This window comes from Cryptomeria japonica, chromosome 4 (assembly GCF_030272615.1).
Source record: "Cryptomeria japonica chromosome 4, Sugi_1.0, whole genome shotgun sequence".
NCBI lineage: Eukaryota > Viridiplantae > Streptophyta > Pinopsida > Cupressales > Cupressaceae > Cryptomeria > Cryptomeria japonica.
The window spans coordinates 233443150-233515238 of record NC_081408.1 but is presented as its reverse complement, the minus strand read 5'-3'; positions in this window follow the sequence as shown (position 1 = coordinate 233515238).

Here is a 72089-nt window from a genome sequence, read left to right as displayed (position 1 = left end):
TTATATGCAAAAGACTTCTACCATAAATGCCTTGGACTGAGCACACACAAAGACTCAGTAATGCATAATAGCATAAGAAGTTCTCATAACAATGAAATGTGCATATAATGTGGAGTGAATAGGTACCACTTGCAATGTAATTATATATCAATTTATTGAAACACACAAAGAGGCTTAGGAACATATGTAGCGTGAAAACAATTTGAGTGTCCCTCATCAAGCTATAGAAATTTCCATAGCGAGTTGCTAATTGTTGCGAAACAAGAGTAAAAGAAAAATTGAAAAGGAAGGTTTGAAAGCCTTACCCAAGTCAGAACTGTAGAGAAGGATTCTGAGACTGAATTGAACGCAACATGCCATGGTTTCAGCATTAACAAATGATCCTTACAATCCCACTGGTAATCATTGATGATGGAGCGTCAATCTTCTGTATTATGAAACACCGCAATGAAGAATCCCCATGTACAAGGGTGGACCTGTAAATGACCTTCCATAACAGGGCTCCGAGCATCAAAAATCCACTTTTGTAGTTCTGCTAAACTCAAGCACAGCCCAGAAAATCTCCCAATTAGAAAATGTTTTGAAAAATAATCCACATTCTCATCTACCTCATGTGAAATATCCTCCTCAGAGTCAATTTGGACAGGGGTTGTGGCAAGCTGTAGAAAATATGGTGCCAAATGAAGTACCTGATCCTTACATAGTTATTGATGTTCCCTCACCAACAAGCCCTCGAATCCAACCTATTCGAACCATTTTGGGGTCATTCGCATCCTGGGTCGACCACATAAGATAGTTTCTTCTCACCATTGAGACCCACATTGCTCACATTTGAAGACCTAGTCAAGCCAGCCCAAGCACCAACGACTATCTCAGAAAGCTTTGTAGGATTTTGAAATCTATGAATGAAAGAACGTTGAGAACCAAGGGCAGGATGCCATGGGTCAATACGTCATTTCCAAGCACCAGATCTCTCGAGAGATCTGCAACCAACCCTAGTTTCAAGAGTTCGTGAAAGCAATGACATTGCAGTGACAATTTTTCTCATAAATATTATAATTAATATTACCTTATTCTATATTTTATATCAAGCAGTTATTTATTATAACATTATTACAAATTAAGAATTGAGCTAGATATTGTCTTATTATAAAACCTTCCAAACAGTTCATTTTCTATAAAATTTGAAACTATAAAAATTAAGGTACATGTAATCTATTTATTTAGGATATAAACTATTATAAGCTAAATGTAAGGATTAATAAAACTATCTCATAAATCATATAAAATATTAAAGAGTCTACATTAATTTATTTATTTTTAATACAACTAGCATGTAAAATTAATGAAAATTAAAACACTACTAATCAACCATTTGTAGATAGATATCTCTTAATATTTGGTGGTTTAAAGACAAATGATTTATAAAATATTACACTATGATTTTAATAATTTATCTTTTTATTATCTTATCTTTTGTTGAATATATAGGCCAAGATTACCAAAAGAATTAATTAAAGTAAATATAACAAGAGAGTATAAACACATAACAGATCAAACACAATGAACACCAAATTTTATGTGGAAAACCCAAGGAGGGAAAAACCATGTAGAATATTAGTTCTCAATATGAAACATCAGTTAAGGTGACACCGGTTAAGGCTAACTGCCCAAAAAGGTTAACTACTAGAGGGCTCACTACCCAAAAAGGCTCACTACCAAAGAAAGAAAGAGAGAAAAGATAATCCACCACTATCTGTACTTCCAAACTACTTTTGGTAACTATCTGTCACATACACTTCACATAACCAATGGATTTGTCCTTTCGATCTTGAATATCTTCACAACTTGACTATCATATATATCTTAGGTTCATACATATCATCCATATATATATGATGTCTTATATAAACATGATCTTCTAAGTCAACCAAGACAAAAAAACTAAGATAGGTCAACACTAACCATGTCAATGGTGGAGGGGAATGAAAAGTGGGCCAAATCACCATGAAATTCAATAAATCAACACATTACACCAATTAGAAATATCAGACCAAAAATTCCATGCACATGCTACACCAATGCCATTACACATCCTCTTCTTTCAAATCAAATCAAACCCAAAATAACATTGCTTAACAGCTGCAACACATCTTCCAAAGAACCAAGAGTTATGGGAAATTGCCAAACATCCATCGACATTACATACATATGTATCTTCCATTGATGCTCAATATGCCACATATGGACCTAACCGAGACTATGGGATTTGATATCAATGACAACATACAACATAATGCTAATAATATCCCCCTTTGTCATTAATGAAAACATCCATCAACAACATACAACAATATATATCTAATCATAAGTACACTCCCCATTTGACAACAATAACAAAGGCGGGAAAAAACTCCACTTAAGAAACATACTCAACTCCCCCTAAGAGGAAGCATCCAATCATTCATGATGTTTACTGAACTAATGCACACACAAATTTACATCAGCTTTAACTAGGAGGGGGTAATACCGCTAACTTCTATCAGAGATACTCAAAAGTATCCTTGCACAATGCCTTAGTGAAGAAATTTGTAATATTTTCTTTTGTAGGAACATATTTAAGTCTCGCTTTATTTTACAACATTTTTTCCCTAAAGAAATGGTACATAATAGATATATGCTTTGTTTTGGAATGTTGTACCAGATTCTTTGAAATATTAATTGCATTGGTATTATCACACATGAATGAGATAGGGTCATCAAACTTCATACCAATATCCTTTAGAGTCCGCTTCATCCATACTATTTGTGTGCAACAAGAAGATGATGCAATGTATTCTGCTTCAGTTGTAGATAGAGATACAAATTCCTGCTTCTTACTTGACCAAGCATCCAACTAGGAGCCAAGAAAAAATGCTCCTCCACTTGTACTTTTCTTGTCATCAACACTTCTAGCTCAGTCTGCATCTATATAAGAAGTCAAGGTAAAATATGAGTTTTTGGGATACCACAAGCCAAACTCTTTTGTGCCTTTTAGATATTTGAAAATCCCTTTTATTAACACAACATGTGATTCTTTCGGTTCTTGTTGAAATCTTGCTGCCAAGAAAACTGTGTACATGATATCTGGTATGTTAGTAGTTAAATATAACAATCCTCCAATCATTGATATGTACAGACTTGCATCTACCTTAGGAGTTTTTGTTTTTTTTGGTTAACTTGCATTTGGTAGTCATAGGTGTACATACCAGTTTGAAATTATACACCCCAAACTTTTTTAACAATTGTTTGATAGACTTGGACTAAGAAATGAAAATTCCTTTGTTCTGATTAATTTGTAAACCAAGAGAAAAACTTAACTCACCAATCATAGATATCTCAAACTCCTTTTGCATTTCTTCAGCAAACTTTCTACACATCCCATCATTTCCTCCAAAGATTATGTCATCAACATATACTACAACAATCAAGATTTTTTCTTAATTAGTTTTGAAATATAAATTGCTATCAGCCAAACCCTTATGAAAACCTTGATCAGTCAGATACTTATGTAGCCCTCCATACCAAGCTCTAGGAGCCTGCTATAATCCATATAGGGCCTTCTTTAATCTGCAAATAATATTTGGATCATCCCTCAACTTAAATCATTTTGTTTGTTCAATGTAAACTTCTTCCTCCAGTTCTCCATTCAAAAATACTAATTTAACATCCATCTGATAAACTTTGAAATCCTTAAATGCTGCAAACACCAAAAATATCTTGGTTGCCTCCATTCTAGCAACTAGGGCATATGTCTCCTCAAAATCAATGCCTTCAACCTATGTATAGCCTTTACAAACCAATCTTGTCTTGTTTCTCACAACCTTTTTGTCTTCATCAAGTTTATTCCTGAATACCCATTTTATTCTAATTAAATTCTTGTCTTCCAATCTGCGAACTAGTTCCCATGTCTAATTCTTCAAAATCTGATCTAGTTCTTTTTTAATTGAATTCACCCAATTTTGATCACTGCAAGCTTCTTCTACTAATTTTGGCTCAATCTCAGAAAGTAAACATAATAAAAGTTGTTGTTGTGCTACCTTGCTTCTTGTTACAATTCCCTTATTCTTGTCTCCTATAATCTAATCTACAGAATGATTCTTCTATATATACCTTGGGGTTTTAGAAGAAGATTCTAGAGCATCCTAGAATTATCTTTATTTTTCTTCTACTTTGTTTTATGCTTCCTTTTTCCGATCAATGGATTCATCATATTCATATCATGCTAATCTCCTAGATTCTTTTGAAATACTTTCATCAACTTTCACATTTACACTTTCCACGATCTTATTCAACCTCTTGTTGTAACACCGATATACCTTGCTCTTTGTTGAGTAACCTAAGAATATGCCTTCATCTTCTCTACTATCAAAATTTTCAAGATTGTCCTCATCTCTCCATATATAACATTTGCTTCCAAATACCTTGAAATATTTTATTAGTTGGAGTTCTTCCATGCCAAAGCTCATAAGATGTCTTCCCATACTTATGCTCCAGTAGACTTTATGTACTTGTACTCATTTCATCATTGTTCTAGCTACCTCTTGTATAGTTATGTTCATCCTTTCCACCACACCATCCTTCTATAGTGTTCGGGGAGCAAATAATTATCTTGTAATCCCATTATTATCACAGAAAGTGTTAAAATCATCAAAAGTAAATTCTCCTCCTTTGTCAAACCTTAAGCACTTAATTTTCCTATCAATCTCATTTTCAACCTTTGCTTTGAATATCTTGAATTTCTCTAATGCTTATAAATTTTCTCTCAAAAATGCAGCCCGTCATTCTAGAATAATCATCAATCAACAACATGAAATACCTCTCACCTTGTATAATCCTTGTTCTGGTAGGACCACAAATCTATGTGTGTTAAAAATCCAATAATCTAGTAGACCAATATTCTTTTCCTTTGAATGTACTCTTTGTCTACTTCCCTACTTAACAATCCTTGCAAGTATTGTTATTTGGTTTAGTCAATCTTAGTAATTCTCTTACGGCTAAGTGCACAAATATGGTGGTCAAAAAGGGGGTATAAGTGGACACTTTTTTCCTAAAATTAGGTGAACCTGAACTTGGAGGCAAAATTTGAAAGTCATCCACTCAAGATATGAAATAATCAAAGAACAAATATTGTAGTACTCTTAATCTAGTTTCCAAACTACTAAACTTTTTCAAAATTGGATAAGATTAAGGGGGTTAAATCCTTCGCACATGAAAAACAGACCCTAATTTTTTTTGAAAAACATAACATAGTGTCTGACGTGTGCATCAAAAAATTCATAGTTAGATTTAGTATTTTGACAAATCGTTTGGCAGAAAGATAGTTAAGAGTGAGCACTAGAAGATGTGTATTTTTTTGTAAGTTTTTGTTGAGCATTTTTTTTTATGATTTTTCCAATTGAGCACATCCTGAAAATTAGGTACCTATTCGTGCGCGAACATAAGTTGCACTAAATAAATCGAAAATACAATTATTTTTTTTAAATTGTAAAGAATCAAGTGCACTACAATAATATATAAAGTTTTTTAAATTTAGATAAGTATATCAAAAGTTATTAAAAAACTGGTGCACTTATGTCTGTGAGAACTATGGAGACACTGGTAAAAAAAATTCAATAATAATATGTTATTGTTGTTCAAATTTTTTTTAAAAAGTATATGGTTAGAAAGCTTAGAAGATGGGTGAAAATATGGCGGCAATTTTAAAAATACCCACTTGATGAAGTGTAAACCTGATGATGACAAAGTCAAGAAACCAAGTTGATAAAATAAAAGACGTCAAAAAGGAGGGAAATGGAAGGAAACCAAACTTCCAAATCGTAGCTTTGTCATCCAGGCCTCTTTCCAAGCCTAAATAGTCAAAAGCGTGTACGAGGTACCTATGGTATAAAAAGCACGTACATGCTATGTTTACTATAAACAACGCATACGTGCTATGTTTACTGTAAACAGCGCGCACGCGTTATGTTTGTTTAAATTTTGGGTGTGTATAATTAGATATTGTATATATAATATGTGTATATACATATATATACGTGTGTGTGTGTGTATAATAATATATAATATATTTATAAGTATATATATACACACATATAAGTGTATTGTCTCCCCCTCTCTGGCGCGTACAAGGTGCCTCTCTTTCTCTCCCTCCCACTCTCTCTCTTTCTCTATCTCTCTCTCCCTTCCTCTCTCTCCCTCTCTCTCCCTCTCTCTCCCTCTCTCCCCCCCCCCCCCTCTCTCTCCCTCTCCCTCTCTCTCTCCCTCCCCTTCCCTCTCTCCCCTTCTCCCTTCCTCCATACCCCATCCCTCTTTCTCTTCTTCTCTCCCTCCCTCCCTCCATACCCCACTGCAACTGTGTCTACACTTCTATAGAAGTAAGTGAATGTATTTCTTGTTTGCAACTTCCTTTTTTATTTGTATTATGTATTCTCTCCTAAGAAAATTGATTGAAGGATTTGTGTGTGTATATTGAATAGGAGGAAGAAGGGTCTGAAATTGAACCACGGGTGCATTACCATGACAAACAAGGAAACCTGCAGCAATATTATTCTCGAATATGTTTTTAATGAGCAGAGCAAATGTGGAAAATAGTGTCAACAAAGCAAAATGATGAGTCAGACTACCTACAATATGTTTTTCAGAAGGAAACAACTGGTAGGAAGAGAAAGAGGGAGAGTAACATAGATGATGTCACAAAGAATGATACTGGTGGGTATGCGAGAGTTCCCATGCTCTTACACAACGCCTATCATCTAAAGAAATATAAGTTTGTTCTAAGCATGGCAATGGTAGTATATGATGATCATCACTTGTCAAAAGGCCTGGAAGGGTACATACCCATGAAATAAATCAAGTGTGTAATTCTTATAGTCACAATCAAGATCAGCCATATAGCCTTTCACATTTAAGAGCATCATATGTTTTACAAAGGCAGTACTCTTAGGGTTAGGTCAAGCTCTTACACTTTCTTTTTAGCGAAACCTCATTGTTTGTTTGCTTGGAGTCTCTCTTATGTCGACAATGGTCTAACTTAGCTATATCAAAACTAAACTACCGATGTTCTATTGTATGATGTTCTATTCATAACTTTAAATAAAATATTGTTTTATTAGCCCACCATATGACCCCTTAATTGTCATTAGAGATCATATTGTTTCCTAAGAGGTCATATGGTATCCTATGACCCCTTAGGACACCATATGACCCCTTAAGACGCCATACGACCCATAATGACACCATATGGTGTCCTAAGGGGTCATAGGATGCCATATGACCCCTCATGACACCATACAACTTATAACAACACTATATGGTGTCCTAAAGGGTCATATGGTGTTCTATGACCCCTTAGGACACTATTTGGTGTCGTTATAGGTCTTATGGTGTGCTAAGGGATCATATAGTGTCTTATGACCCCTTAGGACACCCTATGACCCCTTATATGTTATTAGGGGTCATAATATGTTCTGAGGGTCACATGGTATCCTATGACCCCTTACGACACCATATGGTGTCGTTATGTGTCTTGTGGTGTCTTATGACCCCTTAGGACTCCATATGACCTCTTATGTGTCATTATGGGTCATATGGTATTCTTAGGGGTCATATGGTATCCTAGGATACCATATGACCCCTAACAAAACCATATGACCCTAGAGAGGGAGAGAGGGGGAGGAGAGGGATGGAATGTGAGAGATATACACCTAAGAGAGGAGGAGAGTGAGATAGATAGAGACTGAAAGGGAGAGACAAGAGAGATGGATAGAGAGGGGGGGAGACAGAGATAGAGAAAGGGAAAGGGAGGGGAGAGAGAGATGGAGAGAGAGGGAAATAGAGAGAGAGGGAGAGAGATCTAAGAGGTGGATAGAGGGATTGGGAGAAAAAGAGAGACCTAAGAGGTGGAGGGAGGGAAGGAGAGAGAGGGTGAGGGATAGAGAGTTTGAGTGAGAGGGGGGAAGGGATGGAATGAGATTACAAGAGACTAGAGAGAGAGGTGCGAAGAGAGGGAGAGAGTGAGAAAGAGAGGTAATGAGAAAGGGAGAGAGGGAGGGGGGGATAGAGGGAGAGAATGAGAGAGAGATACACCTGAGAGAAGGGGAGAGTGAGAAGAGAGATAGAGGATGAGAGGAAGAGACTTCAGAGATACCTTTTCTCTCTCTCTCTCTCTCTCTCTCTCTCTCTCTCTCTCTCCTTTTCCCTTCCTCCATACCCCTTCTTCTCCCCCTCCCTCTCTCTCTCCCTCTCTCCCTTTCCCTTCACATTTTCTTTGCTATGTAGGAGCATGTGCGTGCTACTTATTACTTGTAAGCGCGTACAAGGTACTGAGTCTATTAGTTTGTTGCCTTGCCATAACATTTTTAAGGCGTAGGAGTGCATACGCACTACTTGTTACTTATAAGCGCATACACGCTACTTATTAGTACAAAGAGAAAAAAAATGTCGTTGGGCTTGCCAACACTTTATGAACTAACAATGCACACATGGTTATTATTATAGCGCGTACGAGGTACTTAGACATAGTTTTATTTGCCCAAGAGCCTCAACGACCTCAAAAGAAGTTTTTGAGGTCGTTGAAGGCTCCACTGCAACTGTATCTACACTTCTATCACTATTTTATTCATAGAAGTAAGTGACTTTTTTTGTTTTTCCATGATTTCAAATGATTGAATTGTTGTTCTTATTAGTTTTGTCAATATTATTATGATTTTTTAATAATTTTGATTCAAAAAAATAATTATAAGATGCATATTTATGGTTATTTGTTTTTTTATGAACTTTTGTTTACATATATATGTAATATGATTCTATTTAGGACAACCGATATCAACCATGGGAAAGAACAAGTGAGGAACGATGGAACAACGAGAGGCTCAAAAGGAAAGACAGGCAACATATGAAGATATTACATGACATAAGAACAATGAGAGAAGAAGGTATGTCATCCTCAACATCTCAATTTGATTTACCAAATGAACATAATGCACCTAATGCAATTGAAGAAGATACCACATTGAATAACCAATTAAATGATGAATATACACCTTCTCTATTTGATGAATTGAATGTACATAATGCACCAATGTTAACACCTCCTAGAATTATTCGTAGGAAACCAAAGTATCTAATTGACATTGATGAGAATATATTGAAGACAATGCTCGATAAAATGAACGAACGAACGAACTTGTAGGAGAATGGTTAAAAGAATATGGCAAAACTATTCTGAAAACTTAAATCAAACCGCAAGATGTCAATTAATTGTTCAAATGATTAAAAATTTAAATTTTAGAGAGACAATGAAAATTATAGGCCTAAGATCATCTGAAAGTAACAGTGAAAGAACTATTGTGAGAAATCTATTTGACACATATCAAGCTCTTGGTTCAAAATCACGTACTAAAGATTCTAATGCTACTCGACGTGCCATTACATCAACCTTAATGAGCAAGAAAATAAAAAAAGATCTTTTGAACAAGTAAGTCATTAAACATTAGTAGAACAACATTAAGTAAAGCATTACAGAGGCGAGAAAAAATAGAAGAACCTAACAATAATTCTCTTTGGGCATTCTTGGGTAGACTACCATGCAAAGACAAGGTTGTTGTTGATGCACTAAGAACATTAATTAAAAAATTTTGGCATGACAACACAAGAGTTTCACCCAACCAAAGAGATGTTGTTAGAAGGCAAATCGAGTCTACAAATCATGAGCCACATGCCAAACACTATTTGGATATGACTCAAACTAAATTTTATGAAAGATTCCTTCAAAAGTTTCCTCAAATAAAAATTTATCAAAGATTTTTTGAAATGGCAAAACCTTTTTATATTAAGATCAATCATGTACGCACCACGTATTGTTGTAGGATGCATATTGAATTTTCCATGCACTATGATATTTTTTGTCATATTTGTTCTACTTTTCACACTAACGATGTTTTGCATGAATGTAATATACAAGGACCTCCTAGGTCGGTAAGAGAATTCATTTCAAATGTGCTATGTAATAGACATGATGGTTGCATTTATTATAATATGCCTTGTTTGGAAGGTTCTTGTGCTATATGTGGTGGTTTGCAACTTTTACCAAGATGTGTACATTTGGAGAGCACATGTATGAAATTGGTAGGAAACTAGTTTCTTTTGGAAAATACAAGACAATCACATATGGAGTTAAAGATGGAAAAGATTTGAAGAGATGTGAGCTAGTGAAAAATGATATATGTGTAGCTGAATTTATGAAAATGTTTCAAGAGAAACTAGTTTATGAGTACATAATGCATACACATAGAGCTCGATGGTTAGATAAGCAATTCAAGTTTTGTAAGGACACATTTCCTCTTGGAACCATTGTCTCTATCGTTGATTTTGTTGAAAATTATATACTACAACCTCAAAATGAAGTGCAATCTATGTATTACCATTCTACACAAGTTTCTATTTTGTACAAATAGCATTCATGCATGCAGATGATAGCACAAAGGAGGATATAAAGGTTGTAAGAGAGTATCACTTCTACATAAGTGATGATCGTACTCATTCATCAGAGTTTGTACAAGGATGCTTTAAATTTTTCTATGATAATTTAAAGGAAAGAAACATACAATACAACCGACACTTATTATGGTCAGATAATTGCACCACACAATTCAAGAATGCAAGGATATTTTATTGGTTGACAAGGATGCATATGAAAAGTGGTGTATAACATTTTTGGAATTTCACTGAGGCTGGACATGGTAAGGGAGAGCACGATGATGCAAGAGCATGTGTAAAAAGAGCTCTAGCTAGAGAAGAATTGAAGTACGAAGGTGGTGCTGAGTTGATAGATGCAAAAATAATTGTGTGATGGTATAAGTCTACGATGGGTCCAGGTAATCTAGGTACGTCAATGGTTCATAGATATGTTGGGTTGATCACTGAATCTAATATTGAAAACTATCTATATTGTTATACAGTTGCAGGATCAAGTGACATGCACTCATTTATGAGTTCAAATTCAAGTTCACTAGTAATTTATACGAGATAGATGGTATGTTTTTTCTCTCCATGGATGTATTGTTTATGGGAAGAATGTGAATCACAAGAGTGGGTTGACAAATGATCTTGTAGACCGTTGGTTCCCATTGATACATATCAAATTCCCAAAGCACTACAATTGAGCCAGATGGAGACATCAATGGATTTTGACCATGTATCATACCTAGTGGATTCAGGTGATTTTTTGAGTTAATTTTTTTGTAAGTATTATTTTTGGTTCATTTTGTTGTACATCATACTTTATTTTTAGTATTAATTAACACTTTATAAAATGTAGGTCATGTGTATGCAGTTGTTGCAGAAGAGAATAATGAAGAAGGAACGAATTACTATGTGTCATTATGTTGAGCCAAAAAGAAAATTGACAACCACAATCATTGACCGAGAGGGTATTGAGTACCCAATAGAGTCTGTTGTTGACATGGCTTAGGAGATACACTATCAAGAATTCAGATGTTTGGTTATTTGAGGACTTTGAAACACACAAACATATTCTTCATTTCTCTAACCTTGTTCCAACAAACATTCATTTGATGGAGTATCGTGGTAGAACTCATAAAAAAAAATTCTGGAAAGTTCGTGAATCTAACCACGAGGTAATACTTGACACAATAAGGGTTAGAGTCGATCTTGAAGGCTCACTAGATTGATTCTACGGTTCAAAGTAGAATGATTTTGAGAATTTTGTATATATCATTGACGAATTATTCTATATTCATTTTTTGTATATGTAAATGCCCATGAGCTTATTTTTACATGTTTAGGGGCATAATTTTGTATATTTAAATGGCAATAAATTGATTTGTACATATGTAGATGCCAAATTTTGTATGTTAAAATGGAGATGAGCTTAATCGTACATATTGTAACGCTAAATTTTATATAAAAGCCCATGAGATGATTTGTAAGACATTTTTTGTATATTCAAATAGCCAAGAGCTGATTTGACCATATTTAGAGGCAAATTTTTGAATAATATGTGACAATGTTTTGTGACTATTTTTTGTGTCTATGTTTTGTGACTATGTTTTGAGTTAATGTGATGTGATAAGGTCAATCATGATCATTCTTGATTCTTGTATAATCATGGAGAATTATTTGAGTCATTATTGGGTCATAGGGGTCATAGATTGAGTCTATATACAATTTGAGCAAAAATTGTCACTGTTGTCAAAAAAGTTGTCAAGCAACTTGTAGATCACGCCGGTAGGGTATGACTCTCAACGCTCTAACACTTTGGGATGCATGAGAGGAGCATGCCTAGCGTAAACCTGCCCACCCAAATGCGCTTGTGACGTTGGTTTGTTTACATGATGAACCGAGTCAATTCTAGCCTATCCTGCAACTTTGCATTGCATGCAACTGACGGTTTTTGCAGCAGGCAAAAAAATGCTCCCAATTGAAAATGGCTTCGATTCGTAAAAAACTGAGATAGGCCATTGTAGAGGAGCCTCACATGACCCCACAGGTTCAAACAGATTGATCATATGTGTCCTAGATTGGAAGAAATAGTTTGTCAAAGTTTGACAATTTTTTGGACTTAGGGCACTTGAGAGATCGTGCCAGTAGAGTATGACTCTCGACGTTCCGGCACTTCAAGATGCATGAGAGGAGCATGCATAGCATAAAATTGCCCACCTGGACATGCTCATGACATCGATTTGTGCACACGATGAACCAAATCAATTCTAGCCTATCCTGCAACTTTGCATTGCATGCAACTGACAGTTTTTGTAGCAGGCGAAAAAATGCTCCAAATTTAAAATGGCTCCTATTTGTCAAAAACCAAGATAGGCCATTGTAGAGGAGCCTCACGTGACCCCACAGGTTCAAATGGATCGATCATATGTGTCCTGATTGGAAGAAATAGTTCGTCAAAGTTTCATAGTTTTTTGGACTCAGGGCACTTGAGAGATCGCGCCAATAGGGTATGATTGTCGACGTTTCGACACTTTGGGATGCATGAGAGGAGCATGCCTAACATAAACCTTCCCACCCAGACACACTCATGATGTTGATTTGTGCACATGATGAACCGAATCAATTATAGCCTATCTTGCAACTTTGCATTGCATGCAACTAACGGTTTTTGTAGTAGGTGAAAAAATGCTCCCAATTGAAAATGGCTCCGAGTTGTCAAAAACTGAGATAGACCATTGCAAAGGAGCCTCACACGACCCCACAGGTTCAAACAGATCGATCATATGTGTCCTAGATTGGAAGAAATGACCCGTCAAAGTTTGACAGTCTTTTGGACTCAGGGCACTTGAGAGATCGCGTCGGTAGGGTATGACTCTCAATGTTCCAACACTTTGGGATGCATGAGAGGAGCATGCCTAGCATAAACCTACCCACCCGGACGTGCTCGTAATGTCAGTTTGTGCACACGACAAACTGAATCAATTCTATCCTATCCTGCAACTTTGCATTTCATGCAACTGACAATTTTTGCAGTAGGCGAAAAAATGCTCCCAATTGAAAATGGCTCTGAGTCATCAAAACCCGAGATAGGCCATTATAGAGGAGACTCATGCAACCCCAAAGGTTCAAACAAATTGATCATATGTGTCCTAGATTGGAAGAAACAGTCCATCAAAGTTTGACAATTTTTTGGACTCAGGGCACGTGAAAGATCGTGCTGGTAGGATATGACTCTTGACATTCTGGCTCTTTGGGATGCACGAGAGGAGCATGCCTAGCATAAACCTGCCCACCAAGATGTGCTTGTGACATTGGTTTATTCACACGAGAACCAAAATTTGACCATTGCGAGCGTGAGGGTGTTCTCGCACCACACATATATTGTTGTTTATATTCATATTGTCAATTTATGTTGTTTATATTCATATTGTTGATTACTAGGCAAATATTCATTTAAATTTATAAAAGGGTAGCCACCAATTACAATGAATACACAATAATGAATTGAATACAAGGGGTTTTGTAGGGTTAATTCAACATTTTAGAAATTTAATCAAATCATATTCCATGATTGCAATATTTTATATCATAGATTTTTGTTGTTTATATTCATATTGTTGATTACATAGGCAAATATTCATTTAAATTTATAAAGGACAACCACAAAATACAACAAATACACAATAATAAACTCGATACATATTTATTGAATCGAATATCAACACACACACACACACAAATATATATATATATATATATATATATATATATATATATATATATATATATATATATATATATATAAGGCATGTCTGCCAAGTCAATACAAGTATTACAAAATGTGGCATATGCCATGTCCAAATTGATATACAATAAAAATGTAGAATATATCTATGTGTATTGGTCATTCTATGACCACAACTAACACTATATGATCCTAAACTTGTGGTGGATCATCAAAATCGAGCCTCTTTGATGCAGTACACAGCTTTGTAGATGGCTGCAAAACCACAATTTAAAAGCCAAGTTAGAATTATTTTGTAGAAAATAGTTCACAATTAACAACATAACTATGCATTTAACTATAATTTCTTTGCAATTGAAATGTAGATTACCTCATCAGCTGATCTCGGAGCTAATGTCTTCGCTCTCCTCTCCTTGTCACTCTTAGGAGGTTTCTTGAAGAAAAACTTAAAAGGATCCACGTTATGGCCGAACCGCGAAGGGGTCTATTGTAGATTAGATGTACAATTAATACAATATACTAACATAAATACATCAAAAACACTTAAAAGCTATAATATAGAGAACAATGATGTACCGGTGCCTGAGATGCTTCTCTAATGGACTAAGGATGGCTCACCATCGATGGAGAAACTATCGCTATTACCTATACAAAAAATGATCAAAGATTAAATACAATCAATATAATGATAAGTATTGTAGGTTAAAAATAATTAATGTAATATATCAAACAAAAGTGTACCAGATCCTGAGATGCTTCTCCAGTGCATGGAGGAGGGCTCACAATTGATGAAGCAACTATGGATATTTCCTATATGAAAAAATTACAAGATTATAATTTATCACAAGTTCACTTGTACCTGTGCATATAATCATGAAATCAAGAAAATAAAGTAGAGATACATACCTCTGCCCTCTCCTTATCCACAGGCGAATCAGGTGCATTCAACAAATCCACATAGCTCAATGGCCACTATACATGTAGAATGGGCAAAAAACACTAATCAATCTACAAACCCCAACTAATGCTTGATTTCAACATTTTCAAACAATTGTACAACTAAAAATGTGTTCAATTACCTTCTACCCACATTTTCACATCTTCGAGGAATTCTTTTTCTTAGGACGAGGCCTAGACACGGAGGGGGTACCCTAAAAAAATAAAATTAACATGAGATATTAGTACAGATAATATATTAAACATAATTTAAAAAATCTAAAATGAAATGACTTGCATATTCCATCAAAACAATACATAAAAAGGGTTGTACAAACTATGATACCGTATAGCCTTGTAGGGCAAAATCGATCGCTGAGAGTGTGATGTCGTCCCCTATAAACACCTAAAAACCAAAAATTGGACCAAGCATTAAAGATAGTTAGTATATCTTGTAATATTTTTTAATTCAAAGTGTATTATTCTATTTTAACATGTTACAAAATTTATACCTTAGGCATCGAAGTTGTAGTTGTAGTAACTGGGGGAGGAGTATGAGATATCGCTACTGCATCCTGAAATGCATAATATTTGTCTAAATTTAAATTGATGTATAAATGAAAATTCATTTATGTAATTACAAATTTAAAGTGACTGATAAATAAAATGCTATGAATTCGAATCAGCACACTTGTGTCTGTCGCTAATGGGCAAACACCATGTCAATCAACTCATCTCTCAGTGCAAAATCCTCAACCGTGCGGACCTGACATCTACTCCCGCAAATCGTGCATGAATGAGATATGGATCCATCTATACCAGCCACATCATCTATCCTAGAGCATAGCCCCGAGCAACTGACACATATATGCTCAATGGGCTCTCTTTCGCCACTTGGAGCAACTAATGACTAATGACGTCCCATGCTAAATGATGGCACCAGTCAATGTTGTGGCGGCTTGAAGAGTCTGTAGCTCCATCGACTCTTTTAGCTCTACTGGGACAACCTGATGCACCTTGGTTTTGGGTGCTAGGGGGCGACAACTCTCTGGGGCTAATCACCTACGGGCTTCAGGTCTATATACCATGGAACTCTATCATGTCAAAATAGTTTGGCCGCACATTGAGCACAAACTCACAATATACTTTTCTCAAAAAATACAATGGCACCTCATAATTATTACAAGGTGGATCATCAAAGACCATCCACCACCTCTGCCAAAAAATATTTTTCATCTGCACATTGGTACACCAATGTATGGGAAACCTCTTTGCATTAAGAGGTAACAACTGACCAGTTTTAGGATCAATAAAAAGGGCACATATTTGTTGTTTACTAATATTTTATTTTTTACTCCCTCGTATGATAACCCATTGGCATAGTATTGATGACAACTATCCCTAAATTTTTTCCATTTTGTAATTTGTGTGGAAACAACTATGGCACCATTAGCTAATGTTTCTAGGCTAGTGGTGAGGGATTTATGATGCTCAAGTTCAGATGTTTTCAATTTATCAATCGTCTATTGATTTTAGATGTATTTTGACCTAACTGATTAATTAATTGCTCTTGTATTTCAGGTGTGCAGACAAGAGGAGGAATTGGGGGTGTATCTTGTGGGTTTTCAGGAGGTGCATTTTGTTGTTCTTGTTGTGGATTATCAGAATCTGGTTTTTGAAACAAAAAATGAAAAAACCTAATCAAAATTAATGAAATTAAATTCAAAACGTAAAACAAATTGAACAAACGGGAAAGAAAGACAAAAATTAACAAAAACTAACGTTGATCCATAGTGTCTGAAGGAGAAATGAGGCACCTCGTTCATGGTTTTGTGGAAAAAATGGGGAAAAAAACGTGGTTGTCAAAGAAAAATAAGACCCAATTTTTTTAAAAAAAACTTTTTTTGAGAGGTGCCGTGCATGCTATCCTTTGGGGCTTATTAGCGCATACGCGCTCATTTTTTAAAAGTAGCACGTACGCGCTCACTTTCCTAAACATAGCACGTATGCGCTACCTTTTCTAGGCTCGGGAACAATGAACCTAAGCGCGTACATGGTGATTTGAAATTTGAGAACCGCATACATGCTGCTTGTTTTTTCATGTTTTTTTTGGGTGGTGTCCACTTTTCTGACCACCTTCTTTGTGCACATGCCCTTACTACACTTCTTGAATTGATATGTACAAAGTTGTCAAAGTTGATTTGACACATCCTCATATGCCATAGCCAGCAGTCATCAAGTCATGATAATAAATAGTGTTTTGTAGCTCCTTCCAACTGATACATGTTTCCATTTGTCCTCTTTCTATTTGCAATAATAGTTCCAGACTCCTTCCAGATCTCACATCCATCATCTTGAAAGACAACATTATATCCATTTTTGTACATATGTCTAACACTCAAAATATTATGATATAAACCCTTCACATAGTAAACATTGTCAGTGTTGTGATTTCCATTAAAAGTAATTGAACCAATCCCAATAATTTGTGTTGTTTGATAATCACCAAACCTAACAAAACCTCCATCATAATTTTCAATTTTTATGAAGTTGCTTTTATCACCAGTCATACGATTTGAACGTCCACTCTCAATCAACTATTTATTTCTATCTCTTATAGCATGCAATGCAGTAGCAATAGTTTTAGAGATATCAAACTTACGTGTATCATTTTCTACTAAAAACAAATAGTCACCTTCCTCATAATCTAATTCATCATCTAAAATACTAGCATCATCCTTGACATAATAGGATTTCTTATTGAACTTTCCTTTATTTTCTCTAAACTTTTGTCTTGTGCCCTTTTCCAAACATCTAGTAGATATATGACCAATCTTTCTACATCTAAAACATTTAAAGGGTAACATACCTTTGTATTTGCAGGTGCCTTTCTTTAGTTTCCTCACAAAGTTTGCTTCCATCTCATCCAGGCTAGCATCATCTGGATCATCTTCAGAGGCTTTAAATGTTGTTTCTGATTTTTCTTTGTCCTTTCTAAACTTCCTCACTTCGAATGTGGTCAAAATACCAAATAGCTACTCTCTAGTGAATTTATTTGGATCGTAGGTTTCTTCAATAACTGAAATCTTATCACTGTAACTCACCGGTAAAGTCATCAAAATTTTATCAATTATGTCTTCATCGCTTAATGTAATTCTGAGCTTTCTGATTTCATTTACTGCACTATCAACCTTATGAAAATAGCTTACTATATCTTCACCTTCTTCCATCTTCAAATTTCATACCTGCGCTTAGCTGGCAATCTCTTTGTCAACTTAACTCTCTCATTTCCTTCATAGATCTCTTTTAGCTTTTGTCAAACCTCATAAGTAGTATTCAAGGAAATAATTTTTGCCAATTGAAATTTTGATAATGCACTAAAGATACCATACCTTGCTTTTTCATTTTCTTCGTAGGCTTGAATCTCATCTATCATAGTCAGACTATTCGCTGGTTGAACATATTTAGTTTCCACTACCTTCCAATTGTTATAACCCAAAGATACCAGATAACCTCTCATCTTCACTTTCCAGAAGCTATATTCAAATCCTTCAAAGATAGGAATAGATAATATGTGTTCCATCAGAACAAGATCTACCTCAAGCAATTAAGCTCTATACCAAGGAACCAAATCTCTGATACCAATTGTTGAATATTTGGGCAACTGAGAGGGGGGGTGAATCAGTTGACAATTAGACCTTTATTTACCAAACTGGAATTACCAACATAATTAATTAAAGAAGATATAACAAGAGAGCATAAACACATAACAGATCAAACACAATGAACACCAAATTTTATGTGGAAAATGCAATGAGGGAAAAACGATGGAGAATATCAGTTCTCAATATGAAATACCTATTAAGGTGACACCGGTTAAGGTTATTTTTACAAAGAGGTGGCTCACTGCCAAAATTCTCATTACAAGTGGACTCACTATCTAGAAAGGCTCACTGTTGGAGGGCTCGCTGCCTAGATTGGCTCATTGTCGAAGAAAGAAAGAGAAAAGCTACTCCATCACTGTTTGCACTTCCAAAATGCTTCTGGTATCTATTTTCCACATACACTTCACATAACCAATGGATTTTTCCTTTTGATCTCACATATCTCCACAACTTGTCAATCATTTATATATCAAGATCATACATATCATCCATATATATATATATGATGTCTTAGATAAACATGATCTTCTAGGTTAGCCAAGATAGAAAAAAAAGATAGGTCAACACTAAGTATTCCAGTGGTGGAGGGAAATGAAGAGTGGACCAAATCACCATGAACTTCAATAAAGAAACATGTTACACCAATCACAAATATCAGACCCAAAACACTATGCACACACTACACCAATGTATTTACACATCCTCGACTTCCAGATCAAACTAGACCCAAAATAGTACTGAGTAACAACTGCAACACATCTTCCAAAGAACCAAGAGTTTTTGGAAATTGCCAAACATCCATCAACATCACATACATACCTATCTTCCATTGTTGCTCAATATGCCACATCCGAACCTAACCAAGACTACAAGATTTGACATCAATGATAACATACAACATAATGTTAACAATCTTCTGTTGGAATCCAATAACACTGAGAGGGGGGGGGTGTGAATCAGTGTTATACCGGCTGTATTAGTTTTAGCCTTATTAAAACATGCACACACCAACCGGTATACCGGTATATACAGAATTGAAAGAAGTAAAGCAACCAATAAGCCAATCACATAAATGAGAATCATAACACACATAATTATACGTAGAAAACCTCAAAGAGGAAAAACCATGGTGGGATTTGTGACCCACTGTAGACACCCAAAATTGTCATGTCTAATTAAATAAATATTTTATTTATTTAATTATCTAAGCCTAATTCTTCTATTAATTAAATAAATCTTTATTTATTTAATTAATTCATTTATCCTCTTCTAGCCTTATTTCTCATTTAAATAAATACATTTATTTATTTAAATTATCCTTTTCCTAAATTAAATAAATATTTATTTATTTAATTGATCTCATTTCTTCTATTAATTAAATAAATCTTTATTTATTTAATTAATTAATTAGCCTTTTTCTACCCATGACACATGTCATTCATCTCTTAATTCCTACACTACCTACCTCTTTCATTATTTTATTATTTCTTCTACCTATCCTCTAATCATAGCCGACCTCCTCTTACACCTCTCAATCTTATCCCTCCATTTCATATTTGTGTCTTCTATATAAGGAGATGCTTCCTTCATTATCAACCCTAATCAATCACCCTAATCAACCTAGCTAATCATTTTATGCACTTGACTACACTACGATCCTACTTGCAACCACATTCCGTTCTTTGTTGAACTCTTGTGCACATAAAATTTGAGAGCAAATATATCAAGCAAGATCAATGGAGATAGGAACAATGGAGATCAAAACCCTATTGGACATGTAATGGTATAATCTTTGTAATTTCATTTGATTTGCATTGTTTTAGGTAATCTTCATATGTTATGGTGGATCTTTGTTGTTGTTAGGCTAGGGTTTGGTGGTTGAATTCATTTAGCCTTTCAATTTTGTTATTATTGTTATCCATTTTCACCATAAATATTTTGGCACGCCCCGTGGGACATGGATTTTTGTTAGATCTATGTTTTTTTGCAGATTTTTCTAACCCTATATTGCTGTTTTGTAAAACAATTTGGAGAATAACTTTGTGCAGCTAGGGTTTTGGACCAAAAATCAAGATCTTGGAGAGATTTGATTATATCTCACAAACGGCTAAGAAATTTTGCATCAATTTTTTTTTGCAAGTTGAAGAAAGTATTAGGAGCTCTCAATAAAAAATTCAGATTTTTTGGAGCAAATTTTCATTTTCTATGAATTTTTTATGATTTTTCATAAAAAATTAATTTTGAGAGCAAATGAGAGAATTTTTTGGATTTTCTTACATTTTTGGAAATCTCTCATAATTATACATAGGATCTATTTTTTGTGATTTTAATTTTGATGCAAAATATTTCCCTAAAAATCAGATCTTTAAAAATTAGGGTTTTTCCTTATTTTGATCAAATCTCACAAACAGCTTCAAATTTTGGTATCAAATTTTTTTTATAGGTCAAGAAAAGTATCAGAAAGCTTCAATAAAAATTTCAGATTTTTTGGATCAATTTTTCAATTTATATGAATTTTTTATTATTTTTCATAAAAAATTAATTTTGAGAGCAAATGAGAGAATTTTTTGGATTTTCTTACATTTTTGGAAATATCTCATAATTATACATATAATTTGTTTTTTTTGATTTTAAATTTGATGCAAAATCATTCCTCAAAAATCAGATCTTTGAAAATTAGGGTTTTGCATTATTTTACTCATATCTCACAAACTACTTGGATTTGTTATAGAAATTTTTTTATGCAAGTTTGGAAGACCATCAGGTCTCTCTAATAAAAATTTCAGATTTTTTGGATTGATTTTGCATTTTATATGATTTTTTTATGATTTTTCATAAAAAATTAATTTTTGGAGCAAATTAGCAATTTTTTTGGATTTTCTTACATTTCTGGAAATCTCTTGAAATTTTACAATTGTTCTTTTTTTATGATGAATCAGATATTTGAATTGGTCAACAAAATGCATTGTTGAAGGCCCCTATTTCACAAAGTCTTTTGGATCTAAAATTTACCTAACTTGTGTGTTTGCAGGAAGGGGTGATCATTTGAAACAATAAAAACTACTAATAAATATTTGTTGCAGGTCTTTGGAAAGGGTTTTTTGGATTTTTATTGTGTGCCTTATTTTCATAGACTAGCAAACACTTCAATTGGTGCACTAAAATTGAATCATTGTTTTTTGTGTATTGAGCAATAGGCTCTTTTTGTTTAATCTTTAGAGGGTTTGTCTTCCCATGTGGTCATTAGGACTACTAGTGAGAAGAGAACGACCCAAGTGGTAGCAAAAGAAAAACCATCTTCTTCCAAACCACTATAAATAATTGTATTCATGGTGAAAACTATGAATAACGTGTGCTGATTAGTTCATACCGACACTATGTCTCCCCATAAACCCGTTTGATCAAATTTATTTGATCAGTTGTAGGGCGTAACCCCTACCGGCTGGGAACCTTCTGTATTTACAGAGCTAAAAGGGCCGCATGTATGGCCACACGAGCGGATGCCCTTACTAGCACCTTTTTGTTTTAGAAGCCCAAATCCTTTTAGTTGTTGGAGCAGGGGGTCGGACCTCTGGTAGCGGCCCACACACATACGGTTCTTAGTAGAGATACAAAGTTCGCCACGAGGAGTTTTCATGGGGACTGATGCTTGGCTGACCCGAGAAATGAGTGCTGAGGGTGGAGCCAGTGAGGTCAAGCATCTAAGTATTTGCTCTGAATAGCGTAGCCTCGGGGGTAAAACCCCATGTGGGATCAACAACTATTGTCTTGGCCAGCCATAAGAATTGTGCTTGACTTATTTTAAACATTCAAACATTCAAGACCAAACAGCAAAACATTGTGTCTTTTGTGTCTTCAAGTGTATGTAAAACAATTTTACATCAAACAACACACTTTTCTTGGAGTCATTGTCAGTCTAAACACTTGCAAACATTGAGTCCTCATCAACATTGTGTCCTCTTGTCACGAAAAATAGTCAAACATTCATATTTGGTCACAACCAACAACTTCACAAATTGGAAAAATTTTACAGTCTAGCAAACAAGAGCAATCAGTTTTGGAATTCTTGAGCTTCTTAGGTTGTTTCTCCAGGTTTTCATCTAGCATTCAACTTGTCGTTGGGTCTCACACAGTCCATCATTGCTTGACACCTTACATTACATTCACAATTGTCTAAACTTGAGTCAAAAGGTCACTTGATTGTCCTCATCATACTTTGTCAACACACTACATACAACAACACTTTGCTAAGTGGTTCCTCGTCAAGGTCTATCACCTTTGGGTCTCATTTGGTCTTACTTAGAGTCAAGGTCAACTTACCTCATCAAGAGAAACTATCCTCTCTTTCGAAGTCACACCTACTCTACTACATACATACTTGGTCTTACACTTTGGACATTGCAAGTACACCTCAGATTCATTTACACTCCATCCAACTCTTGGTCTTCCATACTTTTTCCATTTTCATCTAGTCTCACACATCTTGGTCAATACCTAGCTCATGGTTGAAACTCGTCTTCAAAAATCTAGGAGAGAAACTAAAGAGGCTCAAGAGTCTGCAAACATGAGTTCTTATGAGTATGACAATGATGTCTTTTTCAATACTGATCATAACACATTACCTGACATGGATGCCTATAGAAACATTCCAAATGTTGAGAACATGGACACTATAAACAACAATGATACACACAATGACAATATGGACAACTTTTCAGTACATTCAGCAGATGTGGAAGAATCCATTATGGACCCCCGCTTCAATCGACTGATTGAGGAAATAATGAGGAGAGATAAACAATACTTCTTACAAATGATGGCACAAAGTGGAGCCAAGATACCTCATGACTTTGACATGTCCCAAATAATGGAAAATCGACCTTTGCAACAAACTCACTCCAACATGGATCAAAGGAGGCCTAATAGTGGAGGAAATAGAGGACCACATCTTGTGCCTGAATCACCATCATCTTTGTTTCAAAAACTAGAGGTCCCACATACACATGGTCAAGCATATGATACTCACCTTCGCAGACCATTATGGAAGTCTTATGCAGAAAGATATGCTCAATCACATACAAATGCTAAGGATCAACCACCAAAGCAATTGGATATTCAAAGGCATGCTCAAAATTTGGACACAAGGAAACCCCATGTCAAATTTGGGGGCAACACATTAGAACATGACATGCCTGTAGAGTATGGTATACATGGACAAAATAGATATTTCATTCCTCAACATGAATCTATACCAAGTGGTCCATATATACAGCATCACTATAGACCTCCTCCATATGAACATGTGTATGATCAATATCATCCATATATGCAACATGCTTCTCCTCCAATTGGTGCATCAAGCATGGGGTATGGTCCAAGAAGTCGATCTCCACCTAAGAGCAATTTGGAGCAACAAATCAGGGACTTACAAAAGAAAATGGAGGACATAAATACACCGAAGCCAACATACACAATGAGAGACATATGTCCTTATCCATTCAACAAGAGCATTCCAATGCCTCCATTTCCTACACACTTTGTGATGCCTAAATTTGATAAGTATAGAGGAAAAGGGGATCCTAAGGCACACATAAGACAGTTTTTCACAGCTTGCATTGAAGTAGCTTCAGAAGAGACATATTTGATGAGATTATTCCCACAAAGCTTAGGTGATCAAGCTATGGAATGGTTCTCCCAACTCCCACCTGGTATTAAGTCATGGGGTGACTTAGCAGAGGCATTTATTCAACATTTCTCCTACAATATAGAGACAGACATATCAGTCACTACTTTATGCAACACCAAGCAAAAAGAGGGAGAGTCTTTTGCATCATTTTTACAAAGATGGAGGAATCTAGCTAGCAGATGCTCTTGTGAAATTCCACAAAAACAAATGGTAGAGATGTTCACACAAAACGTTAACAAAGACATTGGCTATGATCTAAGGAAAGCTTGTTTTTCCACCTTCAGGGACGTTATTGAAAAAGGCTTAGCAACAGAAAAGGTCCTAATTGAGCAAGGAGTCATTAAGATATTTAAGGAGAACAAAGATGACTTTAAAGGAAAAGACAAGCCAATATTTTGGAATAAAAACAAGAACGCAGTCAATGATGGTGTTGTTGATGCCAATACAGTGCGACCCAAATTCATCTTTTCGGGATCAAGTTCTACAAACAATCAAGTGAATACTCAAACAACTTCTAGATCACGAAGGAAGTACAATCCATTGAGAGAACCACTTGAGTTAGTCTTCAAAAAGTTAGTGGCAAACAAGGTAATCACAGTTCCATATTTTCCTCCATATGAACTAAAGGTTAAACCAAATTGGTGGAATGATGATGAGTATTGTGAATTTCATAAGAGCAAGGGTCATAAGACAGGAAATTGTCATCGACTGAAGAACATTCTACAAGATCTCATTGATAGAGGTGACATTGAGATTGAGGGACACTCATCCAATCAAGAACATGAGATGTTTAAGGAGCCCTTCCCAAAGCATGACAAGGGAAAAGCTAAAGCCATAGATGATCAAACCAATTATACTAGAGCACCTTACAACTATGATTCAACCATCAATCACATCTCGATGGACAATTATGTCTCTACTATTATCATCAAGGACAAAAACCTTGAGAATCCTACTCAGAGACCCGAGATTGTCCTAAAAGGTGTTGGATCTTCTTCCGAACCTACTTCTGAATGTCATGTTACAACCCGTCGAGGTAAAATTACTTTGCAAGGTGCTCTAGCCAAGAACACTGCTTCTTCATCAACTAAGTCTGAGTATGACCTTGTAGAATAGTTAGGGAAGACACCCACGCTCATCTCCATCCTTGAGCTCTTACGCATATCCCCCCCACATAAAGCCATTCTTGAAAAAATCTTGAGAGACACCGTCGTTCCTACTGATCTGAACGTGGACCAGTTTCAAGCCATGGTGGGATACCTTTCCATTCCACACTCCCTTGCATTCACAGAGTCCGATGACACCTCTGTAAGTTAGCCACATAATGCACCATTACACATTGAAGCCTTCATACACAAACACCGAATTAAACGAGTCCTGATAGATGGAGGAGCAGGTTTGAACATTTGTACATTGAGCACTATTAAACAATTGAGATATTCTGATAAAGATGTGAATTCTACAAACAAAATTACTATCAAAGCATATGATGATGAAGAGCGTTCATCCAAAGGCACAGTCACCTTACCTCTCAGAGTTGGGCCAGTTACAAAGGATGTGGTTTGTCAAGTCCTAGACCTTGATCTCACATACAACATATTGCTAGGACGTCCATGGATTCATGAGATGAGCGCAGTACCATCAACATATCATCGATGTATCAAGTTTCCACACAATGGAGTTGAAGTGACTATCAAAGCTGACCCAAATCCATTCATATATTGCAACAATTTGCAACCTCGGTCAGAAATAAAAATCCCAGTCAATCAAGAAGCTATTCCTTCATTAGCATATGTGGATCCAGAATCCTTGAAAGCGTTTACATCAAAACAAGCAAAGATCAAAGAAAAGATCAAGATTAAAGACCTGGGATGTGGTGAGTATATCTTTCATGTTGATCAACTCCCACTATCTCCTAAGGTATTCAGTCAACAAGAACAACCTACAAACAATTTGCAAGGAATTGGATGTGAACCACCTAGTGTTGTGGCTACTAAGTCTGAATGCAAATCTCCTCTAGTGGTGCAAGAAACTCTTAATATCAATAGTCCTAAGAGTGGATCCAACAAAGAATCTATTGAGCGTATCGCCAACCCTCTTGAGAAATCACATAGCCTTACCATTTCATCCACTCATTCCATTTCTACTCCACTTCTAGACTTGGATCAACAAGAATTACAAAAGCCCTTACTCATTGGGGATCAAAAATCAAGCTTTGAAAAGAAAAATCTAAAATTCAAAAATAAAGAGAAGTCCTTTAGTCCAAATCAAAATCAAAAGCTATTGGACTATGCAAAAATCAAAGTCAAGGATAAAACTCCTAGGAAAGAAAAAGATCAAGAGTTGATCTCCCCTAATATCAAAATAACTGGGGGCAAAAGTTCTACAATTTCAAGTCAAAAAGCATACTTGTTGATCCTAAGTCTCCATCATGCTATCCTACTCTCACTTCTTTTTGCAATCATAAGCCTTCATCATTCATCCACTTGTTTCACACAGTCATCCCCTTTTGGTGATACATCATGGACCTTTAATGGAGCTTCCTCGAAGGACTTTGTTATCAGGGATGCCCAAACTTCTTTAGGTGACACGCATATTGGCAAACGTAGTCCACACACTAGTAATTCTATCTCAGTTCCTTCATCAAGGAAGACAATCACTCAAGCTACACATCATTCAGTCAAGGAACATCACAGTTACAATCATAAGGTTAAGCCTCACACACTTGAGGTGGGTGACTTGGTTCTCAGAGAAAATCCTAAAAATCAGCAAGACAGAGAGAAGAAGGGCAAGTTCAAACCAAATTGGCTTGGTCCTTACATCATTATAATAGTGTATGGATCTGGGGCATATCAGCTCTCAACTTCAGAAGGTGAACCTTTGGAGGATCCTATCAACAAAATGCACCTTCGCAGGTTCTACACATAGCTCTTCGGAATATCCTAATTCAAAAATACAAAAAAATCAAAAAATTTAAAAAATACAATTTTTTTTTATAAAAACAAAAAAAATCATTACTTGGTGAAAACTTGGCAAACAAGCGCCTTGTGACACAGAAAACATTGAAAAATTGAAAAAAGTAAAGAGAAATAATTTCGTCCAACGGTGAAAACCACTTCGGTGGCACCCTGGGCAAGTACCATGGTGAAAATTGGGTCACCAGCGCCATGCGTAGAGACATTGCTCCTCCCTCCTTCAGGATCCACTTTCATCCTTTCACTTTGCACACACTCACGGCCAATTCATCCATAATAAACTTACCCATTCCCATCATGGCTTGTTATTGATCTACCCAAGATTGGTTAGCCATTCATAATAAACCTCCCTTTCCATCCATAATAAATCAGATCCTATCTATGGATGAGGATAATCCTACGTCTAGTGATGGGTGTGGAACTGAGAACATCACATGTTTCGAGGAGTACAGTTTCTTACAGCTTTCTTCAGTTTATCCATGCCCAATTCGCAATAAAGCAACATTTGCATCGCAGATCCGCAATAAAGTTTCATCTTCTCTGTAATATAGTATCAGTTTCATGGATTCAATCAGTTTCAGATGAGACACAGCAGCAACAATGGGCTTCAACAAATCAAATCTTTCAACAGACTCAGACAACATATGGTTCAGTGCTATCTATCCTTTCTGTGAAAGTAAACATTGTGACCACAATCAAATAAGACTTATACAAGTGACAAGAGACACTAAATTTGAAGACTACAGTGGATGTTGGTGTCGAGTCTTGGTTTTCTTTTGATTTTATCTTTTGGTGACATGTCTTTTAGCTTTTCCAAGATGTCTCTGACTAGAGATTCTATCTCCAGGATGTCTCTGACTAGAGATTCTATCTCTAGGATGTCTTTGACTAGAAAGGCGAGGATGGGGTATCGTCACCTATTTGTATTTGCTGTCTATGGATTGTCTCTTAGTAATGTTATGACTTGTCCAAGGATATGAGGACACTGTGAGTCTAGTATGAACTAGGGCATTCTTCGTTTGTGACTGTCTTATCTCCATGCAAACAGGTACAATGACTTTTCGGGTCAAACATGTGCCTCGATTTTCATAACCTACTTGCCATAATAAAGCTCAATGATGATAACGCACAAGAAGCTCTTTCACGTTCATATCTTCTATCTTTCATCCCCCTTTCTTGATTGACTTCCATCGTCCTTCTTGAGTCTGCGTAGCCTGCTATCACATGACTGAGTATAATGACACACCAAAAACATTTGCATTTCATGTAGTTGCACCTGCATTACCACATATAAGCATTTTATACATACATATAGATATCACAACTGCATCACATCCTGCACACAACACCTGTTAGCACAATTTACATTTGCATTATCATATTCATCTGCTTACATACATTCACATTTGTATCATGCATACACATATAAAACATAAAAGAACAAAAAAATATATTGCATTGCATCATATACATATTTGCATCCATATCATAAGCATCACATAGAAACATACATCACATAGGTATGCATGCATATAGCTTCCGCAAAGATGAATCATCTCATATATATATATAAAGTGTCATGATACAATGATGTCAAAATCATATGGCTACAATCACCCGCAGGTGTCTATATCATCATACAAAATGGTACAATACTGATACATAGGGAGCCCTCTACGGCTATGATGAATTCCCTTCCTCAGAGCAGGTTGGCCTCGACGGAGTCTAAGCCCTAGAAGGACCCGCCCCAAGATCATCTCTCCTGGCCCCTGTGTCCCCTGCAGCCACCCCTCGTGTCGCCCTATCCGGACAGAGGAACCCATCGATAACTCCTGCCAACACTGTTGGTAGTGCTAATCCTATCCATGTCATGGTATCCCATGCCACATGTCCCAGCCTCATCTCCAGTCCTAGATCCTAGAACACTCGTCTTAGTGCATCCTTGTCTCTGTCTCGATCGTAGGGTCCTAACTCCCCATCAATCGGTACCCGCAGAATCTTGTATATATCCTCCAAGGTGACTATCATCTCCCCCATCGGCAACTGAAAAGTGCAAGCCTTGGAGTGCCACCTCTCCGCCAGTGCAGTCAGCAGTCCCATGTTTGCCCGAAACTCAGGCACATATAGAACATGTCTCAATCCCATAGCCTCAATCGCTGCTCGGTCCTCAAGTGTCAACTCAGGTCGCAATCTCTGTGTCGACGAAAATCTCTCTCGTGACTCTAGCATCGGCAAATACTCCTACAGTCAAGCAAATCAATCATGTCAGTCATAGTGGCATTCACTGTTTATCACAAAATGCTACTTTTTATCTAAATGCATATGGCATTCTATCCTAGTGACACTCCCTGTTCATCACAAAGTGTTGCTATCTATCCCAGTGACACTCACTGTTCATCACAAAGTGTTGCTTCTATCCTAGTGGTACTCCCTGTTCATCACAAAGTACTACATGTTTTGCACTCCCTGTTCATCACAAAGTGCTCCTCACATTTGCACTCACTGTTCATCACAAAGTGCTGCTCATATTTTGGTACTCCCTGTTCATCACAAAGTGCTCCTCACATTTGCACTCACTGTTCATCACAAAGTGCTGCTCATATTTTAGTACTCTCTGTTCATCACAAAGTACTCTATCTTGGTACTCACTGTTCATCACAAAGTGCCTTGATCTATTCTAGTCTTCCCTAGAGGACCTGCTTGAGTGTATCCTCTCAGCCGCTTATCCAATCGACAACGTATGTTCATCACAGAACTGCCGATTTGACCTAGAAGACGCAAATTCACATTTTTTGGACATAAACGTGCATTTATTACATTGCTTAGCATGCATTAATGACAACAATAAATACATCAAAGTACAAGGAGGTTTTGTGGTACTTACCGGCTCTCCTGCCTTTGCTGGCCTCTGGAATCGGCGAACGCGATTGAATCTGTGAACGAAAGCCATCGCTACTAACTACTACTGCTCTATTTTCACTCTGCACTCTGCTCTCGTGGATGTGTGGATGACAATGAGGATGTCTTTTGCCCGTAGTCTATCTTATAGCCTACCCTCACCTTAGCCCTCGTTTCTCGAGTCAGTCTTCTTTATCCCGTGACTCTGTCACTTTATTCGGTCAGTCCATTCTATCTCGTCTTTCTTATCGAGAGATTGTCTGCAATCTTTTTTGACATTTTCATCCAATCTCTCAAGGGGGCATATCATTCCCATCTTGGGGCAACTCTGTATCAGTTCATCTTATCTTCTTTGAAACAACGCGACAAGCCGCATTGTCTCAAAGAGGGGCAAAATGTAGACACCCAAAATTGTTATGTCTAATTAAATAAATATTTTATTTATTTAATTATCTAAGCCTAATTCTTCTATTAATTAAATAAATCTTTATTTATTTAATTAATTCATTTATCCTCTTCTAGCCTTATTTCTCATTTAAATAAATACATTTATTTATTTAAATTATCCTTTTCCTAAATTAAATAAATATTTATTTATTTAATTGATCTCATTTCTTCTATTAATTAAATAAATCTTTATTTATTTAATTAATTAATTAGCCTTTTTCTACCCATGACACATGTCATTCATCTCTTAATTCCTACACTACCTACCTCTTTCATTATTTTATTATTTCTTCTACCTACCCTCTAATCATAACCGACCTCCTTTTACACCTCTCAATCTTATCCCTCCATTTCATATTTGTGTCTTCTATTTAAGGAGATGCTTCCTTCATTATCAACCCTAATCAATCACCCTAATCAACCTAGCTAATCATTTTATGCACTTGACTACACTACGATCCTACTTGCAACCACATTCTGTTCTTTGTCGAGCTCTTGTGCACATAAAATCTGAGAGCAAATATATGAAGCAAGATCAATGGAGATAGGAAGAATGGAGATCAAAACCCTATTGGACATGTAATGGTATAATCTTTGTAATTTCATTTGATTTGCATTGTCTTAGGTAATCTTCATATGTTATGGTGGATCTTTGTTGTTGTTAGGCTAGGGTTTGGTGGTTGAATTCATTTAGCCTTTCAATTTTGTTATTATTGTTATCCATTTTCACCATAAACACCCACAATATCAATCCACTGGCCATATGAAGAGATATTACAAAATATAAGGGGCTTACAGTCTAGAGCACACTGCTCAATCACAAATAGAGCCTCATTGACTACATATAAATCTAGACTACAATCCAAAGAAGTGTTGAACTGCTAAGATAACATCTTTTATGCTATAATATAGTTCTGGTTTAAGCTCTATATGTTCCGGTCTGAAACCCTAAACCCTTTATTAGAATAACCCTTACATAAATATCCTCAAATTCATAATCTCTCTTATATGTTTCGCATTATATCCCATTCACATATCCATCACCATTTCTATATCAAAATGATCTAATCCAACTGACCTATATATCCTATACAACTTATCATGCCTTATGTCAACTTACAAAGATAATTACAATATCAAATTACATGTCGGCTAGATAACATAAATGCATGAATATCAAAAACAATTGCCAATGTCAGATCCAAGAGATGTCGGCCTCCAATACTGATAACCATATTCTAAACCATGTCAGCCTGCATTGCAGGTAACCAAAGAAATCTTTCTGTCATGTCGGTGTCGGTGCTAGTGTAGTGTGTGTGAAGTGTCTGCCGATACACAACTGAACCAAAACGTGAAGCCAAAACAAAATACCATGTTGCCATCAATGACAACATAGTGAAACCAACCAATTGAGTTTCAATGGCCAACAATCTCCCCCTTTGACATTGATGGCAACACTCATGTGAAAAATGGTCAAGGTTTCATATGTTGGTTCCATCTTGCCTGCTCCCCTGAGCTGAATACTCATTAATGAAAAATACTCCATACTCCCATATCTCCATATCTCCCCCTAATGTATACAACTCCTTCTATTCATCTCCTTCTATATCACTCCCCATTTGATATCAATGCCATAAAAAATTCTAAAAAGAATGTCAAAGATTCAAATAAAACTGTACAATGAATATCCCAAAAATATCTTAACGGAGCTTAACAAATTTCATTCTTTTTGGATAAGCCTTCTCCAATAGCTCAAGATAAGTATCCCAACCAGTTTTGAAAGTGTCAGAAATAGAGACAAGTCCATTTAATATATGTGCAAATGACTCTTTCTCACTTACCTCTACCGGTGTGGGCTTTCCTACCATATCCATACATTCTTTCTTATGTACACTGAGTGAATCCAACCGGGGACTCACCAAGCCTCTCAGAATTCTGGCTCTTCTTATGATTTTGTATCTTTCCTTCTCAAGAACAGAAATGTGGGCTTCCAAAATCAAAATTTGACCATCAATGGATGTAGTCAATGAAGTCAATCCATCAAAAGAATTAGCTATATTTGCATTTTTTTCCTAAAATTCTTTTATCTTCTTATCCACATTAACTGTAAGTATATCTATGTTACAACACACCCTATAAATATTTGTACACCGCATCAAACAATTATCTATCAGCTTCAGCTTTTCATCAATCTTCTTCTTCTCAAATTCAATCACCTGATCAAATGTAGCTCTTCTAGCCTAAGTTAACCTCTCTAGTGCTTGTCAGTTTGAAATTTGTTGTAAGGATTGAAAATCTTTTGAAATGTGCTCAGTAATTGTCTTAAGCTTGCCAGATGGGCTCACTTCATTGTCAATCTTGCAATTCGGGACTAGTTTGTGTAAAACAGTGATTGACTGATCAATAATCCCTTTATATGTAGATCCCTCCATTAATTTTTGTGTTGCCATCATCATGAGTTCAGTAGGACTCATCTCGGTTATGTTTTTCTTTACAACCTGCGAGGTCTCAATTGACAACAATGATGGACCAACTATCGGTTCTCTATCAGTTTCCCCTTTCTTCTCCTCTGATGATTTGTCATTTATAGCTTCCTCACTTGCACCAGTGGCTTCACCACTTGGTGCAGTCTCTGTAACTATCGGTTCCTCTGTAGGAACCGTAACCTCAACCTGTACATTTGTACCTGGAGGACTATTATCCTCAATATTAGTATCTTGTACATCATCAACCTTTTCACTCTCTATATTAGCTGATATCTCAACATCTATTTGTACATTTGTATCTACTGGGGGCTTGATTTCCACTATCTTAATGTTTTTCAAAACTGAGGATGAAGTACCCATAATCCCCTTTCCTTTTCCTTCAACTGGGGTGTCTGCAGTGTTTGTCTTTGATTTCGGCGAAGTAAAGAAACCTTTTTTCTATCCAAAGAACTTAACCCATGCCTTTTGAGTCTCCTTTATTACCTCATTTACCCTTCCTAGCATCAGACTGGTTATTATATGTTTTCTATTAAAGACTTTTCTATCTGCCACCTCAAGTGTCCTTTCCATTTCCTCTGGAGCGATAGTAATGCAAATAGATAACAACTCTTGAATTTTAATATGCTTGTCTTCTTGCATTGCTGACAGTCTTCTAGCATCTAACATATTATATAATTATGTCGGTATTTGGTTTTTAATTTATATTAAGGCTTTCTTATAAATATCTATATATAATAATATTGCTTCCTCTACCTCTCTTTGTTCATCATCCTCTAAGTGTTCATAATAAAACTGTACATTCTTTAACATGTCATCCTTGGTGATTTCATCTACTAACTCTGCACAAGTTTTTGGTGGAATGATAGTCACATTACCAGATTGAATTGCCAGATCGATGTCATTATTCTTCTTCCTTCTTGCAGTACCAGATGGAGCTGAAGTGGTTACTTTTGGTGCTTGCTTCTGTTCTGATATTTTGAATGTAACCTTCCTAACTAGTTGCTTTTTAGCCTCTAACTTTGTTTCCTCTGTTTTCTTCCTTACAACCCTCTTGAATGCCAAGGGTGTGTCATCCTTAAATTCAGACTTTGTTGTAACAGGCTCAATGTGTACTTCTGGATTCTTCCTCTTCCTACCTTTCTTCGGGACAACATCAATTAATGCTTTGATGTCCTATGAGACCTTTTCAACATATTTGCTAGCCTTTCCTTCATGCTTCTCTCTCTTCTTCCAGTTGAGCTCTGTTCAACCTCTTGTGATTTTTGTTTTGTAGTACCACATGGCTTCTTTGCCTCATCAATAGGTGCATCAATCAACATTTTTTCATAGGCCTCGAGAATCTATGCATCCACTTCATAGCCTATTTCCTCAATCCAAATCTTCTAGGGCTTAACCACTTCCATAAGTGTTTCATCCTTCTTCACCATGAAGCATATGTTAGTTGAATATTTTTCAACAATATGCTTAGGAACCCTTTCCCTAGACTTCATAGATTTATGGAACCCCTTAAAATATCCCCATACTTTATCATCTTTCTGACTGCCTAAAGTAGCAATTGACTATTTCAATTGTCTCCCTACCGGGATATCGAATGCCCATTACCTCTTCCCAAAACTGGGAGTGTCATTCATGAAAAATAAAATAAAGCAGACAATTAAGTTGCCATACCAGAAGGTTCCTTTCTTTTGTCCCTTAATCTTTCCTAGGTTTATTATCAATTCATCTAACATCCAACTGCATCGATCCAATTTCTCATTAACTCTCATCACTTTGTATGCTACAAAAATACAGGAACTGGAAACAGAGTTCAGTCAGTTTGACTGAGTTACCTTATATCCGATGATCATGCTACCGAATCTAATGTTCGTGTTGGTAATAGTGCTTATTCTCATAGATCTCTTGTTAGATATCACGTCGGTGATTTTATTCATGTAATCATTCAAAACCTTCTTGTCTAGACGTTGCCCAACTTGTGGCAAACTAGTGATTGCCCTGATGGCTTCCTTGGTGATCTTGTAAGGTCTATCCAACTAGATAAACTCTCCATGTACTCTACTTAAAACATACCTAATTATCTCATCTTCGAATTCTGAGATGTACAAAATGTCGGTAAACCCTAAGTCTTCAATGTGCTTGTATGCTAGTTTGGTCTTTCTAGATTCTCCCATCAGCTCGCTCATGTACATGCCCTTTATTTTAGATGTTCCCAAGTCCTCAATGTGATAATGTATGCATGCCCTAACATCTTCAACATAGACAACTCCCTCTAAAACATGGAAAAATGCTCCAACCGAATCTTCCAAGGTAGCTAGATGTGGAGACCGCTTAAAATTGGTCTGGGGCGGTTCTTGACCTCTACTATAGTCGGATTTGCAACAAAGATAGGAATAGATGATGATCCTGCTTTCATGTTTAAAGATAAATACCTGTTGATTGCTTTTGGTGAAAACCCTTAACAAATTCTTCTAGTCGCCGGTGAAATCGCTCAAGAAGAAATCTAATTGCTCTAAAATGCCTTTTATCACTCTTAGTCACTCTTAATCACTTTGATATTGCTCTAAATGCAAGGTGATCAATAATGAAGTGAATTTGACCTTTTAACCTTTGAGAAAATCCCTAATCTTCTCTTGACATTAATGACTGGCGATGAAAGATACCAGATCTCAAATAGAACATATCCATGTCGCATAAGAATTTCCAATGTTTGGAACATCTTCCAGAACCTCTTCTCGGGGTATATGCAACATCTTCATGAATTTTGCCTACCCCTATGGCATCTTCCTCAATTACTAGATGACCTACCTTTCGATGCTACTAATGCAAGAGCAACCTCCTCTGCCGGATAAGTAACCGGCGCATTTCCATCTAATGATTGTTCTTTAGTCTTCCTAACCCATCTTTGAGTATGATCTTGCCAGATTTCACTAACCTTCTCTTTCCCTTTCTCATTTGATCCTCATTACCAACCGGTGGATTTCTGCTTTTATAAAATTTAGCAATATGTCCAACCTCATTACATGCATAACGTGTAACATTGTTCCTTTGAATTGCTTTTCTAAAACCAGTGAAATTACTTGACCTGCACTGATTAGCCGTATGTCCAAACTTTCCACATGCATAGCATTTAACATTCATTCTTCAATCTTCTATCTTATGACCATACTTATTGCATTTAGAATATTTACCGGGAGCATAATCAAGGTTTTGATTTGCTCTGTTTCTACATTGTCTAGCCATGTGACCAAATCTATTGCAAACAAAACATCTACCATTAAATTTATAAGCATTAAATTACCTTACCAGTGCCTTATGGTTTTGATCTTCATTAGGAGTACCAAAACTCTGTCCTTGCTCAAATCCAAGTCCACTAGAATCTCCAATCTGCCTTTGTCTCTTCAACAACTCATCTAGATGTGTTGAGCTAATCTTGAATTTTTCTTTATACTCACTTGTAGTAGTTAGATCTTCTCTTAGAATTATTATTTGTCTCTCAAGCTCTTGTTAATTACTCTAGGATTGTACTAAATCAGTTCTCAACATATCATTCTCATGAACCAACCTACCACATTCTTCAAATTTGTTCTTCAAGGATATAACAATATTTTCTTCCTTTTTATTTCGGTCCTCAATCTCCTTAGACATTCTCATAGTTATAGCTTGCATTTCATTTCTCATAATCATGTTCTCCTGACTCAATTTTTGTCATTGTTCCTTAAGTGCATCTTTCTCTTCATCATCCTGACTTTGCAAAAGTTCCTTCCTCCTAGCTTGAATAGATGATAGCCTCTCTTGTAGAACAAGAATGAATTCCTTAGCATAATTCAATTCATCTTGTAGCTTTAAGTTCTTCAACCTTTCAACATCATAATCTTCAAGTGCCATCTCAAGTTGTTTCTCCGAACCCATGTCCATGGATTTTGGATTCAGGATCTTCCTCAAGCTGTTAAACTTCCTTCGAGGCACAAGGCTCTAATACCAATTGTTGGAATCCAATAACACTAAGAGGGGGGGGGGGGGGAATCAATACCAAATGAATTAATTTTAGCCTTATTAAAACATGCATACACCAACTAGTATATTGGTACATACAAAATTGAAAGAAGTAAAGCAACCAATAAACCAAGCACATAAATGAGAATCATAACACACAAAATTATACACGAAAAACCTCAAAGAGGAAAAACCATAGTGGGATTTGTGGCCCACAATATCAATCCAGTAGCCATATGAAGATATATTACAAAATATAAGGGGCCTGCACTTGCAGGAAGGCTTACAGTGTAGAGCACACTACTCAATCACAAATGGAGCCTCACTGAATGCATATAAATCCAAACTACAATCCAGAGAAGTGTTGAATTACTAAGATAGCATCTTCTATGCTAGAATATAGTTATGGTTTAAGCTATGTCTGTTCCGGTCTGAAACCCTAAACCCTTTACTGGAATAACCCTTACATAAATATCCTCACATACATAATCTCTCTGATATGTTTCGCATTATATTACATTCACATATCCATTACCATTTTTATATCAAAATGATCTAATCCAACCAACCTATATATCCTATACAACTTATCATGCCTTATGTCGGCTTACAAAAATAATTACAATATCAAATTATATGTCGGCTAGATAACATAAATGCATGAATATCAAAAATAATTGTCGATGCCGGATCTAAGAGATGCTGGCCTCCCATACCGATAACCATATTCTAAACCATGTCAGCCTGCATTGCTGGTAACCAAAGAAATCCTTCTGTCCTGCTAGTGCCAGTGTCGGTGTAGTGTCTGTGAAGTGCCTGCTGGTGCACAACTAAACCAAAATGTGAAGCCGAAACAAAATACCATGTTGCCATCAATGACAACATAGTGAAACCAACCAACTGAGTGTCGATTGCCAACATCTTCATATTTTTTTATATTATTTTTTGATGTGTATAATATTATTATTTGTAGCATCGTAAATTGTACGCACTTGCTAGGGTGGTACAATTTCACACCTAGTTTAGCACCCACCTTGGCGCATTTTGCATTTTGCATTGCATTTCCCCTTTAGCACTTAATTAATGAAACTAATTAGGTCTAAGGTTCTATTTCATCATTTTCCACATCATAAAGTTGGGCCCTTTCATTAAAGTGTGCCCTTTTCATTTTATTCCTCCAATACATCATTCAATCAAAAACCCTAATTAAGTCCTATTTTGAACTTGGGGGCTTGATTTCGGGGGTCAAAACATCTTGAAGTCACCTGTAACTTCGGGATTCTCTCTAAAATCATCATATCCGACGGCCCTGAAAATTTGGTGAAAAGTTGTCGGGACTGTGGCGCCTGGAGTGCACACGGTCCCAGACATTTTTCTTGAAATTTTAGGAGCACAATCCAATCATAAAATAAAGCTTAACCCCAAGAAATTGGCGGGAGATTCAATCTCTAGGTCGGCCAAAAGTTGAAATTACGACCTAGGGTTTCATATATAAGAGCTCTCTTTCTTCATTTGAAAGGATCCAAATTTTTGATTTCAGGACCTCATATGCAGCGAAAGAGCAGATCTTTGAAGACTTCAACCAACACTCAACATCCATCCATCAAGCATTCATCAATTTCATTCATTCATTTAGGGCTTTGAAGGCATTGAAGAGCAATAAGGGATCATCGACTGAAGATTGGCTTGTACCCCTCCCTTGGGGTTGGGTATGATTTCATGTTGTTTTCATGTCTTTGCATAAGCTTCAATATATCATTTATTCATGCTTTAGATCACTTTGCATCTTGATTTAGAGCATTTACATTATCATTTACAAGCAATTAGGGTTTACTTTCTAGGTTGCTCTAGTTTGCTTACTTGCATCTTAGGATCTTGCACACACACAAGGTCTGCACACACAATACTTATACAATACAACTTGGCTATTCGTGGAGGTGGAAATCACCGAAGCAGGGGTTTGACTAAGGCAAAACCCTATATAGCCACCCACCACACCTTTTTAGATATTAGTGCAGATTTTGAGATTTAGACGATGCCGCAAGTTGCAGATCCGACGAAAGCAGACTGAGACAGACCTTCCCACCAAGTTGTAGAGCAAAAGATCAGGACAGGGGCGTGGGGCGCCCTGGTCCTGCCAGGACAGGGGCATTGGGCGCCCTGGTCCCTAGAACAGAGGCGCTGGGCACCCTGGTCCTCCTGACAGACAACAATTTTTGACATTTTCGATAGCTTTCCGGAGTGCAAAATAGCAGTTTCAGGAGCTGTTTTCGGGATAGAATCAGGACAGTGGCACCCGCGCCCCCATCCCAAACATTTTCACTCAGATTTCAGCTCTGGGTACGCATCTGCATTCTTGTTTTGTCTTTGTGTTTACAGCTTTTCATTGTTTAATCTCAATTCTGCAATCTTGTTATTAGTTCATACTTGCATTTTGGGGTTAGGACTTGAACTTGCATCATTTTATCTCTCAATTACAACAAAGGAATAGAAATCCTAATAGGTAGCCCGTGGCTCTCTCTTTCACAAAAAGAAGTAGCCAATTGTGTGATACCTCTAGGCTCTTTCGTATTCCGTAATGTGTGTCAAAAGGTAGGATTAGGGCATGTTAACCTAGTCTCGCTTTTTCCCCTACACATTATTTATATATTTATATTATATTTTATTAATATTATCATTATTATATATTTTAATATATTACATTAAATTGCATACATGTAATAATATTTTGACAAAATAATATTAAGCAACCGAGCAACTAGTCTTGTGCCTGGTAGATCAATTTTGGATGGAGTCATCATTGCTCAGAAAGCCATTCATTCAATTCAAAATAATAAGCAACTGAGCATGATTATAAAACTAAAAATAAAGGAAGCGTATGACAAAGTTGACTGGAGATTCCTTTGGAAATGTATTACAAAGTCGACTAGAGATTCCTTTGCAAATTCAAGGAAGGGAGGAATGCTTTCGAGACAGAAGTCCAAGAAAATATGGTTCAAAGATGGTGATAGGAACACCAAGTTTTTCTTTAACGCAACAATTTTCAATAGAAATAGAAGGAAGGTAACATCAGTTCAGAGTAGGATGGCACTCTGGCCAACATTATAGAAGAATTCAATTTAAAGGACCAACACACTACTTTGAATAAATCCTATATAGGCAAGACCAAAATCACCTGGTAGAGAGAGGGGAGATCCTTAACATGTTCTTGAATATTGTCACAGATGAACAAAATCAAATGCTACACAAGGAGATTACAATGAAGTAGTTATGTTGTATTCCAATTCAACCTGGACAAGGTGTCAGGACTAGATGGATTTCTGGCCAGCTTCTTCTAGCACTTTTGGGACATTATAGGAGATAATTTAACAGATGCAATAGAGGAATCCAAGAGAAGGAAAGTAATGATTGGGGCAATTAATCACACTTTCATGACCCTCATCCCAAAGAAAAAGAGGCATGAACTCTAAGTGAGTTTTGACCCATCACCTTGTGCAACATGACATGCAAGATTATCACCAAAATTACAGAAAATAGATTGAAAGGAGTATTAAACCAAATTATATCTCCTAAGAAAAATGGCTTCTCCCCACGCAAAGCAATCATAGAAGGGATAATTATTGCCCAAGAAGCGGTGCACACAACTAGGAAATTAAGACAGACATCCATGATATTTAAACTTGACATCCTTAAAGCCAATGACTTGGTGGACATGTATTTTTTTATTGAAGTAATGGATAGGTTTGGCTTCAATGAAGATTGGACTCAATGGATCAATGGTTGTATATGTAGTGTCCCTCCTAGTCTTTCATTTTATTTCATGCTTTCATAGACCTATTTAGACTTATGATGGATGTTTTGATGATACCTTATTGATACATATGGTTCTATTTAGATTCTAGATGCTTGCGATGATGATGGATATTTGATTGGATTCATGATGTTTGATGATCTATATGATTGATGATGCTAGATATACTTTATGACATGTGGTGCTTGATGGTTCATGGATCTTTATGTGGTTGTTATTCATATTTGGATTATATGACCGATGATGTTATGATGGTACTAACCCTATTTCATGATTATGGTTTATGTGATGTTTTGATATTGTATTGTGTGTTTGTCTTCATGAAAGGGACAATGCCTTATCACTCATTGTGAGCATGATACGGTGTTGCGATTCTCTTTTCACTTGCTTGTTTACTATGATGTATATATGTTGTATATGTATCGTATTGTGTTTGGTGGTGGTTGTAGGATTGCAGGTACTAGACATTGACTACACCTGGTTTCACAGGTTTGAGCATGTCTTATCCCAATGGCAAGTTGTTGGAGATGGCATAGTTTCCCTCACACACTCTAGGCTTGGGATGTATACCTTGTTAGTTGCACCTTGATGTACGTTGGTGTTAGAGTCTTGAGTTGTTGTTCGACCTTTTTGTCGATTTGCTTGAGGTGATATGAGTGTATGTTTGTATTATTTAGTAATTGTTAGTGCATCATATTTTCTTCATAATAAGAACAAATTTCCTTTTTAAATTCCTTTCGGAGTCCTTATTTTTCTTGTAATACCTCGGTTCAAGCCCTTAGTCCATTTGTAAATCATCTTTCAATCAAAAATGCTGAGTTTTAGTAATTGGTTGAACTCTGTGAACACTTTGAACTATCTCGAACCAGGTTCATCAGGTTCATTTAGGTTCCACGGGTTCCTAGGTGTTCAGAGGATTTTTCATACTAACATTTTCTTTAAGTGTTTTGCAGCGGCTCTTTATGGTTTTTGTTCGGTGACATGTCACGTCATCTCTCTCCAGGTGTTGAACTCATTGAACTAGGTTAAAAAGGTTCAAACATGTTCAACATGTTCAACACAACACAAATGGTCAGCAACACTTGACATAATTAATACTCTTAGTAAAGATTTCCCTTGAGCGTGGCGTACGCCTTGAACTACTTGAACCCCAATGAAGTTTGTTCAGGATGTTCATATGTGTTCCAATTTGGTGGTTCCCGCGAGTTAAATGATTTGATGGTGCATTGATTGCCAAATATGAGGGAGGTGAACCATATCTTAAGTGACATCAATTGTTGGCATTTCAAAGTAAGTAATTATTTCAGGAACTGGCGGTTACTTCAAAAATGCCACCATGCATTCAATGCATGCGTGCGATGTCCAATCCACAAACTTAACACACTCAAACTGACAATTGGAATTATTGCACTTAATAGTTCCGTATCATTGCCCTCGCTATAAGGTATGAAGGATTATTTCTCTAAAAATTTGTTCCTCGCTGCTGCGGTGTTATTTTTCCTGGGTAGAAGTTTTAATCGTCGATAGTCGTCTGGTTGCTCAACTGTGAAGGTGAGTCCATTTCTTGTTCTCTCCAGTAATTTTTACATGTATTTATTCTCTCGTAGTAGGGTTGCTGCAACAAATTAAGGCTTATCACTTTGAATTATGAAGTCCACACTGCACTTGTTCGGGAATGTTTTTAGCCTTGCATGTATAGAACCCATAGTTAGCGATACCGACCTTAAAGGGGAAAATCTTGAAGTTTTAAAAGAAAGAGTGTTCAAGGGAATTGATAGATCTTTTGGTGTGGAGATTTTAAGTAGCGTTCTCATAGAGGCGGCAGCCTTTCCCCTAGCTATCCCTTGCCCAGAATTGGTTAGGGAATGTATCGCTAGGTATGATCCAGTCTCTGAGACCATTAGAAGAGACAATGGTGAAACCCTTCTTGCTATAAACCACGAAGTAATTTCCTCTGTCTTTAAGATACCTGACTACCAGTTCTCCTACTTTTCCCCTGCTCAGTCAATCACCGAGTTCAACACGGACAGAACCAGACACCAAAATAACGTAGCAAAATATTGGTTGAAGGTTCCTCAAAGAGGTGGTTCCAGATTGCCCAAGAATCCCAATAAGAATCACATGTTGCCTCACATTCATGATGTCATGCTTTTGTTGCACTGAGTCCGAGGCTTTGCAGAGGCCTACAGTTTCGTCAACTGGATTTATTGCTATGTGTAGCTAGTACTAGAGGGGAAGCAATACCTTGATTGGGTAGAACTGATTGCCGATTCAATGAGGGAGCAATTGAGTATGGCTAAACAGTTTAAGCAAAATTTCTTCATGTCTTCATATCTTGTATACTGTTTGGCATGTGTTAAGGAGTTAGTTGGAATACCAAGATAGCTCAGTGAGGAGGATGTTCTCATGTATGATTTTTACCCCATGCTGCAAAAGGATAATGCCTTGCAGGATTTTAGAAGGGTACAAAATTCTTTTCTGGGTGATTTGTTCTATGAATTGAGAAATATGAAAACCAAAAGAATCTCCGAGGATGCGTAGACATTGATAAAGAGGTTTGGCAGTTTCTTTGTCCAGTTTCCTCATTTCTGCTATATAAGAATAGGCGGCTTTGAAGAGGAACCCTTCAAGCTCCCTCATTTTTGTTCAGACTGCTTTGTTTTAGTGGAGATATGTAGGCAGCTGACCTCTATGATTAAAAAGGCACAACCCAGGGATAAATGGGAGGGTCATTTTCCCATCCAATTATGTGTGTTTTCCTGCAGTTCAATGTCTGACGCCTTGAGTATTAGAGCGGATCTCAAGAACTTCAATTTTTCCCTGTATCCTGAAAGGAAAGGTTTTGATAATAAGGGTTTTTCCCGAAGTCTTGGTCTAATGCCGTATCTCCCAATGCCACAATTAGAGGACTTCTGGGAAGATTGTAGTGATGAACTCGAGGTTTTCAAAAGGGGAAACATGAGGATGGTGTTAGAGCAAGTTATTTCACTACAGGTAAAGCTGGACATTAAGGGGCTCGAAGAGGACTATCTAGAACTGTTTGAACCTGGATACGTAGCCCGTGCAGAAACTGAGGTGCCTTCAATCAACTAGGATGAGGAAGAGGAAGATGATATACAACTAAGAACCAAAGGAGTTTTGGAGAGAACCGTGGTGTGGGTTGCTAGGAAGAAAGCAATGAAATTAGGTGTCAAGTCTAATTCTGCGAGAAGTAATGAGGTTCCTCTGTGTTCACCAAAACATTTTTCTAATAATGCTTCTATGCCTATTCATGTAGGTAAAGATAAAAAGCCACCTCAGGTTAGACACAAGTCTAATTCAGCTTTGGATTTCTATACTCCTAGACATACCCGGTCACGAAGTGCTGCTCGGAGAAGGATGGATCAAGCTAAGGATATAGAGGTGAAGGATATGATTCTTGATGCCCAAATATTTGAAGTTGAATATGTGGATAGCGATGTTGCTAATACCCTAGATTCCCATGTGGTAACCGTAGCTATGACACCACCTTCTAAAGCGATCAAAGGAACAACCAGTTCTAGTGCAACTCCCAAGTGGTTAACCACTTCGGTAAACAAATGCAGAATTTCCTTCCTGTGACTATTCCAATTTAGGAGATGGTTGTTAAGTACACAAAGAAGGGCCCCAAGCTGAAAAAGTTCAAAACAGTTGCTCGCCTGGATAATGATGAAGGAACCGAAAAATGGGTCGCTGAAATTGCTTCATACAAGCCCAAGGATGAAAACAAGGAAGCTAGTATAGATGATTTTGAGATCACTAAGGTGGAGCCGGGAAATATGAGTAGGGACTCAGACAATCATTTCTTCTAGGTATCAACAAAGAAAATGCTCACCAGATCGGAGAAAGATGGGCAGGAAAAGAGAGAGCTAAAGCGACACATAAATATTCTTGCCCAGTTCATCGACAACATTGGTTTCTTCGGGGCACTCCCTATATCTCATGCTATAGAGAACTTTGATCTGACTTCACTAGAAAATAAAAAGTTAATGAGCTAGGTTCAATGGGCCAAAAGCATTGCAGAGGTTGTGGAGAGATGGATCGAAGGAATAGACAAGGATGGAGAGAAGTATATCACTGACTCTCAGAAGTTATGTGATGAGCTACAGAGTCTCATCGCAGAAGTTCAAAATCAGCTTTCGCCTTGGGAAAAAGAGGAACGCAAATGGGAGAATGTCTTGCCTTTGTTCACTAAAATAGAAGAACATGGGGCTGCCAGGTTTCTGACGGAACACTCAATCAAACTAGTAACAAATGAATGTCAGCTCTTCGTGCTGAAGAAGACCATAATGTGGCAGGTGCTTACTTTCAAATCTGTGATCTCTGATGCTAAGACTTTTGTGTATGAACTCCAAGACCTCCAATGCAGTATAGTTAATGACAACAAGGTGGTTAACCCTGACCATGATTGGCAGTTGGGGATTTGCGGGCTAAACACGTAGGAGGCGATAAAAGTTTTCCAAATATACATGGAGAAAATCAAAGCCAAGGGTAATTTCACTCCTGAGGATATAACTTGGGTTGCTTGGATCAAGTCCATGACCTTTATTGGTAACGATTACTTACCAAAACATGTCAGTGGAACAAGGAAGCGGTGAAGGCAAAGCTCAATGCAATGAAGGTTCCAAACCAATCTATAATCCAGGAACTCACAACTGCCCACGACGCCTAGGAATGTGGAGAAGAAGATGATGATGGGAAAGTGACATAATGCGTTGATCTAGGCCCTATTTTTGTTTATGTGATTTTCATGTTTATGCAAAGACTTCGGGACATCTGTCCCAATTATATCTTGTTAGTTTCATAACTGATTTGGGGGAGGTTGAGTTTTCAGGGAGACCTCCCCTGTTCTAAAAACTATGAATTAAAGGAAGATAGATGGAATAGGGGATAGTTTTTGAGAATAATTTTAGTTAGTTTTTGGTTTTATTTTCCTCTATTTTGTAAAAGTCCTGTTTTGTGGAAGGAAGGATCAGACTTTAAAATCTAGAATAGAAAAGGATTTATAGATGTATTGTTGTGCCTTTGTCGCATAAAATATATATATATATAAAGATCATACTATTTTTGGGAGAAGGAAAATCTATGGGTTTTGAATATGTGTAATCACATATCTTTGCATATGTTGATCTAATCAAACAATAGTAATCACCTTTCTAGTGCAGAAAATTATTATTTTTCTGAGACTCCTTTCTATGAGTTTTGTTTTAAAAAAAAAAGAGATTTGTGCTTGAAGATAGATTTGGTTTCTCTTATCTGTTCTTTTCTTATTTGAATTGTTAGAGTGGTTTTCTGAACTTTGTTTCAGTTACTTCCATCTCTTGTGTTGAAACGGTTGGAAAGTTAATTCTTTTTCTCCAAATATGTGTGAAATATTGGCCTCTCATCCAAGAATGAAGTAGGCAGCCTTACATGCTTTCAGGTTAAAAGCATACCAATCAAAAATTAATTAGATTATTCCCCGAATAACTAAGATAGGGAGCTGTACCTATGGAAAATTCAAAGGGAAGTGGTTTATATAACACTTACCCAACTGTTTAGTTGAATACTTGTCTTTTAAAGAAGGCGACAGAGTTTGAAATCGATCATTTTTAAGAAAGGCAAAATCCGTTCACTAACAATAATGTTGATTCGTAAGGTATTATCATAGCTTGATTATTATTTATTTGTTATTTATTTATTTATTGATCTATTGCTTATTAATTATTTAATTATTATTAATTATTTATTGTTTATTTGATTCTTTATTATTTATTTATTATTTAAATTAGCTTTTTATTTATTTATTTATTGAGTTTTTATTGATATTTATTTATTGGGGATTGATGTTATTTTATTTATTTATTTAATTGTGCCTTTTTGATTTATTATTGTTTATATTTATTATTATTTATTTAATTATTATTATTTAATTTATGTTTCTAATAAAGAAAAATAGGTTTTACATGGACGTGAAACCCAAAGTATTACAGACCAAGGCTAGCAGCCAACCAGACCAAAAAACTAAGCAGAACGGGGGACAAACCCCACAAAACTGAAAGCCAAAAACCAAAATAAAACTGAACCAAAAAACAAGGCAAACCACTCAACTAAGGGAGTGCATCAATTCAATATTTTTCTGAATAATACTCTTATTAATTTTCTCCGAATCCTTTATGATGAATTTGGAGGTTCCTTGGTCCTAGCTCCGGCTCCTAGTTCTAGTACAAGGATTCGAGCTAATCTTCCCACCAGCAGCACTCTGTCCACCCTCCGATGCAATCTTTTTCTACTTTCCCCCTAAGGGAGGGTCACTGACGATGGTCCTGGTTCTATAATCAGTCATCATGAAATTATTTTTTTCCAAACCATCAACATTATTTTTCATCGTCTGCCTACTGATTTCCACCAGATTGTTCAGGTTTTCCTTGATCTCACTCACATCCTCTTCGAGCTTCTTAATTCTACATTATTGGTCAACCTTCATAGTTTCCTCATCCTGAGAAATTTTCTGGATCATACTCATGATCTTCTCAGTTTTATTGGGCCCAAGGGATTTCGTGAAAGTGTCAACAATTCCTTTAATCCCATCTTTTAGGGATCCAATTTCCTTCTCCACCCACTTCCAGTAGTTCTCCTGACTTCTAGTAGCCTCTAATAGAAGATTTCCCATCACCCTCTCCTCCTTTATCTTGCCTTTATTTTCCTTATTCGCAAACCCTTGTTTCTCATCATCCACATTGATAGGGATGTCCAGCCTAATCCCGTGGTCTAGGACTTTGGACCAACTAGATTTGGTTAGTTTCATTTTATTTTTGGTTGATGGCTCCAATTCTTACATTTTCCTGCTGCTAGATTTGAACTTACTATCTGCCCACCTTGGAGGATTGATTTTCTTGCTACTGTTAGTTCCTGGGGTCAATTTATTTAATTTATATTGTTGTTAAGGATTTATTCTTTTATTTGATGGATAAATATTATTATTATCCATGGATATTATTTAATTATGGGGTTTTGATTTATTATTTTATTAAATGCTTTTTACTCCCTCTTGGTTGTTTTATTTTGATATTATCTACCTACCCTTTTATTTCATTGGCTGATTGGTGGAAGCTAGGCAAATAAAATAGTTATTTATTATTTGCCTCGAATTTATGTCTGGGTAGGTATACTGTATAGTTTTTGGATTATTTTGATTGGTTGGTTTTTTGAGTTGATTTTTAAATATATTCGACTTCCTGTGCATTCACAGGGGTTGGAATTTTGGAGATTTCTCACAATTTCTTTGGAGATTTCTTGTTTGGCTTTGGATTTGGATTGCTTGAGGATTCTTGCTGGATTTGGAGTTTCTCTTCATCAATTTTCCATTCATTGCTTCAATTTTTCTAGGTTGGCTTCAAATTCCATATGCTCAGCTTGTGCTTTGGAAATATTGTTTTCCATTGTTTGTAAAAGATTTTCTTGGGGAAATTTGGGATTTACTTTGGTTTTTTATTATCAACAAGATTGAAAGGAATTGATTTGGGAAGGATTGCATTTGATTTTGGGAATCTAGTTTTGTGCATTGCTGGAAATGGGTATTGATAGATTTTGTTTGCTTGCAATAATCTTCCTATGAATGTTCTATGGCTTTGTTTTGATTTTTTTTGGGCTTTTTTGCCTTGGTAAACCTTATTTTAGGCTCTCCTTATGTCATGTATTTATTTGGATTGATTAGTTTGGAAGTGGTTGTGGTTATAGTCATTTTTTATGCAAGATGTTGCCGGTAGAAGTTGAGATCTTGAGTATTTGGCCTTGTTGGCTTAATAAGAGCTTTGTATTGGTTTTATGTTGGATTCCCGAGTCTTATGGGTCATATTTATGCCCTTTTGAGGTCTATGCTCAATTCTGGGTAAGTTTGCATTGCGCATGTTCCTGTTTCTAGAAATTATGCATTCTGGAACAAAAGCGCTAAAATAGAATGCAAAAGCACTAAAATATAGAACAAAAGAGCCATTTCTTAGTGTAAAGGTGCTACTTTGTGTAGCAATAGCTACAATGTACTGACAAAAGTGCCAAACTAGTATCAATCAGTTTTTGCGTCAGTTTTTGGGTTTCTCAATTAGTTTTTCTAATTGTTTTTTATTCTAGAGGCTTGGTATTGATGTGTTTGGGGTTGTGAGGCACTTTTCCATTCATTTTTGACGTTTTGAATCCTTTTGGGCTCTATCAAGTAGTTTTGTGCTTGTTTGTTGAGGTCTTGTATTGTTGCTCCGACAAGTTGAGGTATCCTTACTGTAGAGGTTGGATCATTTGTAGCTCCAGCGAGAGGTTATGTTGTGTCTTGCTGTTGAGGATCTTGTGATGTTATTGGATTCATGTTTTTCCCTTATCCATGTGTTTATGTCATTCTTTAGGCTTATTCTATTGTTGCATTTTGGCATTGTGAGCTTATGGCATGATTCTTGGTATATGGCTCTTTGTTGTATGTTGGTGGCTTTCATCTATATTCAATTGTATCAGTTATGTTGTGAGTTTTAGATGTATTCCATGTTGAGCTTCATTTTGTTATTGTGATGTGGTTATGTTTATGTTTTACCCTATGGTTATGGTCTGTGGTTGGGAGAGTGGGCTCTTGCATGTGTGGACCAGGGTCTTGAGCATTAGGCCTCTAGGAGGGGGTCTAGACCTGTTGGAATCACATGAAGAGTTTTCTTGTAATTGCAAGTGATAACCTTAATAAATGATTAGTAGGTTTGGTTAATTATGAATTCACTTAATCAAGATAATTAATAATTTTCTTTTGTGGCACCACCTCATTTCCCTTAAGCGTGCACTCGAGATGATCTTGGAAAGACCCTTGGAGCAATAAACTGAACTCCCTTGAATGACTCTAAGTTTGAGATGGTTCCACATATCTATCAGGGTGAGGCTTGGCCCCTTCTATTTTGAGGATAGTATGTGATGACAGTCTTTACCTTCATGTGTCCATTATCCATTTTCCTTGATTTGTTGATTATGCCTCTAGAAGTTTCATTGTTTTGATTTAGCCTTGTGATGTGATTTGGATGTTGTATTCATGTTGGAGTCTTGTGATATCTTGTTGTATCCTTTGGTTGTTAGGTGTCAGCCTAGGTCTTGAGTGTGAGTTGGAACCCTATGTCATCTCCTAGCATGGGGGGTGGTTCCTTTTTGGTTCCACATGATAGGGCGGTTTGATGCCTTCTTCCATTGGGATGTCCTTCATTGGATGTAGTGTGCGTGTACTTGGATTCTTGATTCTTTATTATGCAGATATCCTATGGAGCTTTTTTTTTTTTTTGATCGGTAAGAGGCCGAGGCTAGGAATTTTATTAATTATTTTAAAGTTTACATTACATTACTCCACTCATGCGAGCACCAGTAGGAAAGAGTGGAGGCGAGAAAACCTCTGGCCTTGCTTGGGACCATAGTCCAGCTTGTCCTGACATAATATACAATAATTCTAGATTTTAATACAACAAAACCAATAAAACCTTGGGCCAGGGTGATCAGGAGGGGGTGTTTCTATTTTACCCCTCCCTTACAAGCCCTTATTTGCCAATTTCATAAATCAGAAATCATTGTCCCTTAACATCCATCTTTATAGCTTTGAAGTTGATCTTTGATTGTTTAGTATCCCATAATTGCTCGGGGTATACCTGTTTGGCCTACATGGTTAGTTGCTCAAACACTAGGCAGCTTGTTAGTATCATTCAGCCCATTATAATAAATGAAAATTTTACCTGTCCACCTAGAGAGATACCTTAATAAACTATCTTGTGAAACCTATCCTCAAAGAACATTCATACGAGATATAAAACTTAACTATGGAGCTTATTTTTATGTACATGGAGTGGAAAAAATGTATCATGATGATGTGTATTTGTGAATAAAGATATTGTACATTTGTAACATGCATTATCATGTATTTGATTTTGAAGTTGTAATGTATTATCATGTGATAGTTGTAGCTAGTTCTTGTAGTGCAAGAAAATTTATTCATTGCATATACTATGATGTATTGATGGAACATTATGTAATGAGAGATTATGATTTCTATTTGGAAATAAAGGAGGGACTTGAAGCTATGTATGATTGTTGTCTTTGAGATCCTGAGTTAGAATAGCTATATGTTTACTTATGTTGGAAAAGATTAGTACTAGTTGTTGTGACTCTTGTTTAACCAAATGATTGTTATTTAGATGAGATGTGTTATAATTCTTAGGAATTGATCTTGTCCTATTCTTGGAAATGAATTTATGATGCTATGCTATGGTAGATGTGTGATGTTAAAAGAGATTAGGAACATTTGGTTTGGTGTTTAAAATGAATTTAGAGTTTAAGGATAAATGAAAAATGTGTAGATGATGTTATTTAAGTAGTGACATTGAGATACCCTAGGGATTGGTTCTATTTATGCATGAGTTAATGTAATGAGATGCTAGTTGTTATATATTTATTCTGCTTGCGCTATATGATGCTATGATTATGTTCATGGTATTCTATATTTTCTTGTAGATAGTTAATGATGCATTGTGATATGTTGATAGTTATGCTGCATTTGTACATCTTTTTTTAAAATTTTTTTGCATTTGTAGTTAGATTGTGTTTATTTCTCTAAGGTATTTTGGTGGGCATTACATCTGGAATCAAAGCCCATGTTCATACACTGGGTAATCTGGTTTCACATGAGCCCATTGTGTGTGTTAGTACATTAGCATGGGGTTGCCCAATGGTTTATCCCTGCTTGTTATTCATTTGCATTAGTTGCCCTAGATTCTTGCTTATAGTTTCCTTTGTGTCTTGGTTAGTCAAGATGCCTGCTAGAGGTAGAGGTCGTGGACATGGTGGCCACATGGCCACTTGACAAAATCCTTGTCCTAAGGTTTTTGAAGAGTCTCACCATGAGGAGTAGCAGTAGGATCGTCAGGAGGAAGGAGCGCAAGGTGGTGATGTGATTCAACAGTTGATTAATGTGCTTTAGGATCTTCTTGGTCGATTAGGACCGAGATAGGAGGAGAATCAACAGGAGGAGTCTGGCTATTCTGGTCATGAGGATAGAGCTGAATATCAAGAGTGTGAGAGGGAGCATTCACATTTACCTCATAGGAGAGTGAATCTAGTGCTTGATCAGGATATGGTTGCAACTAGTCATATGAGAGATCTTCTCAGGTCTTGTCCCCCTACGTTTGATGGTTCTAGTAGTGGTTTGGAGGCAGAGCCTTGGTTGCTAGATTTGGGTAGGTGTTTTGCCATGCACCTGAATGGTAGTAACACCAAGGCTAGATGTGTGATTATGCATCGTCAGGGTTTCACTTCTATGTGGTGGCGTACGAAGGAGCTGAAGGTTTTCTTGGACAATATGATTTCATGCATGTTTCTTGTCAGATCTTTGGAGGCAGCGTAGAGTTGATGAGTTCCATGATTTGAGATAGGAGAACATGACAATTGATCAATATGAGCAAATATTCTATGAGCTTAGGCAATATTCTCGGATAGCTGATGATGATGTGATGCTTGTGCAACATTTTGTTTGAGGTCTTAATGACTGCATTAGTGGAGGTGTTTGGGTCTTTGAGCCCAAGTCTATGGAGGTTGTGGTAAAGAAGGCATGTCTAGTGGAGGATAATCTATCTTTGGCTTTGGGAGGCACTCCAGGTATTCAGTCAGTTCGTGCTCCAGCTTTGAGATCAATTGCGAGAGGTGCTCAGTCATAGTTCTTAGGATATGCTAGGATTTATCCTTCTTCTTTCTGAGGTAGTCAACGATATCGAAAGAAGAATCCTCAGAGTCAGAACTTTATGTGTGGTGCTAGATCGCAACAGGATAGGGATTGTGGTAGGAAACATGATAGGCACTCTCATCCTCTTCTACCAGCTCAAAATTCCCAGCAGTAGTATAGTAGAGGTAGTGTTCAGTAGTCTAGTGTCCCTCCAGTTACCCGAGGTTTTACTAGAGGGAGTTGCTTCACATGTGGACAACAAGGTCATTATGCATCTTAGTGTCCTTAGAGATCCACACAAATGTTAGTGTAGAGGAATGTTTCTTTAGAGCATACTATTGGTGATGCAGGTAGATCCCATCGTATCTTTGCAGTGGTTAACAACCATCAAGCTGAGCATTAGGGTACAGTTGTTGAGACTTCAGGTGAGATAGGTGGTGTCCCTTGCTCGATATTGTTTGAATCTGGTGCTTCTGATTCTTTTATTTCTCCTTTGTTAGTAGAGAGATGTGGGCTTATCGTGGCAAAGTAGGCTGATAGGTGGCTGGTTGAGTTGGCCATGGGGTCCAAGGTAATTGTGGATACCCTTGTGCATGGTTGTGTTTTGGAGTTGGGTATACTCTCTACCACGGTGGATCTTCATGTATTATCTTTGGGATCCTATGGAGTGGTATTAGGTATGGATTGGCTTGAGTCTCATTAAGCTAGGATTGATTGTCGAGGTAAGAGAGTGTAGTACTTGGATGACAATGAGAAGAGTGTAGAGATAGTAGGTATTCAGTGACCTATTTCTCTTCGCATGATTTTCACGATGCAGTAGAAGCGTTGTGTATGCTAGGGATGTCAGTTATTTGTAGTGAGAGTAGATGAGATGGATGAGGGTGAGAGTCAAGATGATGTATTTGCTCATCATCCTATATTGCAAGAGTTCTTAGGTGTGTTCCTGAGTGAGACTCTAGGTATGCCACCCAAGCACGACATTGATTTAGGATAGATTTTGTTCCAGGAGAAGAGCCTATATCTAAGGCTCCCTATCTAATGGCCACTCAGGAGTTGAGTGAGTTGAGGTTGTAGTTGGAGGAGTTGTTTGTGAAGGGGTTGATTCATCCTAATGTTTCACCTTGGGGAGCACTGGTGTTATTTGTGAAGAAGAAGGATGGGTCTCTTCGGTTGTGTTTTGACTATAGGCAGTTGAATAAGGTGACATTGAAGAATCATTATCCTTTGCTAAGGATTGATGACTTATTTGATCAGATCAAGGATGTGGAGGTATTCTCCAACATAGACCTTAAGTCAAGATATCATCAATTACTAATTCATGAGGCAAATATCCATCATACAACTTTTTGCATGAGATATGGACATTATGAGTTCATAGTGGTTCCTTTTAGGTTGATGAATGCTCTATCAGTTTTCATGAGTTTTATGGATGGAGTATTTAGGACCTATCTCGACAGATTTATTCTCATATTCCTTGGTGACATTTTGATTTATTTGGGGACAATGGAGGAGAATGAGGAGCATATGAGGCATGTTTTATAGTGTCTTTGAGAGAATCGGTTGTACTCAATGCAACAAAGTGTGAGTTTTTCCAGTCCGAGGTGAAATACCTTGGCCATGTCAATTTAGGAGAGGGTATTGCCATGGAAGCCTTTAAGATTTAGGTGATTGTATATTGGCCAGCACCCGCTAATGTGGGTGAGGTTCGTAGCTTCATAGGTCTTGCAGGCTATTATCATCGGTTTGTTCAAGATCTCTCCAGGATTACTCATCCTATCACTTTTGTTCAAAGGAAAGGGAAGAAGTTTGTTTGGTCGGAGAGATGCGAGACATCTTTTTAGATCCTTAAGGAGCGTTTGACCAGTGCACCTATTCTAGCAGTTCCAAATCCTTTGGGAGATTTTGTGGTGTGTACAAATTCTTCTTTGGAGGGTCTCAGAGCAGTTTTCATGCAGGATGGACGTGTGATTGCCTATGAGTCGCGTAAACTCAAAGATCGTGATTTGAATTATCCCACTCATGATTTAGAGTTAGAGAAAGTAGTTCATGCTTTGGTCAGATGGAGACACTTTCTTCTTGGGCATCGATTCAAGTTGCATAGCGATCATCATAGTTTGCAATATATTTTCATGTAACCAAATCTAAATTCTAGGCAGTGGTGTTGGATGGAATTTTTGTGCGAGTATGACTTTGAGGTGAAGTATATTCAGGGCAAGAAGAATGTGGTAATAGATGCATTGATCCGCATGAGGCATGAGGTGTCATTTTTGTATCTTAGTGTTGATTTGAGGAGTTGTATTCTCAGTGCACTTCCATCCAATACTTGGTATCAGGAGGTTAGAGAAGAGATTGAGTCAAGGAGAGCTCTTGAGGGTAGATTTGTAGGTTATTTTTTGGAGTCCGATGATCTTGTTCAACATTTGGGACATATCTATGTTCCACCTTTAGATGGATCTCATGAGTTGATTTTGACAGAGGCACATCATGCACCTTACTCGACACATGTAGGTGTTAAGAAGATGCACACAGATCTTCGATAGTTGTATCATTGGGGAGGCATGAGAAGAGATACAACAGATTATGTGTCTCGATGTTTGGACTGTCAACGAGTGAAGGCAGAGCATCAACATCCCGCAGGATTGTTGCAGTCAAACTTGGTTCCTGATTGGAAATGGGATATTATATTGATGGATTTCATAGTTGGTTAGATAATGTCTTCCCATTGACATGATGCTATCACGGTCACTGTTGATCGGTTGACTAGGGTGGCACACTTTTCGCCCATCAGATCTTCCTATATAGCAGCGACAATGGCTAGAGTTTTCTTGGAGGACATAATCAAATTGCATGGTATTCCTCATAGGATTATATCAAATCGTGATCCATTGTTCACTTCAGCATTATGGAAAATCTTGTAGCATGATTTAAGAGCTCAGTTTAACTTCAGTTCAACTTTTCATCCTAAGACAGATGGCTAGACAAAGAGAGTTAATCAGGTTTTGGAGGATATGCTATGTATGTATGTCATGGATCAACAGTCTAGATGGGAGAATTACATTAATTTGGTTGAGTTTACATACAATAATGGCTACCATAGTTTGATTAGCATGTCATCTTTTCAAGCTTTATATGGTCAGTCATGCCGCACACCCTTGAGTTGGGACAAATTGGAGGATAGAGTGTTGGCATGCTACACTCTTATGAGAATAGTTGATGTTGTCATTGATGACAACCAACAAGCAATCCACTGACAATATATTTCTACATGCCTGACATCACATATATTATACACCAGCAGACACCGACATAGGCAGGTACTTCACCGACATTCAAATTACATCGGCAACAAAGCACATCGGCACTCCAACCGACATGGGATGAACTTTTGTTTATTGTAATTTAATTATCTTTTGTAATCTGACATGGTATATTGTAAAAGACTCATATATGTATGAGATCTTATAGGTCATTTTGATAGAGGAGAGACAGATGATATGCATGGTAGAAAATAATTGTTTACTGACAACAAAGGTTTTTGTTTTAAGGTATCTATTTGAGCTTAAAACGGTACTGAACCTGGCATTAGAGATGTTGTTTTGAGCAGTACATTGTATTGGATTTAATTATCCATTTTTTAGTCACCGTGACTCTTCATTGAGTAGTGAGCTCTAGGCTATTGGCCTCCTTGCATGTGCAAGCCCCTATTGTAAGTAGTATTTATTCATTGGCCGGTGAGTAAATATTGTGGGTCACAAATCCCACCAAGGTTTTTCCCACACCGAGTTTCCTCATTAAAATATCTTGTGTTATGGTGTGTTTCTATGCTGTCTCTATTATTTGTGTTTACTGCAATAATTCTTATTTACTGGTACATTGTTTTGGGTTGCAAATTTATCAATAAGTTTAAATATTCTACTAACTGGTTAGACACTGATTCACCCCCCCCTCTCAGTGTCTTTGGGACTGTCATTGAATCTAATAGTTGGTATCAGAGCCCAGTCCTCTATTTGCAAAAGCCTAATAGCTTGAGGGAGATTCTGACACCGGTACAGATGGAGAACTTAAGAAAATAGTTGGAAGGAGCTCTTGAAGATTTTGATGTGGAAAAATTGAATAATATCAAACTTGAAGATGATTCGAGGACTGCACATAAATTCATTAAAGAATTTCAGGTTAACTTTGTTATAGCACAAAATAAAAGAAAATAACTTTGGGAGAAAATGCAAAATGATGATGATGAAAAGGAAACTCTTAGAGATATTGCAAATAAGTTGAGGCAAGAAAACACTAATATGAAGAATGAAATGCAAGATATGACTATGAGGTTATGTAAGGACATTGAAGACCGAAAGAAGAATGAAGAAGACTTAACTAGGAGACTTAATGACGCTAGAAATGAAAATATGAGACTTAGTCATGAAAATGATATGCTAAAGACAAATCTAATTCACATGCAACATGATAAAGATGAGCTTGTGAGACAAGTTGGAATTCTGAAAAATAAGTTGGTCACTGCAAATGAACACAAAGACAAATTCAAGAAAAGTTCAAAAAAACTTGATGACATGCTTAAAAGACAGAAACTTGATGGAGATACAAATGGACTTGGTTTTGAACTTGGAGAAAGTTCTGGTACTGCAAATAATCAAGATCAGAAAAAATCGGTAAGACAACCTAATTCTTATAAATTTAATGGGAAATGTTTTAATTGCAACAAATATGGTCAAAAAGAAAATCAGTGTAGATTTAGAAATAATCAGAAAACAAACTCACCCACCGGTCAATGTTCCAAATGCAACAAAGCTAGTCATAATTCAAAAAATTGTAGAATGAATGTGAAATGCTATGTTTGTGGAAGATTTGGGCATTTATCTAATCAATGCAGATCACAAACTGGTCAAAGATATGGTAAGACTATTCAGAGGAATAATGTAACTTGTTATGCATGTAACAAGATTGGTCATATTGCAAAATTTTGTAGAAGCAAGAATACACCGACGAACAATAAAGGATCTAGTTTGAAGGGCAAAGAAAAGGTAGATGAAGTAAAGCTAGAATTTTCAAAACAGTGGATTAAGAAAAGTGATCAGAGAATTGATGAAACTATCTCTACATCCGTAGAACAGAGTAATCCTCCACCGATAGGAGATTCTTCATCTAACGAAGGAATAATCCTTAGGGGCTATTGCAACAAGTTGAAAGTCATGCATTCTACCCTCGCTTGATGGTGAGAAGATGCATTTCTTCTTTACCAGCAAGTGTGTTAAGTTTTCACTTAACTGATGAGCATTTAATGCAGTTTTAAAGAACCTTTTTGGCTATAAAGCATCAAAAACCCCTCATTTCGACTCACCAAGAATTCAAATATTCAAAGAGCACGAAACTAAGAAAGGGCATCCTAAGGCGAAGCTGCGAAGTGATTTTCAGGCTTTCAAATTTTAGTTAAGAGGTATTTATCTTTTGAAATAACATCCTCATCTTTTGTTCCTAAGTTTATTTTGAACCCTACCATTGTGGAAAATGTCAAATGCCCTAGACCCATATTTAAGATTATCCCCGAGATTGCAAAGTAGGATGATTCTGTCGGAGCTTTTTTGAAAATTTTGAAAGGTGTAGCATTTGTAGAAGACCCTAGAATCTACATACATTGCAACATAGAAAACCTAGGGACTGAGGATTTGAAGAAAATATTTAATGAGATTATTACCGATGGAAATGGTGTGATTAAAGCTGAACATAAGATTGTGGAAGACTTAGGTTTTGTAGAGATTATGAATATTCCTGAATTTCCAAAGGAAGTTGTAAGACTTGTATTGAGCAGAGTCCATGGAGAGTTCATGTGGTTAGAGTCAGTTTGCAAGATAACCAGGGAAGCAATTAAGGCAGTTACTGGTTTACCTTCAACCAATAGTAGGCCTGATAAAACCAAGAAAATACCTAACAAGGGAGTTATGGATTTAACCAGAGCCACATATGATAGCAGATCACTTAGAGTGAATGATGTTAAGAATACAAATGTGAGATATGTGAGTATGGTACTAGGATACAAAGCAACTCATGCAAATAGACTAAATTTTATTTCTAGCCTTTGTATTCATAGTGCATATGAGATGGTGAACAATAATGCTAAGATAGATGTTTGTGAATGGCTTAAAGATGAACTAATTGACAATTTGAAGAAGATTAAGGGAAACAAGAAAGGTACTTTCCATTTTGGAAACCTACTGGTATGCCTGATCCTATACTCTACCAAAGAGATACCCGACATAGATCACAAGAATTTTGGTTATGACATCCTGGTAGGAAAATAGATACAGGAAGCTTTCACCAGTATGGGCACTAGCAGTGTTAAGAACATTATAGACTACTTCAAAATATTTCAAACTAAGATGAGAGCAAGAGAGAGACTATCGTAGAGCATAATTGATAAGTATGACAAGCAAATCTATTTTGTCATTAAGAGAAATGAGACTTGGATGGAAGAAGTAAACCCTAGAACTATTTGGGTCACTGAGATGGGTTATGAGGTAGACCTACCTGTTCTAGAGACATATGCTAAAGCTCTACTTGATGCACCAAGGGAGCCATCTAAGAAATTCTTTGGTAATGCAGAAACTATTGAGAGTAATGTATCTATGCAGAAAAGGACAAAAAGAAGAGAAAATTTTATCAGAGATGCCTCCAAGAAGGTCAAAGAAATCAAAGAAAATGTCATGAATATCAGTGGTATATCACCAAGTGAGCTTGAAGGATTGCAACCTGAAGCACATATTTCACTGGTTGTAACATCTTCTGATACTGACAGTGGCAAGGCTGCTGAGTTTAAGAAAGTGGAAAGGAAAAGGAAAACCTCACCGGTACCTTCTCCTACTCCTAAGAAAACTAGAACACTAAGGAAGAAGAAGCAAGCAGTTGGGGAACCGAAGAAGAAGCTTACACCTAAGAAGAAACAGACATCGATTACCCCCACACTGGATGATCTACTGAATGAGACAACAGAGGAAGGAAATATGTCTAATGTAAATAAATAGTATAATTCTTTTAAGGATTCTGACAAAAACACAATTGAAGAAAGCATTATTCTACATTTGGATATATACAAGAAAGTTTTGATAGAAGTGATTGATGAGTTACCCAATGATTTATACATGAGATTGGAAGCTAAAAGGCTACCTGTGATGGAACTGGATAAGAAGTTGAAAGTTGAAGCACTCTTGGCTATACATGCGGTAAATTCTAAAGAAGAGATAGATGAGCTTATTTCTGAAGCTAACCGGTCAGTATTTGTCAGTGGACACTGACAAGTAAGCCTGATGGCCGGAAGGGTTAAAGAAATTGCTAATGAGACTGCAGATAAATGGGACACATTTTTTGTCGAGAAGGAAAAGCAAGAGGAAAGAAGTAGACCAAAAATGGAATAGACATTCAAGGTATATCAGAAAGACAAGGGAAAAGGTAAAATAGGTGGTGTACATTCTATAAAAGTAACAGATAACATCCCTCCACCAGCTCAGGACACCCCTTCTTCAACATCACCGGTTCATACAACTAATCCACCGGATATGGCTACTGAAGGTATAACTCATGATGATACTAACCTAGAGTCTGAGATACTTTTCACCATGAGTGTAGATACTCAAGATATAAACATTGTTGTGGACAAAGAAACTACAGAGGTTAAGGCAAATGATCTCAAAGATAACAAGGTCTCTAAGATACCAACACAAAATGTTGATTCTCAGAACACTGAGATACCAGCTCAACTAGAGCAACCAGAGACTGAGAAACCGACAATGTTACAGACAGAGAAACAATCTGAGGAAGAGGTTCATGTTGAGTCAGAGACACTGACAGTTACATAAATGCTTAATCTAACTGAGAAACCATCAAAGGTAGAGGTACAAACATAGACAAATCCACTGGAAGAAAATGTAAGTAAAGTGGATGCATCTGATCGAAATAAAGAGGATATAGTGAAGGTGATTGGTCAGACATCTGTTGAGAAGAAACCCACAACAGAACTGAGCACATCTACAGGTGAATTCAGACCCACTAAGATTACAGAGGTTCTATTGGATTCTATTAAAAGGATAACTGATTGCAATGCCTTAGCATTTAAGGCAATTGATAACACACTACCTATTCTAAAGATGATTGCACCTAATTGTAAGATAGATCACATTAATGATTCTTTAGGTAAATTGGACACATTGTCCAAATCATTGTTGACAATGTAATAACTATAGACAAGGTGAATGAGGATATCATTAAGGAGAGAGTTGACAAAGAGAAAAACACATTTTTTGAGAACATCATATTGAAATGTACTGATCACTTGGATATACTTTTACCGGTACTTAATTCTATAATTTTGGAGTATAAGGAGTTATATAGAGAATCATGTAAACCTCACTATTTGACAAAGGACATTGATGAGGAGATCTAAAAGACACAAAAGGAAATTGATGACATTGTGGATAATATAATAGGTTCATCTAGACTTATATCAATTTTTGAGTAGGAAATGACAATTTTTGAGGAGAAGTTGGAGAAACTTGAGAAAGAAAAGGCAAGGATAAGGTCTAATGCCCGAAAACTAAAGGATAAACTTGGTCCGAGGTTGGATGGTTTGATTACTTAGAGAATTGAAATATCTAAGGCAATAGTACAAGGAGAGAGATCACTGGAGCAACAAATGCACTATCTCACCGGTATGATCTAGCAGACAGAGGCAACTCTAAATGACAGCAACAAGTTTATGCAGAGTTTGAATCTGGTTTTGGCAGATCTCTTTCATAATGTAACCAACCGGTTACAAACCTTAAGGTAGAATTTTTGCACTATTTTGGTTATTTATGACATCCTTTGTCATTGATGTCAAAGGGGGAGTAGTAGAGAGAAAAATGCATGTACAAAGGAGATCACTTTCTCAAGGGGAGCACATCCTTTTGGATTTCAGTTTTGGGATAACATTTTTGGATTTTTCTCATGAGTGTTGCCATCAATGCCAAAGGGGGAGATTGTTGGCATTATACACTCTTATGAGAATAGTTGATATTGTCATTGATGGCAACCAATTGGCAATCCACCAACAGACACTAGCACAGGCAAACACTTCACCGACATTCAGATTACATTGGCAACAAAGTATACTTGAACTCTAGCCGACATGGGATGAACTTTTGTTTATTGTAATATAATTATCTTTTGTAATTCGACATGGTATATTGTAAAAGAATCATATATGTATGAGATCTTATAGGTTATTTTGATAGAGGAGAGACAGATGATATGCATGGTAAAAAATAATTGTTTAGTGACAGCGAAGGTTTTTGTTTTAAGGTATCTATCTGAGCTTAAACCGGTACTGAACCTGGCATCAGAGATGCTGTTTTGAGCAGTACATTGTATTGGATTTAATTATCCATTTTGTAGTCAGTGTGACTATTCATTGAGCAGTGAGCTCTAGGCTGTTGGCCTCCCTGCATGTGCAGGCCCCTATTGTAAGTAGTATTTATTCATTGGTTAGTGAGTAAATATTGTGGGTCACAAATCCCATCGAGGTTTTTCCCACACCGGGTTTCCTCGTTAAAATATCTTGTGTTATGGTGTGTTTCTATGTTGTCTTTGTTATTTGTGTTTATTGCAATAATTCTTATTTATCTGTACACTATTTTGGGTTGTAAAGTTATCAATAAGTTTAAATACTCTGCTATCCGGTTAGACACTAATTCCCCCCCCCCCCCCTCTCAATGTCTTTGGGACTGTCATTGAATCTCACATAGAGTTATTTTGGGATCAGAGATGTTGGAGGATATGGAGCAGCAGGTGACTTAGATTCGTGAGCATTTGAGAGTAGCGCAAGATAGGCAAATAAATATGCAGATGCTCATCACATAGATCATCAATTTTTAGTTGGTGACAAGGTGTTCTTGAGAGTGCATCCACAAAAGAGTCCTATCTAATATCAAAAAGGCTCTAAGTTGGCACCTCATTTTGAAGGACCATTTGAGATTTTGGAGAAGATTGGTCCTGTAGCTTATCATCTAGCCTTGCCACCCAGCTTGTCCCGCATCCACGATGTATTTCATGTATCAGTTTTGAGACCATATTTTCTTGATGTGACACATGTTTTGGATTCACATTCATTACAGGTAGAGGACGAGCAACTTTCTTTGGAGCCCGGGTGCATTCTTTAGCATCAGGGGCTAAGCCTTAGGGATCGAGACATAGAGTAGGTAAGGGTCTAGTGGGATCTAAATGATGATTCTTTGATGACTTGGGAGGATGTAGAATGGATGAGAGAGTTATACCCCTATTTGTTTTCAGGCTTCCAGGAGTATACCTGTTGGAATTACATGAAGATTTTTCTTGTAATTGCAAGTGATAACCTTAATAGTTGATTAGCGGGTTTGGGTAATTATAAATTCACTTAATCAAGATAATAATTTAGTTTTTTGGCCCCACCTTATTGCCCTTGAGCGTGGACTCGGGATGAGTTGTGAAGACCATTGGAGCGGTAAACCGAACTCCCTTGAATGCCTCCAAGGTTGAGGCAGTTCCACATGCCGATCAGGGTGAGGCTCAGCCCCCTCTATTTTGAGGATAACATGTGATGACACTCTTTCCCTTCACGTGTCCATTATCCATTTGACTTGATTTGTTTATTATACCTCTAGAAGTTTCATTATTTTGATTTAGCCTTGTGATGTGATTTCGATGTTGTATTCATGTTGGAGTCTTGTGATGTCATATTGTATCATTTGGTTGTTATGTATCAACCTAGGTCTTGAGTGTAAGTTGGAACCCTATGTCATCTCCTAGCCCGGGGGGTGGTTCTTTTTTGGTTCCACATGGTCAGGTGGTTTGATGCCTTCTTCTATTGGGATGTCCTTCTTTGGATGCAGTGTGCGTGTACTTGGATTCTTGATTCTTCATTATGCGGATATCCCATGGAGCTGATTTCTATGTACATGGAGTGGAAACAATGTATCATGATGATTTATATTTGTAAAGAAAGATATTGTACATTTGTAACATGCATTATCATGTATTTGATTATGAAGTTGTAATAGATTATCATGTGATAGTTGTAGCTAGTTCTTGTAGTGCAAGAAAATGTATTCATTGCATATAGTATGATTTATTGACATAATATTATGTAATGAGAGATTATGATTTCTATTGGAAATAAAGGAGGGATTTGTAGCTATGTATGATTGTTGTATTTGAGATCATGAGTTATAATAGCTATATGTTTACTTATGTTGGAAAAGATTACTACTAGTTGTTGTGACTCTTGTTTAAGCGAATGATTGTTATTTAGATGAGATGTGTTATGATTATTAGGGATTGATCTAGTCCTATTGTTGGAAATGAATTTATGATCCTATGCTATGATAGATGTATGATATTAAAAGGGTTTAGGAACATTTGGTTGGTGTTTAAAATGAATTTAGAGTTTAAGGATAAATGGAAAATGTGTAGATGATGTTATTTAAGTAGTGACATTGAGATATCCTAGGGATTGGTTCTATTTATGCATGAGTTAATGTAATGAGATGTTAGTTGTTTTATGTTTATTTTGCTTGTGGTATATGATGCTATGATTATGCTCATGGTGTTCTATGCTCTCTTGTAGATAGTTAATGATGCATTGTGATATGTTGTTAGTTATGTTGCATTTGTAGATGTTTTAAAAAAATAAATTATCTGCATTTGTAGTTATATTGTGGTTATTTCTCTAGGGTATTTTGGCAGGCATTACAATATAGGAAACCCAAAATTATCAATATTGATAGACATGGTAGCCCATTCTTTTATTACCACTACCTAAGGTATCCGACAGGGAGACCCCCTCTCCCCATTTTTGTTTATAATTATGGCTGAGGCTAGGGAAGAGGTATATTGCACCTCAAGGAAAATGAATCATGGATAGGTATGAAAGTGGCGAAAGGGATTGACAACCTATCACACTAGTAATTTGCGGATGACATAATATTGTTTGGAAATGCAAGAAGAATTGAAGCAAGGACTATGAAAGAGTTTTTGTTCTAATATTGCAAGACCTCTAGTTAAAGCATTAATTAAAGGAAATTAGAGGTGTTCTTCTTGAACACACAATTATGGCTCTAGAGAGATATTTCTTGATTTATCGACCTTAGGATAGCCTCCCTCCCTAGAATATTTCTAGGTATGCCATATTTTCGAGTAAATCGGGTGAGATATTGGGAGGACCTTGTTAGTAGATGCAGAAGCAAAATAGAAACTTGGAAAGGGAAATGAATCAATTCTGTAGGTAGGTTGATGGTGATCAAGGCACTACTATTTGTAATACCAGTATATTTCATGTTATGCATGAAAATTCCCAGAGCAATGGATGATGAACTAAATTAGATAATGAGGCAGTTCTTCTAGAGTGGAACTAGTGATTTGAACAAGTCAACACTGGTGGCATGGGATAAGGTGTGTTCTCCTAAGGAGTCAAGGGGTGCTAGCTTAGGACAAATAACATCTATGGATTTGGCTATGGGCACCAAGTTGGTATGTGTGAGATTTTTCCAAGATCAAGAGCTCAATGAAATGCACAAATAGAGACAAAACATAGGACAAGAATAAACTATATTCTCATCAATAGATAAAAAATATTGTTCATACAATGTAGATGAGCCTGCTTATATAGGCAAGGCTATATGGATATGTGAGCACAAAAACATGACATGTGGCTCAATAAGAAACAAGGGTATGTAGGAAATAGGTGTGGTAGGTAGGAGAAATAATAAAATATTCCACATGAGGTGGATCATCCACTGAAGGTGGAATTATCACTCCACAATAAGTGGATATGATAGAGTAGTAACAAGATCGACACCATAAAAGGTGGAATTTCTCCTACACACACTATCCCAATGTGGCACAAACACCCAAGTGTCTCATACCCAAACTACTATGAAATGCATTTCCTAAGTAAGCTTAAGTAAGGTGTAATAATAGCCATGATGAATAATTGTTTACACCAACACCCCCCCTTAAGTGAAACTTAGGGGAATGCACTTAAGTCTATAATGAAACTAAGCAATGCAAGATGGGTCCCAGCTACTAGGCCATGTTAGGTACCCATGTACAAATACAAATGCATGCAAACCAATGCAATGAAATCTCTCACAAAGTGGGGAAAGAGAGAAAAACCCAATGGAAAAAAGCCTCCCCCAAAAGAGAAATGAAAACTAGATACAAAGAACTCTCATAGAAGTATGTGAGGAACAAAACCCCATGTGAGGAAAAACTCCCCCCATATGAGAGAAGAAGAGAAGCTAGGAAGCCCCCCCCTCAATGTAGAATATGCACCAATGATAGAAGCTCGATGATATATGAAGAAACTGCTCCATGAATGTCAAACAACATTCCTCCTCTTAGGAAGAAACAAAACCAAAGTTGTATCCATGAAGTCTCCCCAATCATGAAGGGTAGATGTATGAAAAAAACTCATGATGAATGAAGTCTCTATAAAATGCTCAAGTGTCCCCATGTTGATGCTAAAAGATACCCCCTCAAAAGGTGGTGAATTGCTCCACACTGCTGAGAAAGGCCCTCCAAGATCTAGTGGAGAAGAAATTAGAACAAGTTCCAAAGACTCACATGTCTCCTCTAAACATAAAACTGTTGTACATAAGTATCCACAATCATGTCAACCTTGAAAGAATGATCATGAAGAGAATGAAAAAGAGGGTCAGAGTGTTCCCTCACAACAATTGAAGAAGGATCATCTTCATCAAAGAGAAGATGAATGTCATCAATGATGTCTCCCAAATCTGCAATGTAGGATTCCACAAACAAACCTGCAATGTCTATCAAGTACTCATCCCATGAATCTGAAGCTGGAAGACAATGAATATCCTATTGCATTGAATCACATGAAGGAAAAACTATCACACTATCTACATCATCAGGTGCAATAGGTGATGTGATATTAATAGGAGGAGATGAAACACAAGGCTCAAGAACGGGGTCACATGTGAGAATCCCCAAGTTCAAGTACCCAAAGTCCTCCTCAAAATCTGAATCATCACAAGAAGTGTGATCATCATGTGTAGAATCATCATTGTCAATAAAATCTGAAAAGGAGTATAATCGAGATGCATGATCAACCACCCTAGTCACAATGATAGCTCTAGTCTCTAGGTCTCTAATGAAAACTGACTCAGGTGTGAACTCCACAATTCTCTTAGTTACGCCATGTGTGATTTGATAGATGGAAAGAAGATTGTTTGTCAAATGGGGTACACACAACACATCATTGAAGGAGTTATCCCCAATGGAAATAGATCATTTCCCAATCACATCCATGTATGTATGATTTCCCATCAAAATTTGCGGCATAGTTCATGGTTCAAATGTAGAGAACATAGACTGTGAAGATGTCATATGATGAGAAGCCCTTGTATCTAGAAGCCATCTCCCTGAATCATAAATTGTAGTAACACAAAGAGCTTTTCCTTTTCTTGTCCCAAAAGAGTGAGTCTTCCCACTTGTAGAAGCCATTAATGCTTGCCCTTTCCCTTTTGATTGTGAGGAAGTAGAAGTTGATGAATCATCCTTCTTGTAGACATTAGGCAAATCAATGTTATGTTTTTTGAGGATATGTGTGAGCTCATCAATCTTCTTAGAATGGGAACGACTCTCCTCATGACCAAATTTTTTACAATAGGCACAAGTAGGTCTCTCCCTCTTTGGCGAATTGTCCCTCTTGGAAGAGGATGAATCTCCTTGTGGAGAAGATGGTGCTTTGTCCTTAGGCTTTGATTGCCATTCTTCTTGTTTGAATTGTCCTTTCCTTGATTTCCTTTGTTCCCTTGGTTTGCCACTAATGCTTGAGACTTAGAAGCCTTAAGAATGCCCATGCTTATCAACTTAGTTTGTTCCATCATCAGCATTTCAACGAAAGCATCAAATGTAGGCATAGTGTAGCTTGAAGCCATTGTCATCCTATGGGTTTGGAAATTAGAAACAAATGCTGCATATTCTTAGAGAAGCTTGCCCATCACATTGAAGATCAATTGAGCATCCTTCTTATCAATGCCACAATCCTTTAGTTGTGCCCTCAACTCTTTTTCCTTAGAGACATAATCTTGTAAAGTATCAAAATTCTTGGGATCTAACATGGTGAGATCGCTATCAATTTGATACAAGTCTTGAAACTTTTGCCAACCATCCTTGATTAGAATATATTTCTCAATATGAAAAATGAGATCCTTTGATATATACTTTCTTAAGGTACCAATTGCCATGATATTTTTAGTGAGACAATCCAAGTGACCAACTGGATTAGCCTTAGCATCAGCGGGAGCAACAATAGTTCCATCAATGTAACGAGTTAGTCATTTTTCCATAAGTTTACTTCATGCATCAATTTTCCAAGTAGCATAATTATGAGGAGTTAAGAGAGGAAACTTAGAAGAAACCATAGCAGAAAAAGGAAGGAACACAAGAGCACAAAAGCACAAGAGACACCCCCCCAAAATCAATCAATCAAAGTACCCCCCCCCCAAAATGATGATTTTGGCACTTTATATGTAGTGCGTGTACAATAGGCCACTTGCAAGCAATGACAAGGTGGACTCCTGATTTTGTTTTACAACTGCCCAAATAGGCTGAGAACTACAATGCAAAAGACCAACAAGATAGATCTATGCAATACAAGTGCTAAATTGGCCAAAAAAGACCATATGCTGAAATACAATTTCTCCCCAAAATTGCTGCAAACTGATAGCATATTATGAGTAGACAAAAAATTATGCACTTTCAAAAAAAATGGCCCTGAAAATGAGTTTGTATAAGCCCAAATGGAGTCTTGGAAGTTGCAGAAATGGGGATTGGATAGGTACAGTCACCAAAAACTAAGATTTTTGAAAATATGTCCATCAAAATTAGAAAATAATTCCACCACGAGAAAGTCCACGAAATTCTAGCCCATTTAAAAAAAAATTGCACCCAAAAAGGAGCAAAAATGAGCAAGATATAGCCATTTGAAGTTAAACTGCAAAATCAAAAAGCTCAACAGAGGGGGCCTGCCAATTTTTCAAAAAAAATGATGATGTCAAAAAAACACTAGGTTAAATTTGATAGCCGTATGGCCGTCATAAAAACTTCACCTCCTTGCCTACGTGGCATTCGTACTGTACAGACAGATGATGTGGCACTGCTGACATGGCAAAGGTGATGACGTGGCACACGTTGCTGACTGGTTTGATGAAGTGGCAGAGAGGGTACTACAGATGTGGCGGCTCAAAGGGTAACAGTGTGGCGCTGGCCACATGGCAAGGGCCGTGGGGCAGTGGGGTCTGTGTGGTGGCGGAGGGGCCCGACAGGTGGTCGGTCAGTGTCGGAGGTGGCTGCCGATAGTGATCTCGGAGGCCCAACGGGAAGGTGCCCGATGGGAGCTGCAGGCGAAGGAATAGGCTATTGGTGATGCAGGGCCATTGGGAAGGTGCAGGGTGTAGTTGCCGTAGGTGGTGCCGACAGGGAGAAGTACATCCGTGAAGGTGCAGGTTGCCGACGACGAACAGGTACATCGCAAGGAGTATGAGGCCTGCAGAACGACAGTAGAGTACGCAATGGGGGGGTTGTCATGGGACCCCCCCCCAAAATATATATATATATATATATATATATATATATATATATATAGGAAAATTGGCGAAAAAATTTCTCTCACCAAAATAGGTCAACTTTATAGTCAAAATTTATGGAAACAACATATATATATATATATATATATATATATATATATATATATAGGAAAATTGGCGAAAAAATTTCTCTCACCAAAATAGGTCAACTTTATAGTCAAAATTTATGGAAACAACCACCCGAACGCAATGGCGAGGTCCGATCTGGTCTAGGATGCCTCCAAAAAATGCTACTCCTCAGATTTGCCTCTTGACACTGCAATAATGCCTCTCAAAGATGAATCAATGATGCTCTAATGACTCTGATACCATGTGAGATTTTTCCAAGATCAAGAGCTCAATAAAATTTAAAAATAGAGACAAAATATAGGACAAGAATAAACTGTATTCTCATCTATAGATAAAAAAAATTGTTCATACAATGTAGATGAGCCTGCTTATATAGGCAAGGCTATATGGATATGTGAGCACACAAACATGACATGTGGCTCAATAAGAAATAAGGGTAGGTAGGAAATAGGTGTGGTACGTAGGAGAAATAATAAAATATTCCACATGAGGTGGATCACCCACCGAAGGTGGAATTATCACTCCATAATAAGTGGATATGATAGAGTAGTAACAAGATCAACACCATAAAAGGTGGAATTTCTCCTACACACACTATCCCAATGTGGCACAAACACCCAAGTGTCTCATACCCAAAATACTATGAAATGAATTGTCTAAGTAAGCTTAAGTAAGGTGTAATAATATCCATGATGAATAATTATTTACACCAATAGTATGGAACTTGTACACTAGTGGACATAGAAAATGTGTCCAAATATTACAAAAGAAATATCTAGATTCAAATGTAGATTCACAAATCTTGACAGTCGCAAGTCGTAGAGAGGATCCGCCATCTGGAATTATATTCTAGAATGCAAGGACATTATATCCCACCATGCTACATGGGAGGTAAGGAATGGGTGAAGGGCTTTATTCTAGACTTACTCGTGGGGTGAGAATTCTCCCCATGGAGAGTGGCTTGAGATAGAGGACATAAGAGAAGAAACAATGAGAGTGTGGGGAGTGAAGGTGTGTAATTATGGCAGAATTGTAGAGAAGGATGGGGAAAAGGTGTGGGAAGGGAAGTCTTTTGATGAAATCAATGCTCCTGACAACCAAAAGATGGTTCTGAAATAGCTATTAGGGGAAAGATACATCCTACCAACCAATAGGGAGGACATTGTCTAGTGGTGTGGCTCCAAAATAGGGAATTACAACGTTTGCACAAGAGATAAAATTAGAGAGGCTTCTGTGGTAAGGAGGGATTGGCCACTCAAACTCATTTGGAGCATGGACATTTTAATGAAGGTTGAAGTCTTCACTTGGATGGCTCTTCAAAAGATGATCCTGACAGTATACAGATTAAAAAAATGGGATTCCATGGCCCAGGGAGATGTGTTGCGTTAAGTAGATGAAGAAACTGTAAACCACATCCTCCTAAACTCTCAATATATGAAGGCCCATTGAAATTATTTCATGAGAAAATTAGATTTACAATGCCCACTTCTAAATGATGTTTAAGTATGGTTCAAAATGTGACCTATAATAAAGTCTCAGTCTCTATTTGGCTCTTATGGAAAATCATCGCCTCCACAACCATTTGGGAGTTGTGGAAGGAAAGAAATATGCATATATTCAAAGGGGAATGCATAGAGGTTAAAAGCTTATGCCTCAATATCGAGAGAGTAGTGATTAAGTTAGTCAATAATGCAACGAGAGCTAGCAAGGGAAAAATGAAAACCTTCACATGTTAGGATGATCGAATGCATAAGATGTTCAATGGCCTATAAATTCTGAAAATTGCTGGTATAGGGCTGAAGACAATGAATTTGAGTGAAGCCACCTGAACAAAGTGGATTAATGTGAACTTTGACAGTGCATCCCAGGGCAATCTAGGGCCTAGTGCTATTGGATGTGTGGCCTGAGATTGGGAAGGGAATGTAATTGCAAAAAAATCCACATTCATTAGAGAGATTGCTAACAATGATGTAGAGTTCAAAGCAACACTTTTGGGGTTGAAGTTGGGCTTTAAACTCAATGCAAGGAAAATCCATCTAGAAGGTGATTAAATGAATATCATAAATATTATAAAGTAGAAATTGACCCCAAGATGGAAACTAGCACAATGGCTTAGGCCAGTCTTGGATATAATCTCTAAGCTAGAGGACTTCAAAGTATTGCACATTTATAGATAGGGTAATGTGGCTATAGATAACATGGAAAAATTGGCGGATGATACGATTGATGGTAGGCATGGGGTATTCATGTAGTGAACTTAGGTTATATCATGTAGGTTCATGGAATAATAAAGAATCCCCTAATTTTCAAGATTTATTGCCCTAAACTCCTTTTTTTCAACCCCTCCCAATACAAAACCTGAATTAAAAGCCCCCCTATTTTCACTATATTTTGTATTTTTTCATAGCTTGAATTAAAAACCCCCTTATTTTCACCAATAGGTAATATATTGTACACTCATTTTGGGGATATTA